Raw genomic sequence first — 72,089 nt, 5'->3', positions numbered from 1 at the left:
GCCTGTGAAGTGAGCATGCTTCGTGTGGCAGCAGCAGGGAGGCAACTGTGCCCGTTTCTCTTTCCCTAGATCCAAGAAAAAGCAAATTCCAGCAGCAGATCAGATCATCAGAGCTATACAGCTCTGAAAAATAAATTTCAGGTGTCATTAAGTCTATTTCCATCTTTCTGGTATAACCTGATTCAACCTGTAACAAACATGTATTTGTAGAAATACTGGAGACAAATAAACTTTCATTTAAAATAATCAGTTTTTTAAAAAATAATTATTATTTAAGAATTATTGTAATAACTCATAGGAAATTCTCCATAAAGCATTTTTTTCAAAAGACTTTTCATTAAATTCATTCATTCAACAAATACCATTATAACACTAAAATAATTTCATTCACATTTTGTGTTTCATCAACACATACCTCAAAGAACAATAATTTAAAATATAAATAATGTTAGATTCCATCTCTCAGTGATAAAACACATAGAAAGAGAATTGTTAATATTTTCTACTTAAAGCAGACTGATGTTTACTGAAGAAATTAAGCATATTTTAAAAAAAGATTATATAGTTATTTCTTACACAAGAAGTAACAATTCATGCTTTGACCAAGAAATAAACTAAAAATAAATATATCTAATTTGATATTTTTATCTGAGTGAAATTTATTTTCAAGCCAATTATAAATTCCACTTTGCTTCCTAAGCCCTAAAGGTAATGTAAAATTAAACATTTTCTAAGTATGAAAGAAGTTAAGTCTATGAATGTTTCAAATCGGGATTTCAAATATGAAATTCTTATCTTCAGAAAAGTCCATAATCATCATTTTCATTTTGATGAGCAGGTCTGAGGAAAAGAAAGGATGAGAAAAATCTTGAGCAATATTTCACTTATAAATTGGAACAGAATATGTCATGACCACGACCATCACTTTATTAGGAAACAACCTTTACAAAGCAGTGTTACTAATCACTGCATTTTGAGGTACCCTTCAAAAATATTGGCTCTCTGAATTCATAAATCAATTTCCACATGTTTTAACATTAAGAACAAATTTTTCACATTATTGGCATTATGAATTTTGAATGTATAAAAGCATTATTAAGTGATGCTAAAAGTGTTTTCTAATGTTTAAATAAAATATTATTCAAATCCAACTATAATATAGTCAAAGGATGATGACCATTTTAAAATAATTATTAAAATTACATTAATTAGTACATTAAAAGTGAAGTAACAGAGGTTAAAAATTAAAATACTTATTTCTCAATTTGCTTCCTTTTATGGTCCAATGTAAAAGTGTGTTTTAATCTGATTTGAAAGGACACTTGTATAACCTGTGTGTTTATATATAAAATCATTGTGTATAAGGTTTTGAGGACTTTTCAGTTTTGCTGCATTTGGGAGCACAATTCCTGGGGTCCAGACACTCTCTGCTTATCCTCCATGACCTAGGGCACAGCATTAACCTCTCTGCTTCTTTACTTGTAAAATAACAATAAATATAAAATATAATCTATATTGACAAGGAGTGGTTTAATGAAAAATCCCTTTGTTTTATACTGAGGTAGATAATTAGCAAAACCAAAAAAAAGAAAAAAAAAAGGGAGGGTCAAGGCATTCAAGTTTCTACTCAGCAAACATACTTTGAGCACTTACTGTATACTAACTACTGTGTTAATTTTTCAAGGGGTTCAAAAATGATTAAGATTTCCTTGCTCATGAACAAGATTCTCTTACTAGGGCATTTATTTATTTTAAGACAGTGTATTAAGAGCTTTGACAGATGATAGGATAAGGCACTGGAGAGAATGAAATAAAAGCCCCTATCCAGCCCCATCACATGGGAATGAAAAGAAGACTGTCATGACACTTTTTGGAAAGGATGGCACCCCAAAGGAGACATAAAGAATGATCAGAGCCAACTGGAAAGGAGGTGGGGGCATTTTAGTAAAAGCATTAAAGGAGCAAAAGCCCAGGGGTAATTGAAATGCTAGGGCTTTAAATGCCTAAAGAGTGAACAGTTCAAAATTAATCTGGAAGGGTGAATAGATCCAATTCCAGAGGACTTGGATTCTGTCTTGTGCATCAGAACTCTCCACCCCTTGTGCTGAGACACACCCAGGTGAGCTCTGAATTGGCTACTGCAGTGATCCTTTCAGCTTCCGGAGAAAAGTGAGACCAGAGTTAGCCAGGCCCCCAATTTGTGGCACCTCAGACCTGAAACTGCTGTGCCCATTTTCCTCACTGTAATCTAAAAAAATGATCATTCCTGTAACATCATGACATGAAAAAGTTAGGAATGTCTCCTGGGTAAAAGTAGGTTTTAAATAGTTCCTGCCAAGAGGCAAGTTTGTTTTAACCAGATGTGCCTGCTTAGAGAGGTGCTTGCCCACTAACAGAGGACTCAGTTCTAGATGCAACAGAACTCAAAGGCTGGCTGAGAACTCAGTCCTCAAGGTCGTGTCACAGGGCTGCAAGGCCACAAGGCCATCTCTGAGGTGAGGAGGGAAGCCGGCAGCCAGAATCCTATAGAACACACTGGAAAAAAGAAAACAGTCCATGATAATGCCTCAGATAAAAACTGGGTATTTAATGGGAACTTTGAACAAATGTATCTGCTAAGAGATAGGGACGAGGGGCCTGAAATAGCAGGGCATCTCTGCATACATCAGTACCGTGCACGCAGAGAAGGACAGATATAATTCAAAATGCTCAAGAAAAGGGAAGAACCAAAGAAACTAGAATAGAAACCCACCTCTTAGATCTCTCAAAGGGGGTTCTCCAGTTCTGTGGTGGTGAGAAATGCATATTTATATTATATTTAATGTTAGTTAACAAACACTTTTATAGCATTACAAGGTCTCAAGAGCAGATAAAAGTTTTTCACATATTTAGTTATGAGAAAGAATACTTCTCCAGGAAGGATTCCTCATGGTTAACTGGGCCTTAATTCATAACCAAAATCTAGCAGACAATACTGACAGAAGCCTCTCCCACACACTGTTTCAGGGAAAAGCCATAGACTGAGCTACCAAGCCTCCTGCACTGTTTTCCTTTTGCTGAGCTCTGCAGAAAGGAGCTCCTGGAATTATCTTTCAAATAACATGCTGAGACCTGCCGAGTTCGATTGGCACTAGGAAACTACATTCTCATTGATACTGACCAATAGCTCCATAATGAGCAACCAGAACACAAGATTTGGATTTATCAGAACCATGCTATTTAGACCAATCAGAACTGTGTATTTTTTATTTGCATAAAAACAGACCAATCAGAAACCAGGGTGGGAACTTTCTCTATAAAAGGCAGTCTCTCATTTGTTTTGTTTTGACCGAGAGTGTGTTTTCCTGGTTTGCAAACTGTTCACTTGAATAAATTTTCTCCTCATTCCGCAGCTCAGATTGGGTACATTTGTTAACACATTTCATAACAACCCACTACGGTAGAGTCAGTAGAGTCTATAATTATACTAATTTTACAAATGAAGGAACTGGGATTCAGAAAGGTTAATTAAAGTTCCAAGATCACATTGCTATAGAGCATTAGAACCAAGATTCACCCATTTGTTTGGCTCCATAATCTGTGACGTTAACAACTGTGCTATACTGTCTCAAAGAACTCCACTGGCAACATTCTGTGACTGTAACATATAACATAATAAATCTTATATAATTTGATACACATATTTTTAGATGTACAAAATCTGTATAGCTTTTGTTCCCTGGTATTACTTCTATTGTTTTGCTCCCAACAATTTATTTTCCCTGTATCAAAAGAACACTTCTTAAAATAATAACAATGATAATAATACAGATCACTCATTACCTTGCATGAAATCTCTCAGAACTTTCTCATTGCTCTTAAAATAACATCCATAGTTTCTACCATGATTTACAAGATAATCAACACTTTCCAACCCCTACCTCATACACATACATGAACAATGACAACTTCACTGTATTAGTCAGTGTGGGGAGTGGACCCTAGTGAGTGAGTATATATATGTACTGTGTGGCTGTCATATTCAAAGTGAGCGAATACAGCAATGAATCTCCATCAAATTTTGTGTAAAGCTTGAACATTCCTCCGTGGAAACTATTGAGATGATTCAAAAGTCTGTAGCTATGGGCAACCAGTGATTGGCAGCTTCATCGCGACAACGTGACTGCTCATGTATCTCGTCTCCTGCAGAGTTTTTTTTTTAGCAAAACATCAAATCACCTAGGTGACTCAGGCCCCTATAGCTCAAATATGGCACCCTGTGGCTTCTGGCTTTTCCCAAAACTAAAATCACCTTTGAAAAGGAAGAGATTTCAGATGGCCAGTGAGATTCAGGAAAATATGACAGTGCAACTGACGGCGATTAGGAGAAATATGTGGGGTTCCAAGGTGCCTACTTTGAAGGGGACTTAGGTGTCATTGTCCTATGTACAGTGTTCATTGCATTTGTAGCTTCAATAAATGTCTCCATTTTTCATGTACATAGCTGGATACTTTTCAGACAAACCTCATCCCTCATATATATATACACATATATATATATATGTGTGTGTGTGTGTGTGTGTGTGTGTATATATATATATATATATATATATACACACACACCCCAACTGGGGAACCCACAACCCAGGCATGTGCCCTGACCAGGAATAGAAATGACAACCTTTCAATTTGCAGGATGACACCCAACCAACTGAGTCATACAGGCCAGGTCTAGATTACATTTTTTTGGACAATGTTAGAATGGGAGAGAAAAATTAGTTTAATTGTTTTTATATTCACATAACAATAAACATGTAAAAATTAGCCAATAATTTATTTTGACAAAAATTATGAAATCTATCCTACTAAATATGTATATTTTTTTCCAGATCCCAGAAATACCTTATTGGTCAGTTGTCGAATTACACTAATCAAATTATAATAAGAGTAGAATTTTGACGGACAATTTTCAGCACTCTTTCTTTTAGATTGGGTTCAATTGCCACTCTTTCCTGCAGTAAATCATCTCCCCCTCAAAACAACATTTCTTAGTTAATTTCTCCCCAAACTAGAATCTTAGAGAGACTGTAAGTTAAGGAAAAAAGCCCAGGGTATTGAACAAGATATATGTATCTATGGACTAACAGTTTTTGCCAGATGTTTTTTATAATAAGTAAATGCTGACCCTGACCTGTGTGGCTCACTTGGTCAAGTGTGGTCCCACAAAGCAAAAGGTCACCAATTCGTTTCCGGGTCAGTGCAGTGGTCTGGGTTGCTTGCCAGGTTCCCAGTTGGGGGCCTTCGAGAGGCAATTGATCTTTGTTTCTCTTGCACATCTATGTTTCTCTTCCTCTCTTTCTTCCTCCCTTCCCCCATCTCTAAATATACATAAGTAAAATCTTTAAAAGATAATAATTAAATAAATTAAATAAACACTGGAAACCATTCTCTTTTTTTCAGTATAGGCCATTACAATAAGTGTGATTCTAATGAGATGTACTTCAGAAACTCAACAATACCAGGATACCAAAATATCCTGGTCATATAACAAAGACGCCTATTTCACTAGAATCACAAAAAGTGCAGTAGCTAGTTTGGCAGCTTTGTCTGTTAAAAATCATCTTATCTGTATTTCTATAATTATTTCCAAGCAGGGCATTTTTAGAGTAAGTTGAGATTTCAAAACTGAATGAGGACAGGGCTTAGAGTGGACTTTACACTTTTCTTAGGTTATTAGTCTCTTTTGGAAACCCATGTCACGAGAGTGAATAGGCTAGTTGTGTTTCTGCAGTGCAAAATCACCCGTCTGGAAGGCACAGGAGCGAATGAACACAAGGGGTCACCAGCTATTTTCAACATTTTATGCCTTAGGGACCTTTTCTTCAGCTTGTTCCTTGACGTTAGTATGCACGATCCTGCTCCTGCAGGAGGAACTGCTCCTAAGGGGCAGTCTTTCCCACAGGATTGGCTTTGTCCCCAGTTCAAATCCCTAAATCACATATAAAGTGTTCTAACAAACAAACAAAAACCCCACTTTTTAATTTTCCTCGAAAAGAATCAAAGAGGGTACAAAAGGTGACATAAATTAACCTGGAAAAATAGTTATGAAAACAGCTATGATGACTAGCGAGGATAAAGCCTCCTTTGCAGCTCCTTCCGGCCTTCCCACACTGGCGGTGGGTGCTGTGGGATTTAATAACTGTAAAAGCATCTAGAGTTTCTTTCATTGATCACATTGCCTTCTTTTTCTTTATAGTTTTTGTCTGCTTAAATGTGAATTTGAAGAAAGTTTGTTGAGGCAGCCCAGGAAGGAAAGGAAAAATATTTAAAAGGCCCAAGCAAACAAACTGTTAAACCATAAGCAGCGATATACAACACTGCTTTCTTTACATGAGGCTTGGGAGGCATTTCACTGAACTGTCTGAGAAAGAGCTATGTAAAGCTAGGGGATTGAGGGAGTTGAAGTGAGAAGGCACAAAATTGTAATGCTTCCCAGAGTGGTCGAGCTCGGCTCCATCCCCCAAGGCGCCTCCTCTCCCCCTCCCCCACCTTCCTCTAATGAGAACACTTTAAGCCTTTCTCAATGCCCTGATGTGCTCTTACACTGCAGAATCCTTGCATTGCAATGCACAATGCAGTCCGAGGATTTCTAACATTATAAAGACAGAGAAAAATGCTTTCTAGACAGCTCATCCAACCCCTCCCCAGCGCGCAGCAGGGATTTAAGTGTGTCTACTTCTGCTGAAAGTAAATGCGTGTTTTTGCCCCCAACTAAAAGGGACTTTTTCCCTGTTTCCTGCTCACAAAGGCATCTGTATATTCTCTCCGCATCTTACTCTTACACTGTGGGCATTGTCAGAATTTGGAATTGCAGACCACACACACAGTTTATGCTCTTGGTTTATAATACCTTCACATTTTATTTCCTCACACACGTTGCCCATTATTTTTAAGCTCTTCATGGAGATAAAGGAAATATTTAACCCAGCTAGAAAGACTGGAAGCACAAATTAATTTTAGGAATAATTCTATCACTTATTTTCTATTTTGTTTACATGCTCACTTAACCATGTAGGGATCGAGTATTACATTTTCAAAAAATTATCCCCAAAAACTTCTACCATCCAGCTTCTTTTGACTTAGGTATAGATTCCATGTAACTAATTAAAATTAGAGTGACTTTTACTCCAGGATTTCAAAGATTATGTGGTACATTAAGTGAATAAAAACTCTGAATTTTCTCCCCATGAGAAATACTGTCCAAACACCCACATTCTCCTGTTGCTAAGCCCAAGGACAGTGTGTGAGTCACCAAACAGAAACTATAAACAACAGACATCAGGGTGAAGACTCGGGTCTAGCCAGTGGTTAAATGATAAGACACCAAACCCCCTTCACACTAGTGCCATTGGCCCCTCCCCTACCAGAAGTGGTACCAACATCTATAATACAAATAAATACAATGTAATGATGGCTTCACAATAAGAGGAAGTTTTACTTATCTGGTGGAAGGAGGATGCATAAAGGTTTTTAGTTTTAGTTTTTAGGTAATGCTTTTTTTATTGTTGTTAACAGATAGCATCTCCCATACCCAATCCATCTACCAAAACAAGCTCAGAGCTGAAAGTAGAAGAAATGTAATGTTCAATTCTTAAACGTTCATCAGGACAGAGAGCCAGCAGGCTTGATGCCAGATGGGATTTTATGACAGAGAGATATGTAGTGTGGGCTCAGGGTGAAAAACGGAATGCAAATTGTTAACTGGTACCTGGGCAGTGGAACTCCAGCCAAATTTAGGAGATCGACCATCAAAACTTGCTCTTTCCTCACCATGTATTAACGTTAATTTGTTTCTGAGAGGGAAAATCTGTCTCTTTCTTTTTGGACAAAACCAACAGCTTCATCAGCCTCAGACTCTCCACCTGACACAGACACGGGGCCAGTTCAGAAAGAAGCAGTCAAGCAGAATGTTGGGCACCTTGAAGGCAAAGTACTGGATGAATGACTTGCTTTTCCCCCCATTTGCCAGTTATTTTTGGCCTCTGTTGCCCAGGTATAACTTCTATCTAACACAATTTATTTGAGTCAGCTAATATTTATTGACCAGAATCTATGCACAAAGATATTAAGAAACCTGCTGGCGGCTAGTGAAGGTGCACGATATTATATTCATGGTCTCCTTGCCATTTGTTTGCACAAGGTTTCTACCCAGAGCTGTGAGAAGGGTGTTTGCTCCCACACAGTTCTCTAGCTTTTCTGATAGATTTGCACCCAGGTTCAAGATTGCCCACTTCCCCTTTTCAAACCAGAAGACATCTCCCTTAGTCAAGGAGCATACATAGCCCCTCACAGTTATTATAAAACAGTACAGCACACAAAGTGTCCCCCACTAAAGGAGGGACCACCTCCACCAGGGCAGAGGGAGACTTGACGAAAGACAAGTTGCATCTCCAGTCAAACTCTACCATGGGTTTTTCTTTACTTGGTTATCACATACCCTACGGTCAGTGGCTGCAAACATGGCTAATTACACCAAATATTCTGATTTGTTATGTAGCAACTTAAAATTAAACAAATTCATGAGAGTAAACACATGCACACACGCTCACACTCTCCTTTTTTCCAAAGAAAGGGAACTTCTAACTTCTACAGAGTTCCATTCCTTTGGTTTTTCTTTCAACTAGCTAGCTGATCCAGTTCCCCCTGGATTTTCTGCACCTGCTTCCTTTAATCTGAATGTTTTAGGACAATCTCTTCAGACCAGAGTGATCTGTATGGGAAGCTCTTGGATTACTCAGCATCCAGGTACTTCTTAATCCTATACTTGCTGTAGTTGCTAAGAAGAATGCTGTCTGGTCTAACTCTGAGTTCACTTACAGTTCCACAAAGGAGCCAGTCTAGAGGGGAAAGCTGTGTATGCTTTACCTCTGGTTTCCAGGCAGCAATATAGCCAGACATTCCTGACTGGGGGACATATTTGCTCAAAGCAGATCTTGAGTTCCCCAAGTTTTTAAATTGTGTTTGGGGTTTTATCTTTTATCTTCCTTTTCCAAATGTAACAGCTTCCTTTCATTGGCTCTTACTTAGCTTGAACGTGTTAGAAAATAAATTAAAAATTAACATATATAATTGGAAACAGGCCTGAAAAACTAACCTGAATGTTTGACATACTTTAAGTTAGACATTCTGATGGCAAAATTCTAGGTTTTAATTGGGTATTTTAATTAATCCTCACTGGCAAAACAAAACTTTGCTAATAAAAACAAGACTCAAATTCACCTTTTCTTTGTTGAAATCACTGTTATATTTTCAAGGATAAGTCTTGATTGCTTATTGCTACACTATTTCTTTTCAGTCCTTTATGCTAACTGGGGATGACAGAAAATAGATTCAAAAGGCACTTCACAGATGTACTTATTTTTTCTGATTATTAATAATCATGGGAACTTTTTATAGAACACCTAAAATTTAAATGCAGCCTAGAGGAAGACAATAAGCCTTTGTGTCTGTTGAGTGAAACCTCCTATTTCCCTTTGTTGTCTGAATGTATTTCACCCTTCTGTCAAAGTGTGTCCACTCTAACCTTTCCTTTCACACTGCTGGCATCTCTCCAGTCTCCAAAATGCCTGTTTGACTCTCCTCTGACACCTTTATCTGATACAGTCACAACACTTTGCATAATGAGCAGGCATTCCTTACCCCTCAGAAAGGTAATTTTTAAAATGTTTAGATTTTTGTTTTCACAGATGTAACAGTATAAATGCAACTTCTGCTCAATTAAATCCCAGTGTCACGGATGGAGGAGGGGAGGAAGGGTTCTTTTAATAAAAGCAAGGTTTATACTTATACCTTAAACCGAGATACGCATTTGTGATTTTCCCTCCCCCACAGAGAGAAATCTTTAAATAAAGATGTCTTCATCTGAATTGACCACTGGTTATAAAAGCAAATCTGGTTGAGACTCTGCTGCTTATGCTAAAGGAACATTCCTTCCCATTACAACGGCATTTGCACATTTATAAGAGGAATAAAGAAAAAGATGCATGATACATGTGAAGGAGCCTTCTCTCTGCCATCCAGAGAAAGAAGAACTAAAAGGATTATAAAAGTTCAGATTAAAATGATATAAAATCTAGCATTTGGCTCCAACACTAGTGCCTTGGTCCTCTGAAGCTAATCTGTATGCACTCTGTGACCTCCTCGCAGCGAACCCTGCTAAATATATTATTCCCACGGGGGCTTTCACTGCTGCTTGGTGTCAGAAATCAATATGTATGAGGCGCGTGGATGGGAATTTCTAATAGATCTGCCTGGCCCTGTGCTGCTTTTCAATATCTGCCTTGGACTATTAGTGCCGGCTCGGTGCCTGTGAAATAACCGAGATAATCTTTTAAGGTGCACTGTTAAGGTGGAACCTAAATGTTGCTGTTTCAATTAAAACAAAAATTATACTCATAAATCAGCCAGGACTGTGTAACCTTGTATGAAAACTCCAGAAGGCTGATTAGAAACAAGGTGGAATTTAAAGCTTTAAGGAGTGAAATGTTATCTTTGACTTCTGTTTAGACTTTGGAGGAAGATACTATATTTTAAGGCTAATGATATGCTATTTGAAAAAAAGTATCAAGATTAGAAAGATTTAGGAATGTCAGAGTGCTAAAACCAAATGGTGTTTATTTTCTTTGATGACTATAAGGGAAAGAAAAAAAGTCATAATATATGGAAAGCACAGTCATTTTTCCCATAACAGATGAGAACGCATTAGTATATGGTCCTTTTTCATACAATTTATTCATGCTAAATTATTGCATGGGTGATTATTTTTGGATAACTGCACAAATTAATTTTTATCACCATCAAGCAATTATGTCATGTCATTATTTGTACTTATATCTGTCAGTATAGTTATTCAGAGATAAAAGTGGGCACAAAAGTGGTTTATCAAAGTTCCGTGTTCTTCACCCTTGTTGGTGAACATGCTCCCTCTCTCTGCCTGTAGCCCTGCAGCCTGAGCACAGTGCAGGGTCAGCGGCTCAGGTCCGGGCTGTGTCCTGGGAACACAGGGCCAGTCTCTTGAATCTGGCTGTTTCCCGCTTTGTTTTCAGGTTAGTGCTCAGAGGAAGCTGTTCCAGCTCAGTGCCTAGAGGAGTAACTGTTCTTAAAAAAAAAACACTCACGGAAATAACTGGTTACGGTGCTTCACTATTATTAGCATGAATAGGGAAGAGGGAAGTGGCCTATAAACCACATAGACATTAATCTGGCTTTTCACACAGGAGGGCTGGGTTCGAATCCCCATGAAGTGTGACAAAAAGAGAGCCCTCACCCAGGGGAGTCACTTTTGGCTGGCGTCAGCTCTGTTGCCTTGCAGGGTTGTCACTTACCAAATGTTGAGGAACTGGCATATAACTCTGCTTTTTTTCTTTCTGTCTTTTCCTGCACACTTCACTTAGCACAGCACAATCCACCTGACAACCCTCCAAAACTGCCCTGATGGCTTGTCTGGCCTTCTCCGGATTGTGTGTGAAGCCATAACATGCAATCATGGATGCGGGGCTGGACAGGCAAACATTAAAAGGAAGCACCAGGCTGGTAACCCTCAGGTCATTAGGAAGCTGCTTCTACAAAACATTGGAGCCTGCTGCTTAAGCTTTATTTATGGTAATGTCAAAGCAATTGTTTGGGGGGAATAAAAAGTGCATACCCTTTTAAAGAAATACTCATTTTTTCTCATTACTTACTAAATATTTTAAAAGTACAGTAAAAATTAAGCTTATTAAACTGTGAATCTTACTCCTTGTCATACATTCCCTAGACAATATATGAGACATCTCCCTTCTGAGGCAGTTTCTCTTGCATGCTTACTTTGTTTTAGAGATGTTAACCCACAGATAAATTCTTATATGTTCTGTAACTTCACTTCAGAATTATTAGAAGAAAAAGAAAAGTTAAAAACACAAGAAACCAAACTAGTCTAACTTCTTTGTTGAAGAAATGGAATTCCATGTACTAACTCTATTTAAAATATCACCAGATGCCCTAAATAAAAGGTAATGTTTATAAAGTGTTATACCACCAGAGTAATTTTTTCCTTCATCCAGTATGGAGAAAACAAGCCAGCCAGCCTGATTTTCAAATGGGCACATCACACGAACAGTTACTATCTAGAATGCAGAATTCCCAGCAGCTTAATCTGTCTAAAAGTTCCTCCCCCTCCAACTTCCTCCCTCTCTCAGCCCTTCAATTAGAGATATGTGAAAACAAACAATCTATGTGTTTTCTGCATCTCCCAGGGAGGTGTAATGTTGTGAAGCAGTGGTTATAAGCTTTCAGCAGTAGTAAGGGGAATTAGGATGGAGTTTTATAAACGAGGACTTTCAACAGTTTTTTTAAAAGGTGGGGAGGAGGAGAGAAACAACCACCTAGGCAGTAGCGTTGAAATGTCTGCTTCTAAATTGTCTGAATAAGAGTAACTGTTCTTAAAAAAAATCAGTAAAGATAAAATCAGGGTTAAAAGGACTAATTTTTGAAGGTGACTTACCAATATATTGGCTTCTAATCCTAAACCAAGCAAAATATACAGTATGTATAATAAACAGCAGCAATAACAAAATGTGTGATAAATATGAGCATAGGCTTAATGTTAATGGCAAGAAGAAAAAATGACAACATTTTGTTTAATATTTTTGCCCCCATAGTTGGAAAAATACCTGATGAATCATAATTTTGGGTATTTTTGACAGTGTCACAGGTAGGCAAAAGTAGGTTTACAATTATTTGTATGGAAAATAATATAACAATTAATAAATAATAATACAAAACTTAACTCTGTTTCATGTACTCACAACTGTAAACTTACTTTTGCCCCACCCTGTATCTATCATAAGAGATACATTTAAGAATTACATTGTATAACATCCTTATCCTCATTAAAATCAATTAATTTTGTAATAGCAAAAGCTCAATGAGAAACAACTTGGAATTTCTCATGAATCTGTACATCTAGCCAAGGAAACAGAACTTTTTATTTTGGTTAACAGATTCTCCAACATAGTAGTTAAAATAATCAAATCTTTCTTTTACAGTCAACATTATTGATGTAAACTACACCATCCAGCCAAATGAAGATAATACACACTCAACCATTTCTGTTCCTACCTGGGATTAGAGATAACACAAAACAAAGCATCAAACCATTATATGGGAAGAGCCTGAGCTCATATCATAAAAAGGCAGCTTTATATCTTGACATTTTGTGCAAATGTAGAAGAAAAAGCTTTATTTCACAAGTTCTGTGCTTTCTTCCAATGAGAGGAATATCCTACATTAGAGGTTAAAATGCAATATTATTTATTTCTGCCTGAATTTGTTCTCTTTTTTTTTCTGTTCATTTCTTTTTCCTTTATCTCAATATTTTGCCCCACAATAATACATGTTTGACTAAATAGACACAAATATATATAAAAAAAGGATAAGAGTAAAAGAGCAATAAGCATAAGGTAAGTGGGTTGTCTCTCCTTATGAAATCACAAACTCCTTGAGAACATTGAGCACTCACTGTCTTCCTTATGCCTCCAGGAATCCAAGTAGGAAGCTTTTATTTGGTATATTTAAGTCTCAAGTCAGTGTGACAGGGAAATTAAAGGGCTAATAGGATGCAATGCCCCAATAGAGTTTATATTCTAATAGAGAAGAATGGCCTGAAAACAATATTTAAAGTAGCATATAGGAAATTCAGTGTATTCTGTTTCTCTAAAGTCTGGTTTTCAGTCTGACTTATCAGTAACCCCAGTGCAGTCTTACTCTGACACATAATTAGTCACCAGTCAATGTTCAATCAGAAAAAGAGAAGCCACTCAAGGTATTTCCAGGAGACAAGAATTTAATGTCAAGATCTCATTATGAGAGAGTTAAAAAAGCTGTAGGAGGTAAGGAGAAAGATGGGGCTGGTGAAACAATAGGAAGAAGATTACCCAGAGAGCAGGGAGCTGCTCCCAGGATGACTCACTACTGCTCTGACACAGTTGCAGATGCATCGCATCTGGAGTGACCCAGGAGCAGGTGCTAGTGCTAATCCCACTGGAGGGACTGCCACTGCCACTGTTTGAATGGACATTGCCTGAGCAGGAGCTTGTCTCCCCTGCTGCCATGCCACTCTGTGAGGTATCTCCTGCAGCTGGGAATGGGAAGGGGCAGCCCTCTCTTTTTCTTTTGTCTTCCAAACTCCTACTAATGCCTCTGATTGGCAGAAGCCAACTAGAAGCCAGGGAGCCTAGAAAAGTAGTTTGCAGGCTTTCAGCCTACTGAAATACAAAGGCAATCAATGAAGGGAGGAAATAAAGCAGAGAGACTAAAGGCAAATAACCAGCACAGTAACTTTTCAAGTAACATTAGTTGAACGAATCATAGAGGTATATAAAATGAACAAATGTAATGAAGGACTGGTAACTAAGCCTAGAATCACATTTAACTTCAGTGATTTCCAAATGTTTTTGGCAGCAAAACCACTAGTTTTTCTAATTAAATTTTAATAAAAAACAACTAATATATTAAGTGACCAAAGCAGGCAAGTCAATGATAAATTCATATGTATTATAATGCAAGTTACAAACTACTAAGAGGTTGTTAAGAATAAAAAAAAAGCTGTTTCGATAATGAAAACTTTTCATATTAGGGATTCTAAGTGATGCTTGCAGTCGGGATCCAGAAAATTCCAGTACAATCTTAGGAGACTTCCTGAAGCACCTGTGCAGAAGACTAGTCTCAAGGAGCATTTAGACATTTCTGTTCTATCAAAATGATATATTTGTAGATATTCCCAAATTAGAGCAGTTGTCAAAAAGTCCGTAACACTAACAGCATTTCCCTGCATCAAATCTTAATTTTAATAGAATTCATCATAATAGAGATGTATATATACCCAGGTGATATTTAGTTTATCAAAACTTATGAGTAATGCAGTAAAAGCTTGGAATACAATGTCCTATATAGTAGGCAGTCAATAAATTACATTTATCTACAACATTTAGCACACCCATGTCTATTTATAGGCCCTGATAGATGCACGTGTCTGACTCTGCCTACATCGCCCCTCTGCTCAAATAACTACAACGTTTCTCTGAAGCCCACGAGGTAAAACAACAAATAATGAGCTGGCCTAGAATTCGAAGACTTCTAATGTCTGAAATGTAATTAATATTTTAATCCTATCTTTTGAGATTTATTTACATTAATCCTCTGCTTCAGTTTATTGGTCCCTGAATATCACTCACATTCCTTTGCCTTTTCACCTTTAATCAAATGTTTCTACTCATTCTACCCCAGAACACCTCAAATATCCACATCTAAGTATGCTGCAGTGGCCTTCACTGGAATTCTCATCCAGTGTGGGGATGCATGTGCATGCATGTGTTTTGAAAAATGGTGAATTAATTTAAGACAGCCTTGTATCAAAATTCAAATTCAAGTCAACTTTAAATGCACAGAAAAGACAGCATGCCCATAAAGCCATGAAGGAGACTACGGTGCATATTTTACCCATATGCACCTATGACGTAGCTTAGTGCCAAGTATCTGAATGAATAATGTGAAAATTAATATTTCTCAAGTTTCAGACATTTTAAAACTTGTAACTCATAATTTCTATACGTAGATAAGCCTCTACCTCTCTTTCCTCACCATGGGTAGACATAAAAAATAAGTCAAGACCCTTTCTTTAACTGAACTCAGAATTACTTTCATACTCCTGCTCAACACGGGGCTCGAAGCAGCCATTATTCATTAGAATGAGATGGGAGATATTTATTTGCCATCTATTGATATTTGACAGGTCTTTTGAATATGGCAATAGTATTTTCATTTAACATTTAATGTTAGTTTAACATTTTGCTCACCAACTGGACTATAATTCCTGTGAAGACAGGAATAATATCCATCTCCCCAGCCTATGCAGGGATGTGCATATACTACGTAATAAATAAATATTTGCTTAAAATGATGAAATCCAAGCAGAAGCAGAAACCTGTAGTTCCAGGGTATTCGGATTCATTTTTACAATGTAACCACATCAATAAGTGTGCTCAGAAGATGCTAAAAATTACAGTAAAACTTGTTCCTGTTACTGAATGTTATGTTTCCATACAGCATGCTCAGTTGAAATTCCTGACACAAATCTCTTGAGGATCACAGTCGAACATAAGCCCATTTGTAATGGTTATGTACTCTCCTGCTGCCCCTCTCCCTTTACTTCTGTATTATTCTACAACTTGAGATTTCTTTCCATGTTCTTAAAATATAATAGAGAAAAACAGTTACAATGTTGTTGTGTGTGAAAGTCACACACATATTGTCCAATCTTGAAACTGACAGTGTGATCAGCTCCTCTTTAAATACCCTATGAAAATAAGTCTTCATCAGATGGAGCTATGACTAAATATTAATGTAATTAGCAAGACAAAGGAAAGTGATATGTACTTTTACTAACAAAAGTCAGATATAGGTTCAGGTGTGAATATTCCAAACATAATCACATTGTCACTAAGCAAACTGCTATCATTTGACTCTGTAGCTAGGAGCCACAGGACGACAGCAGCCGCACTGTGACTAAAGAACTCTCTTTTTGTGTTTGAAAGTCGCACAGCTCTCTTAGAAAAAAAAAATCCTTCTTTTAAATCATTTTTCAGTGTGCCTCTAAAAATATCTGGAGGGAAGAGTTTGTCTTACAAAGTTTGGAACAGACTGTTTCTCCTATATTTTTTCTTTCATAAAAATAATGAGTTTGAGAGCAGTTAAAGTTTCAAGATGAGCCCAGCCAGGATCCTTTCAGCAAACTCTCATTCATCAAGCTCGGCTCCTCTATCCTATCTCCTCATAGCTACATAATCACTTTCCCCATTTGGCCCAAAGAACTTTATACATACTATCTCATTAAATTCACAGAGGGCTGTGTGAGCGGGCGGGAAGGTGAGTAAACCACTACAAACCTGGGAACAGGTAGCCAAGTGTCAAGCAATGCACATGTGCCACTTAAGCAACTGAGTTTGTAAACCAAAGTTTTCAATGGTTTCTTTTTCTCTTTCCTCTGTTAATGGGGCCTCTGTTCATAGGGCCTCATATACCTGTATTATAGACAGTCAAACAGAAAGTTAAAAACAGAAATTAAACAGAAAGTTTATTAATTCTCTAGGAGTGATCTTTAGTGTGTGTGTGTGTGTGTATATATATATATATATATATATATATATATGTATGTAATGACATACTATCTTCCATGATAATTCCAGCAAAAACAATTTTAATTAACTAGCTACTCTGGACTAGCTTTGTATTAAATAAAGTGAGATTAGTAGCAATATATAAACATTATCCCAACTCACCAGATACATGAGTCTACTAGATAACTGCTCTGTCCTCAGGATGACTTCTGTTGATGAACCTAAACTTTTTTGATGTCTTTTTATTTGTAACTAATCTTTATACCTGATAAAATATTCTTCATTAGTTAAACTGAATACCAGAAAAAAGTTTATGACAAATTTAGAAATATTCAGAAATATAATTTTGGGAAATAACTATATATATGTAAATATACATACATATGTATGGAAATGTTTCCAATGTTTCATATACATAAATTAGGAAACAATGAAAACACATTGTAAGAAACAATCCCAAACAGGTCTACAGAAATATATAATAGATATTGCTGAACATACTTTCTGAGGTTATGAACCATGCTATTAGGATAGTGGATGTAATGCAACTATAAAGTGGAGGTAGTAGGCTTTACCCAAATCTTTGCAGCATGTGACCAATTTTTTTCTTCCTGTTGACTTTCCTGAGACCAATATTTCCTAGATACTCTCTAGTATATTTTTACCTCCCATTTCACTGAACTTTTAATTTCACACAGCCAATCAGGTTTGAGTAAGTGAATTACTCCATTTGGATTAATAATAAATATGCATCAATTGACCTCTGTAATAAGTACAACTTAGGAACTAGAAATTGAGAAATGCAATGTACTATAGTCATCAAAGAGTTTAATTTCTCCTTAAGTTCATCATCTATATCTCCACTTTTCAACTTACCTCTGTTTGCCTTGTCTCAACAAATACCATTATCACTATCTCTCCAGTTGGTTCAAGCTGTAACAGGTGACTCCTCTTTCTTCCTCCTGGTCCCCCACACAACTTGAAAAGTCCTATTTATAATGCCTCTTTATCAATTCTTGCATCAAACTCATTGTCACTACCTATGTCCAGGTCATCATTGTCTAGACTGGAATCTAAATTATTCACCAGCTTTAATCTTCTTCTATTTAATCCATTTTAACAAACAATTTTGTACAAACCTGTCTACTCAAAGTCTAAATATGATATGTCTACATTTAAATTCAAAAATTTTCTCTAGCCCTGCATTTTCTTCAGGGTAACATCTAAGCATGGAATAAAATGTTCTTCACAAAATGTTCTTCACTGCTCCTAGTTCTCTCCAACCTTATGTTGAATTTTACTACTCCCATGCATGGCAGAAGCTCGTATGTTCATTAAAACCCATTTATTTTTCAATTGTTCACAGAGCAGGACTATATTTCCCAGCATCCTTTGCCACTAATTGTACCAATATGACAAAAATCTAACCAATGGAATGTGAGCAGGAACAATGTCTCCTCTGAGACAGAGTGGTTAAGACATGGGTGTATCTTTCCTATTGATGGCTTTTTCCATCCGCCAGCTAAATACAAAGAACTTTGAGGGCTTCCAAAGGTAACTATATAAGACAAAGAAAGCATACATCCATGAATTATTGCATGGAAGACTGCCCCTCCAGGAATGTTGGCAGTGGGTTAGAAGGTGTGATTTATCACTGATAGCACTTAGCATCTCCTTAGTTTATGCACTATTTTACAGTCTGACCCCAGTTACCTACTTTTCCTGGAATGTTTCAGGTATTCATTCTGTTCCAGGTTTGGTACATGCTGTTGAGCATCTATAATTTTCTGCCCTCCATGTTCCTTTAATTTCCCTCACTTCTGACAGACTGTCAGATTTCAGACTAAACTTTAATTCTTCTAAAAGCTACCCTTCCCCATGGCCAAATCTGTACTCCTCTCATGAAATTTCATGACACCCTGTGCCTACCTTATTTAAGCACTTATCACATACACTCTATTATAATTGCTTATTTATCTGTCTATTCCACTAGGTCTAGCTAGCTACCTTCTCAAAAAGTGGGCCTGTGACTTGTTCATTGTTGTATATTTACTGGATATATTCTTGTATTTATTCAATTCACAAATATTTTTGATACTTTATATGCCAGGTACTATGCTAGACAAAGTAGACTTAATAGCAAAGAAAATAATTAAAGTCCTTGATGGGACTGAAGAGCATTATGCTAAGTGAAATAAGCTAGGAGTTGAAAGATAAATACCAAATGATCTCACCTATTACTGTAATCTAATCAACAAAACAAGCAAGCAAAATATAACCAGAGACATTGGAATAAAGAACAAACTGACAGTAACAGAGAGGAATGAGGAGGAGGATGACAGGGGAAAGAAGGGGAAGGGTCATCAAGGAACATGTATAAAGGACCCATGGAAAAGCCAAAGAAGGGTAGGACCAAGGGTGGAAGGTGGGAGTAGGTAAGAAGGAAGAAAGTGGTGGAGGGAAAATGGAGACAACTGTACTTGAACAACAATTATATATATATAATTTAATAATATATAAAATAATTTAAAAAATAAAGTCCTTGCCCTTATAGATATTGTATAGTAAGGAAAATAATATAAATTGTGATAAAGGCCAAAAAGGAAAACTGCATAGCAATTAAAAGAGTATCAGGGATGGGAGGACTAATTTGCATGACCTTAAATTCTGAAATACAGTTTTCTCTAATTCTGTGGGCAGCTTGCCTCAATCATAATTTGTAAATAAGAGAATGAGGTCAGTATGACATGTAAGCTGTACTAGTTCATGCACAATTTTTTTCTGCAGTGTGTGGTAGTATTATTTTTTCCTTCAGGTTCTCTCACACAGCTGAGCCCAGCAGCCGTGTACTGGGGTATCATCCTGGGAATGATGCTCATTCACCTCGAACTCTGGTTCTCAGCTCAGTGTGGGTGGGCACATGCTATGCCTTGGAAATGTATTGCACAGTCTCTGATAGTTGTACACTTTTCTGTTATCTCAGCTACCTCAGCCTTTTGTTAAAATCCTTCCATAAATCTACCTTTACTTATTTTTGAAGGGTAAACCTCCTGTATATTTACTCTAGTAGTTCATGTATAAAGAACTTAATACATCTTCTAAACTGTTAGTATTTTTATTAGGATTATTACTGGTTTTTATTAGTGCATTAATGACAAACTTTCAAATTTTGTCAGTTTACAAAACTATGAAAGTTTCAGGTGGTCTACCCCAAGCCTATCCTCTTATACACTCTGCTGTTCTTCTGTAATGCTATGGACACAAGTTTTTCAGGAACCTATACATTGTGTTATAGCAGAAACATCTTCTTCATTCCTCTTAAACTGCTCCCTTGTTGCTCCCTCTGGATATTGATAGGTGTCCTGCCCTTGCCATACACCAACCATTGGGCATGTCATTTGACTCCATCTGTGTACTGAAAACCTGTCCAAATCTACTTGTCTACTGTGAACTTGGCCTCTCCACCCAACTCGGAGAGAGTTTTCTGTACTAGGCATTCTGTCACTAGCAGAAATGAAATGTGGAGAAGACAATTCAGCTTATCATCTTGCAGTGACAGAGCTCTGTGCTTGGTTTCTTTGTGACACTGGCTAATGCTACTATATCAGCAGCCAGCTACTCAGGAAATTTTGGAGTAATTGTCAACTCATCATGGTCCTTTGTTCTGTAGATACATTTTCTTTAACTTTTGCTGTAATTGTACTTACACTTCCCAAATACGGTCCTTCTCGACTGTGCTTTCACTTTCCTTCTTACATGTTTCATATTAAAATCCTCTCGTTATCAGGCTTTGTGTGTCCAGTTACAGTGTAATATTGGAAAATGAATGAGTTATGGGGCCAGACAGACCTGCAACAAAACTTCACTCTGTGAGACCTAGAGCAGATTATTACACCTGTCTGAATCTCTATTTTCTCATATGCATAATGGGAATAATAATGCTTATTGCACAGAATTGTTACGATGTTTGAATAACTACATACAAACTAAAATGCATATGTGAAAACCCCTACATAAAAAGATAAAAAACAAAGAGTTGAACAAATATTTGTCAAGAAATTTAAAGAATTAATATTATATCTTAAAATGTTTTACAAGCTGTTAAGAAAGACTGAAAGCTGGGTAGAAAAATAGGCCAATGATATGAATTGATACCTAAAGAAACTAAATATAAAAGACTAAACTTAGGGAAAGATTGTAATCAACTAGTAACCAGACAAATGCCAATTAAAATATCTATGAGATATTATTTTATCATAAAATTAAAGAATAATAAAATAAGAAAACCCAATATTGACATGAAGATGTATTAAACAGAGATACTAATGGTTAGTTTAATTGATACACTTTATCTTGAAGTCATTTTCACAGGTTTTATTGGAGCATTTGCCTTTTTAAAATTTTGACTTAGTAAATACATTTCCAGAAAGTTCATACCATTGGAATTCTCAAAATTCTTCTTTAAGAGGAGGAAATATAAAATATAAGGCAACCTTGCCAAGAAATGATGGTATATGGGATTATGTAGCTAAAATAATGTCTTAGCTAGTGCTCTTTGAAAATGAAAGCATTTTAAACAGACATTTAGCATGCCTTGGTCCCACTTTATGTGATAGGTTTACTATGTAGAAATCAATTAAAATCTAACTGTGAGATGTTCATGCATTTATATGCATGAAACATGCTCACTTTGTTTAGCAGATAATCAAGAGAATACTGTTCAAATATGTATTTTAAGCTAGGTTACCAGATGTCTAGCAAAAACAGAAAATGTCCCTTATGCCTGTCTTCATACCCTTTTGTTGCTTAGTCTGAGAAAAACTTTCAGCATCTAGAGTGTTTGCTACTCTTTTACTTTTTTATTTTTACAGTTATTTATCTGGTAATTTTAAAATGTAAGGTAATTGGTTTTTGTATCCATCTCATTCCTAGGATAGCCCCACTCCAGTATTTCTCCACATTTACCACCAATTTATTCTAGTGACTATCTTAATTTTTACTATCCATGATCCCTCTTATTCTCTTTCCCCTTAACTTAGATTCCATGTTACATCATTGTAATCCCTACATTCCCCGAACATAACTCCCTTGCCCCTTCAATCTCTTCGCAGTTCTTTCCTGCCCAATCTTTCTATTTACATTAGATGGCACAGGAGATTCCTCTGGTGGTTACAGATGAAGGAAAACTCAAAGCCATGTTGGCAGGCTTCACTTTTAATCAATGACCACAAGCTTCAAATGATCAATCCTTTACATTTCCCCAGTCGATTTACCTTCCGGTTCTCCTATATTTCTCCTTTTCTGCATTTTCCTCTCCTTTCTGTTCCAATCACCAACACCCCACTCCATGACTCTCAGGTGATGATTTTGTTTCCTACTTCAATAAGCAAATCAAATCAATTGGAGAAGAGCTTCCTATCCTCTCACCACTAAATGTGTGTCTAATTTGATGATGGTGGCATCCTGTCAGATTCATTTCTTCTTATCTGCAGACTGAAGCAAGCCCACATGATGAGTCTACTTTTATTTGATCTCTTTCCTGAAAGGTAATTTTAAGGCTTCAGCAAAATACTTGGAAATTGGCATTAGAAATGTAGAAGAGCTTTTCTTATTAACTCTTTTCCTTGAGTAAATTATGACCACCTCCAATGGTTCCTGTGAAAGTCAGCCATAAATTATTATATCATGGTATCATCTATCTAGTAAGAATATTCCAGTTTATGGGTCATGTTGCATAATGTATAGCATTAACATTAATTTAAGAACTTGTATCTTTGCATTTTCCCTCACAAGGCATTTTCAATTCATTGCCTTAGATTACGACTCAGAAAACTAATATGGAATTGTGAAAAAGGAACTTGGTACAAATGCCCTTTTCTGTTTCCAAATTAGTTTCAAGATCTAAACCCTCATGTAAGAGTGAACTATAAGTGGACATTGTGACAGTTCTGAAAGACGAATAGGCCAGTCTTTGGAGCTCTGGTTCCTTGAACTTGGCTGTAACGGACCATCATGTGCAATTGTCAAATGAGAATGAGATGTTACTACAGTGGCAGTCAGAGTGAGTACAGAAAGGGCAAAGCTAGTTTAGTTTAAAAAAACCAAAGACTAAAAAAGTTAAACAAATGACATTGTAAGCAGTTTTCAAACAGGTAAAATAAATAAGATTGCATTCCTCAAATTAAATCTTTTAAACAATGGTACAATATAGAGTATAGATAAACATTTTGATCACTAGGACCATTTTAATGGACCCCAAAAGTGTCCTTTATCTATGCTTGTTCTTATTCTTTATTCTTTGCCCTATGTTCTAAGTATTATGAAAAAAAAGCAATAAGGTGGCAGTATGAGTACTAGAAAAAATTAAAAGATTTGAATTATAGTTTCATTTGTACTAGTTTATGGTGTTGTGACTCTCTAGGCCAGACTTTCTTTATTTGTGAAAGTTGGAAAATAAGATGTCTATAACTCAGCTATATGGTACTTATCTAAAATATATGAGAAATTAACTACCAAAATGCTTAGCATACTCTGAATATTAAATATTAATTAAAACTGTTTATTTTTTTGAATAATTACATACTTTTTGCTTGTGCTACCCTTGCCCTTCTCTTATTAAGTGAAGCACCCTTCCTAAGCCTCCTCAACCATTTCCATAGCAGCAGCTACATTTATTTGGCGGTGGTATTAAAATCTATATCATTGCTTCAGAGTTCTTCCGAACTCCAGCTTCCACATTTGAGTGTCCCTGAGAAAGCAGAACTGTCTTTTCTTATTATTTTATGCCCAAACATATCCTTCCCTCACACTGAAAGTCTCAAGAAATAGATCTCCCAACCACCACGCCAGACACCTGGCATCATCCTGGGCTCTCTTTGTCCTCCACCTCCATTTCTGAGACATGGACAATTTTGAGCAGGTCTGCCTTTTACCATCTCTGTATGCTATTATTTTTTTAATTGCTCTCTTTCTTCTTCCCTTATCTTTGTTCTTCATGCCTCCAGTCTTGTTCCCCTTCAAATGGAACCAAAGTGCTCTCTGTAAAGACAAACTTACTTTTCCACTATTTAGCATACCAGCTTCTCTCCCTTCACATAGAGAATGAGGTCCAAATTCCTTAGTATCACGTATTAAACCCTCTGAGATCTTCAGACTTTTCTGAACGTACGTGCCCCTTCCCATGGTAAGCTCTGGCTATTGTGAGTTTGCAGTTGTCAGCATCCGTGGTAATATCCCAGGCTCTCTTGCTTCACCAGTTTTGTTTCTCCTCTGAGAATGGCCTTTCTGCCCCAGCCTCAGCCCAGACCTTTCATCCATCAATTGATAACAACTTCACATTTCCAAGCATCACTCAAACATTATTCCAGAAAGCCCTCTCTGATACCCTCTTCCCACATAGAACCAATCACTGTTTTTTGTATGTGTGACCTCTGCATGTCTTTAATTTGCAGTCCATTTATGTGTTTACATGGTTGATTCCGTTTCCACAGTTCAAGTTCCTTATAAGCAACACCTATATCTAATTCATCCTCATGGTGTCCTCAAAGCCTCTATCATTTAGTTCAGAAAACAGATGCTACACTCAAAGTTTGTGATCTGAGGAGTGCTTAATAATGAAACTTATTTTTAAGAAATGTGGCTGGAATTTGGGAGATCAATAATGGATAAGTCAGAACTTAGAAGCTAGCATAGAGTATAGCCACACTGAAAAGGATAGGAGGAAGGAGTAATTGTGGAACCCAGAGAGAGTAGTTACATGAGCAAGGCCTTCTGTGGCACAAGAACTATGGCTTTTTCTATAGGGATGCCACCAGCCTGAAGCAAACCCCACATGGAGAGAATTAAGGTTATAAATACATTTGCTTCAGTATCCTCCCTTCCTGCTCGTCGGTCCCCTTATTCTGAACCCAACCCAGAGGTCGGGGAAATGCAGCTTATTGATGTAATCCATATAGATAGCGTTTGGGGTGGGGTGGGGTGAGAGTGGGAGGGAGGCAGAGCACCTTGGAACAGCAAAAGAAAATGTAACAGTGTCTCAAAGGGCTGACAGATACTAATTGCTTAAGAGTGTACGGTGAGTGGAAATTTTTTGAATGATTATTCATGTGCCTTTGCAACTTGTACAAAATGGACAGTAAGGAGTTAAACACAAATGCTCTGAAATAGCATTTCTGCCAGCTTTATAGAGGATTATGTTGTGCAGCCACTTAGCTGCTTCAGCAGAGAAATGCTTTAAAGGGAAAGAACAGGCAGCGCTGGAGAGAAAGGTTTTGTCATATTTCCTGGGGGAGAAATGTATTCCTGGTGGTTTTACCCAGAAGGTGGTCTTTTCTGACAAAATGGTGATGTTTACAGAGGATAGATGGAAAAAATTAGGAAGACCTGCATATGACCACAAATAAACAAGTAAACATAACAAGAAAGATATCTAAATGAGAATGCCAACAGCACATGGATAAAGAGAAGTAGGTTTTAGTGATAGGTGGGCAGAAGCAGCGGCGTGACTAGAAAGGAAAGAGAAGATGGAGAAATAAGGTGAGATAATAAGGATTTACTGCAAGGAAAGCAGGCAGTGGAATCAGCAGGAAAATGAGATATCTGCAGAAGGAATCTGTAAATCTCCCACAAAACTCATAACAACTGTGAGAGCCTTGGAATAGCATGTCTGCCAGCTCGGAAGATTGTCCAAAAAATGACAGCCTGCACAGCCAGCAGGATCTGCAAGGACAATGTGGGCTCTTAAGGAAGACAAGGAAATAAGACGGAAGCAGAAGATCTGGACCCAGGCTGTCCGCATATAAACGAATACATTCCTCATAATTGGTTACAGGCAGCTTTTATTAACTGTATGTGTGCAAATTGACTTTTTGTTGAACTGATTATCATTTTTATGCTCTGTAAATATGGGACTACTTCTAAATAAAAGAGATAGTTGATTAAGGTTCTAAGGCTCTAATCGTGATGTAATAATATCCCAACCAGGCATTGTCTATGAAATAAATGAACGACTTTATCAACGCTAGGAAGGAAAATTTATATGAGGCAGTGTGAGAGTGTTTGAGAATGTGGGCTTCACATCAGACATAGCTTTATGTCAATTCTTGCTCTACCAATGAGCAGTTAAGTGAACTTGTTTCTGTCTTAGCTTCCTCTTCTGTAAAATGAAGATATACAGTCCCTTCTTCAGAGATTTCCTATGATGATTAGAAGAGTTAAGACATTTTAAATTATATGTAGTTAATGAATGTTAACACAATGCCTGGCACATATTATGTGTTGAAATACTAAATTAGTATTAATTATAATGGAGCCTACATTTCACTTGTTTTGCATGCAGTTGAAAGTATAAAAATTGTTACAGTTTGAAGTTTGCATAACACAATTTAAAATATTATTACAAATAATTATTTATGGTATAGGGAAATTCATTCATAAAGTAGTTTGAACATAGCAATTTGTAACACATTACAATGTCACATTCATATTGGATTGGTGGATCATCATACAGCATCATGTTTAAAGTGATAGAATAATCCACAATATTATTTCTTAATTAACTATATGTCAGTACTAAACTACAATGTCCTCAAATGTCCCAGTTTTTTAAGCCTTATTTTTCTAGAGTTATATGATTTTAACAAATAAGAGTATAGAATACCATATTTGTATTATCTAAATCTCAGGGGTTTTAAAAAAATATTTTATTTATTTATTTTTACAGAGAGGGGAAGGGAAGGAGAAAGAGAGGAAGAGAAACATGAATATGTGGTTGCCTCTCCCGTGGCTCCTACTGGGAGCCCAGCCTGGCCTTCAACCCAGACATGTGCCCCACCTGGGAATTGAGCCAGCAACCCTTTGATTTGCAGGTTGGCACTCAATCCACTGAGCCACACCAGTCAGGGCTCCTAAATCTTAGTTCTAAGAGTTATTCCATTTTACAAATAAAGTAATTCCTTGTGTGCATACTGGGTGTTTATATTGAAATTTTCTGACTAATAGGTGAGACTTATTTAGATAAAAAATATGGTATAAGTCAGGAATCAAAAACATGGAAATAAAACATTTTTATTAAAAGATTTAAATTGTTTTTATTTTTTTATTTTTAGAGGGAAAGTAAAGAAGGGAAAAAGAGACGGAAAGAAACATCAACTTGTGGTTGCCTCTTGTGAACCTTCCACTGGGGCCCCAGCTGACAACCTAGGCATGTGCCCCAACTGGGAATCGAGCCAGCAACCCCTTGATTTGCAGGCCGGCACTCAGTCCACTGAGCCACCCCAGCCAGGATGGAAATAAAATCTTAATAATTGATCACTTTTAACTAAATTAAAGTTTTTGTAAATATAGCTGATTCACTTAGCTGTAAAATGAACAGGTATTAAATATCACATTATGAGTGTGAGCCATGAAAAATATTGTAACACATTCCACATTCCCATACCACATTTCCCAACCATTTCCTCCAACAAGTGAAATTTCCAGTCTTGTTGATGGGGGGCTGTCTTAGGCACAGAGAGGATAAAATACTTAACTGAGGTCATAGAGCAAGTTAAAAAGTGACAGAACCAAGATTTACACCTAGGTTATCTGGCTCTAGAATCCACACTCTAAACCATGATTCTATGGCATAGAAATTGTATTTTGGCTAAAATATAAACCTGATTTTTCTTTTTACATAAAGTCCATAAATGTGCTGCTTTATCACACCATGTTCCTTGCCTGTACTGTCAAACCTGTTGCTTTACTATGTTTTTCTCGCTTGGCTGCTATTCATCCCTGCAACTCAGCTTGGTCCCAGCCTCCGTCAGGACTTCCTGGGGATGAACTACAGGCATTAGCCATGGGCTCCCAAGTGCTGCACGCGCAACTCTGTCAGCGTTGCTTATCCACCCCTTCTACAACAAAGTTCTCACGGCTGTCATGTGTCAGGCTCTCGGCTAGGAGTATCATTTAAATTGCTTGTTATAAAAACTTTGATCGCAGTCCTTATTCAATTTTGCATCTCATATCTGGTAAAATAGCTGGTACACAGTGCACTTAATATTTTTTAACTGAAACAAAGAGTTGTATCTAAGTTACATCAATATTGATAATCCATAGCAACAGATAAGGCCGTTCAGAAGACCAAGAAACAACAGGTAGAGATTCAGACAGAACTGTTATCTTTTGCTATAACTGACTTCCTATAATTTATTTAATTAATATGATCAAATATGTTTAAGTACTTTTATGTGTCAAGCCCCATGTTAGGCACCAAGGGAATACAGGCATCAACAATGAGTAAGGTTTATTTCCAGCTCACAAGGAGCACGTAGTCTCGTGGGAACAGTAGTGTATGCACCAGGCCTCTTAAAATGAAAAGTGGTAATGACGACATTAATAAAGTTAGAAGACGAAAGCACTTTGAACTAGAGTAATTAAAGTTGGAAGAGAAGGCATCCAAACTTCACTTTGAATATATAGAAATCTAATGGGTAGCAAAAAGGAATCTCAAGAACAAAGAGGAGCCTAAACAGAGACATTGTACAGGAAAAATATTTTGAAATATTAACTAAGATTTGCCTCTGGTAATGTATTTCCTTTTACTCTTTGCCCTCTTCCTTATTCCTCCTTTCACATTGGGGGAGAGAGAGGATATTACAAAACACAAAGAAAAACCTTTAGATTTTCAAAAACTAAAGCTTTTAAATCTCAAAAGGCAAGGATTTTGCAGTGAAAGGAACTAAGCCCTGAACCATTCAAGGCACAAAGTTTATGCCATAAACAAGGAATAAAGAAGCAGACCTCCCCGCTCAGACTAAATAAAGATTCCACAAATTGAGGGAAATGGGAGATAACCCAGGAGGAAGCTGGGGCTTAGATGCTGTTAGGTTACCTAAAAGGGTCCTGTACTCGGCCCTACCTGAAATTGGGAAGGTATAATTAAACCCTTGGGATTAAGATGACAAAAACAGGATGGGTCCTATTCAAGCCCAAGGATCAGAATGAGAAGAGCCAGGCTTAATAGGACCAGGCATTATTCTTACCAAATTTTGAGTCATAACCGGATTATAAGGGATTTGCCATAATAGTACCATCATTTTATAGATAATAGAACTTGGTTACACAGAGGTTAAGTAATTTATCCGAGGTCATTCAATTAAAAATGGCAGAGCTGTATTTGAATCCTGAAAGTCCAATTCCAAATAGTGTTCATAATCATTGCTCCATCTAAGGAAAACACAAAATTACCTAAGATTTAGTTTCTAACACCAGCTAGGATTATGGATCAACATGAAATCAAGTTCAGTTACAGAAAAAGAAAGAAAGCTGCATTTTTGAATGACTGAACTGTGGACATAATGATAATAATAATGATAGGTTTCACATGAATGATCCCTTTTAATCCCTCCAATGGCTCTGTGAATGAGCCATTATTATAAATTGAAATATGGAAAAATGGAAGATCATGAATGTTAACTTGTCAAAAGTAACATAGTAGGTGGCCCAGCAGTATTTGAACTCAGACAGTTTAACTCCCAAATGCATTTTGTCAATGGATGACTAAGTGATCCACTTCTTCAGGAAATGACAACTATGGTTTCCATGAAAATGCACTGCTTATATTTCCTGTGATGGGGAACATGATTGACTGAGAGACCCAACTATTGTCCCTCTAGGTGTCTCTCTCATTTATTCTAACGCTACACCCCCTACTGGTCACTTCCCTCCAATGACTGGTCTTAACAAGACAACAAGGGGGGCTCCTCCAATGTGGATTTTGGCTCAAGGCTGCCTCTTGGTCTAATGAATCCTTATTGGAACTCTGCTGCAGTTGGAGGCTCTTCCTACCTAATTCCCCCTCCTCACTTGTCTCCTCCCACAGCTGTCAAATCTATACCATGGTTTGAAACTTTTCCTCACCTTATGCTGCCTCTTCACCCAATAAATCTCTTGCATCTCTAACCCTCCTTTGGCATTTACTTTTCTGGCAACCTCAACTCATGCAAGTGGTACTGACAGTGATTTGGGAGAACAAGTGGTAAGACAGGGATTGGGTTAGGGCTCAGTAACCACCCATTTTGAGTGGGAGGTGGGTCACAGAAAGTCCCTAGCACAAGGCCCAATTGCTGAAGACTTTCAAGGACATGATGATTTGTCATTCAGGTATGATGGTTCAGGCATTTGAAAGAAGGTAGAGTTCACTGCTTACTGCTAAATTGTATTGCTATCAAGACTTTAAAGAAGATGAGATATAAAGGGGAATTAACAAATAGTTAATAAGTATGACAGCCAGAAGGATACTTATTGCCTACAATAAGCCTTTGTCTCCAGAAATGGAAAAGCAGACAGCTAAGTAGCAGACCAAATATGTGATAGAGTCAGAGTTCCAGAGACCTTAGAGTGCTCAGCAAAGGAAGATCTGTTATGTTAAATTCAGGGATCTGGTCTGGAAAACCTGGGATCTTAAAAAGTGAGATAGGGATACATGGGTGCCCCTGAAGATGTTGGCTTTTCACTGACTCCCCAGAGCTTACAGAGATAGCTTATAGGTCCCCCTCATTGTTAGAATATGTTACAGAGACCTCTATTCTACAAGGTAATAGGTGTCCCACTAAAGACGTACCCCTCCTTCCTGGCTTCCAGGACCATGATTAAAGTTAAATGCCAGAATTACTTAGCTGGGTGTCAATAAGGGAGAGAAAAGATTATATTGGAATGCACTTGTAAGATTTAGCTAACATGTACCAGCAAGAGAAAGTAGCCCTGGAATTGCATTTAGAAAGTGCTTTAATTAGGAGCCCCAGGACATAAGATTGGATAAAAAATAATTCATTGACTTGGGGGGAAGGGACATTTCCCCCAGATTGTGCATCCTGACCAAAACTCTCAGGGATCGGGCAAATCCCTCTTGCTTGGATCAGCCTTAGCAGATCCTTTTTGGAACTGTGCTACAACTCACCATTTATCCTGCACTCTCTTTACATAAATGTCAGGCATCTACTCCTTTCCACAACAAATTTCTGGTACCTCTAATCCTGTCTTATTGTCTGTTTCTAGGTGGACCTATACTACCATAAAAACTAAACAGAGCAGAGGGTTTTGTAGGAGCAAAATAGGAAATGGGGCTGAATATTAAGGTCTGGATCTAATCATGCACCTTAAAAGCCAGGGTGTGAAACAATGTTTTCACTCCTCCTTGAGGTGGTGTTGTGAGAAAACAGATAAAGATTTATAGTAAATATGTAACATAAACATATAGTAAATATGTAACATAAACATAACATAGTAAATGTTACATATGTAAATATGTAACACACAAATTTTTTATAGTATGTGTATAAAAATTAGAGTCAGGGTAGGGGAAAAAAAGGACTGCGAATCAAACATATGAAAAGTAATTTTTTTAAACTTGAGGTAATAATGCATATATCATTTGTGTTGACAGGTGAGATGTTTGTATTCAAATGCTTAACTCAGCCAATGGCAAATAATAGGAGTTAAATCCCTTTTATTTTTGTCTTGGAGCAGTCCCAGAAACTCAAAGACCCATTAGGAGGCTCTGTCACTCACCTTTAGCAGTGTTCTGATAAAATAGACGATGAGAGAAGAGTCTATTTAAGAAATGTGATTACATTCACAAACAAATGCATTTCATTTTCAAATGCCTCAACACACATGTTGGTATCTGATTAAAAATAAGCAATGGTTAAGAAAGAAAGAGCGTTTACAAGCTGAGGCAGGGTAGAAGAGAGACTGCAACAGAGTTCTCTGCTTTCAATGTTGTCAAAGTTTGTTTAGTTTAAGTTTTTTATCCCAGTACTCTTGATTTCTCTAAACATTTTCTTGTTTATTTTCTTACAAAATAGGAAATAATTTGTAAGAATAGTAATCATTTCTTTAAAAAAGCTAAATGAACTAAAAGTAATGTTATGCTGATAGTGACAACAGCTAATACAGATGAGGCTTATTAAAATGTCTATTTGTTTGGATTCTACTTTAGTTCTACACTTTTTTCAATGGAAGCTTTTGAGGAAGATGATGTTTTACGTCATTATCTAAGTTTTTGAGCTATTTGTGACATTAACTCTAAGCAGTTATTTTTTTAGGAATGAATAGAGCTGTGGATCCTCTTAGTTGCCTTCCTCATCCTAAATGAGACATGTGAACAAGTGATTGAAGATTAATTTATGCTAAGTACTACAGAACAATAAAAGTAGTAGTAGCTATATTTGAACTTTCCAATATCAAAAAAAAATGAGAAACCTTTCTGTCAACTAACCAGTTAGGCTTTCAAATATGTGAAATTGTCAATGTCACCAATGTTGTAAACACAAATGTTTTGCTTTCAGGATGAATATCAACTCTTTTTAAAAAATTTGTTTGTATATGTATGTATTCTACTAATAATTCAGAAATGATAATTTGAAAATTCAAAATGGTGCCTATAGACTCATTATTAAGTCTAACCATTTTAAATAAGACGTTTCAATTAGATTGAAAGTATTCATTGTTTGTCATAAATAAATAAAGCATGATTACATTTCCTGCAAGCATATTTAAAGGTCACACTTCTTAGATTTCACAGCAGTGTCCCTGAATACAACTTTTCATGTTGCTATATCTGTAATAAAGTTCTACTTTAGTCCCCCAAATACAAGGTCTGTCTGGGAAAAGTCCAGCCATTGTTAATATAATGAGAATGGTTTGTGTAACATTGATGTAAACTGGCAGCCAAGGAGAATGGAGTGGAATGCACATGCATGAACAATGACAGCTTCACTGTACTAGTCAGTGGGGGTGGTAGATGCCACTGAGTGAGCATGTGTACTGTGTGGTCATTGCATTCAAACTGACTGAGCAACTAGAGCACCAAATCAGCATCAAATTTTACATTAAGCTTGAACATTCCTCTGTGGAAATTATTTAGATGACTCAGAGGGCTGCAGCTATGGGCAACTGGTGATTGGCAGCTTCATCATGACAATGTGCCCGCTCATGCATCATGTCTTATTCAGAATTTTTTGGCAAAATATCAGATCACCCAGGTGACTCAGCCCCCCTACAGGCCAGATTTGGCACCCTGTGACTTCTGGCTTTTCCCCAAACTAAAATCACCTTTGAAAGGGAAGAGATTTCAGACCATCAATGAGATTCAGGGAAATATGATGGGGCAGCTGATGGTGACTGGGGGAACTGGGACAAGTCACAATGTGCCTACTTTGAAGGGGATGGAGACATCATTGTACTATGTACAATGTTTCTTGTTATCTTATTCAGTAATGTCTCTGTTTTTCATAGTACATGGCTGGATACTCTCTGGACATACCTTGTACATCTTACTATTGAAATATTGAAAGACAGAAAGGAAAGAAAGGAAGGAAGGGAGGAAGGAAGGAAGGAATGAAGGAGAGGGAAAAGAAAGAAAGATAGAAAAAGAAAGGAAAGAAAGAAAGAAAGAAAGAAAGAAAGAAAGAAAGAAAGAGGGAGGGAAGCATTAATTCAGGATTCATAAATTATTTTTCTTAGCATTACCTTAACATTTTAGGTGTTTTTTTAATACATACATATTTTAATCCCTCCACATGTTTACATAAATATAAAAGGTCAAATTACTTAAATTTTTACAATTCTATCCTTTTATTACAAATTGGAAAGCAAGAAGAATAAATATTTATATATGTACAAGAACTAAATGTAAGCTTGATTCTCATAAAGCAAACATATATTTAATTGCTTGAAGAATGTTTTCCACTTTGAATGTTTCAGGTTTCCATGTTAATGAATAATATCAATTAATTGACCTGTGTAATTGAACATCCCAGAAATGTTCATTGCTGAATCTGGCTATTTAGGATATCTTGTTAGATGTCTTTCTTCTGTCTCCTATTTATGCTTGATGCTGTTTAGGTTCATTTTTAGTCACATTCCCACTGTTGTGAGTGAGCAACATAGCCACCACCAGTCCCACTCATATATTCCATTTTGGCAATCTTAGAAGAATGAATGTTGCTCCAGTGGTTTTCAAAAAATCAGAGAAAAAATCCTGGTTTAGTTTGGCATGGATCTTCTAACTAGCCCAGAATTACCTGTCCATACATATATTAATCAAGATGCGCTTATGTGCTCAAAGCTAAGGATGTGAAATCGGTTCACCTGAACCACAGGGACTGAGAAGAGTTATCTTGCTAATGTTGGCAAAAATTATGTGTGTGTATACATATTATATATAAAATAAGTATATATCTTATATAATATAAATTATATTATGTATTTTATTATATTTATATATTTTATATTATCTTTTATAATCTTACAGGATAATATATATATTATATATAAAATAAAAATTATATATGTAGAGAGAGAGAGACAGAAACAGAGAGAGACAGAGACAGAGACAAAGACAGACAGAGAATGGAGTGAAACACTTGGGAACACTGCCTTGTTTCTCTAACAATATCACAAGCCCCACTTACTTGTTCTTGTTCCTTTTCTAGCTGAGAGAAGGGACCCCAATGATTGACTTTTATTTTCCCATGTAGTGAAGAATTACTGCACTTACTTGCCCTGCTATATTCTACTGAATGGAGTTTTGACTTCACGTTTCCTCTGACGCTGATCCTCCTCACCTTTCAGTAAATTTGAGAGTGATAGACTTTCTAGGTCTTTCTATTTCAAAGTGGAAACCAGAACTCCTGTACGCAGGATTTAGACTTCCCTTTTCAACAAAGAACATATTAGTTTTTTCAATTGTGTCGTCTTTGTTTTCATAGCAATGTTGTTATAATCATTTAGATATTTTATTATAGTTTTATTATTTGATAGAATAATAGCATAAAATGGGAAATCTGACTGTTGTTCCTAGACATAACAAGTAAGAATTTTCTCATGAGCATAGAGTAATTGAGTCTGAGATGGAAAACATTGTGTGCTGAAACTAGTAAAACTTTGGCTTCAATCATATTCATTAGCCTGGATCCAGTGAAATGTGGGTTCAATGATTAGGCAGCAATTATGATTAATAAGTCTGTGTGAAATGCATGTTAAAATTGGTGGCTTAAAACTGGCTCGCATTTTGAGATTTTTGTTCTCTTAGGTTTCTGAAATAAATCTTCTCTTATATAAACCTGTAGCTAATCTTCCACACCATCAACATTTGTATACATTTCTGTTAGGCAGTGGGGTAATAATAAAAGAGAATTTTGCTGGACAGTCTGTCAAACTCATTGTAAATCATCTTCTTCATCCCAGAAGTCGTGCTGTGCTCATGTAGACCCAATCAGAGACACTGTGGTACTGTGTGCGCCTGCACGTTGTATGTGTGCATGTTTATGCATACATATGACTAATTAATACAAATGCATCTTTTGAGTTAAACAGAGTTATCACATAATTATACAGAAATTAATTATCTTATTATAATTCCAGTGAAGAACTCAGTTTCTCTGCTCCCTCTCTCCTGCTGCTTCCTTGCACATTAACCCTTCAATAAAATGTAATATATCTGATAAGGAGTTAATATTCAAAATTTATATAGAACTCAGAAAATTCAACACCAAAAAAACAACCCAATCTAAAAAATGGGCAAAGAACCTGAATAGACACTTCTCCAAAGAGGAGATACAGATGGCTAGTAGAAATATGAAAAGATGCTCAACACCACTAATCATCAGAGAAATGCAAATTAAAACCACAAGGAGATATCATCTCACATCTGTCAGAATGGCTATCATCAATAAATCAACAAACAACAAGTGCTGGTGAGGATGTGGAGAAAGAGGAACCCTTTTACATTGTTGGTGGGAATGCAGACTGGTGCTGCCACTGTGGAAAGCAGTATGGAGATACCTCAAAAAATAAAAAGTGCATCTGCCTTACCAGCCAGCAATCCCACTTCTGGGAATATATCTGAAGGGACCCAACAAACTAATTCAAAAGAACATAAGCATTCCTATATTCATTGCAATGTTATTTACAATTACCATGCTATGGAAGCAGCCCAAGTGTCCATCAATAGATGAGTGGATAAAACAACTATGGAATATTTACACAATGGAATACTGCTTGACCATAAAAAAGAAAATTTTACTCTTTGTGACAGCATACATATACCTGGAGAACATTATGCTAAGTGAAATAAGCCAGAGAAAGACCAATGCCTTATGATTTTGCTTATATGGGGAATCTAATGAACAAGCTGAATTAAAAAGCAAAATAAAGACAGACTCATAGATAGAGAGCAGGCTGATAGCTAAGGGCAGGGGTAGGTTAAGGGGTAGAAGGAAAAGGAGAAAGGACTCATGGACATGGACAACCATGTGGGGATTTTGGAAGGAGGAGTATATAAGGGGACTAAATGGTAATGGTAAAAATACAATAAAAAATTAAAAATAAAATACAAAAAATGGTTATTTATCCTCTTGATATTTATCATATCCCCTTCCTTCCTCCCTTCCTTGCTTCCTTCCTTCCTTTTCCCTCCCTTTTTCCCTATGTCTTTACTCTTCTTTCTTCTCTTTCCCTTTCTTCAGTCCTTCCTTGCTTCTTAGCTTTCCCATTATATTTTTCTCTTCAAAATCAATATCCCTTTTTGTTTCTGATAGTCATACACTGATTTTCCCTGGAGAACTGCTTTTCTTCTCAGTAAATGTGGTTGGGAGAGGCTTACCTTCACCCAGATTTTAAGATTGAACAAAACTTTCCTCTTTGTAGTGACTGGGGTGAGTGCTGGGCATATAATCTAATTAATGCCAACTGAATCCACCAAGAATCAACTACTGAATTTTTGCTGGACTCATCAGGAAAGAAAAATTTCCCCTATATAATTCCAAGCAGTGGAAAATAAATCTTTAGAAATGCTATAGGCCACAACATAAATAAATAAGGCCTCAGAATAAAGCCAACTGAGAGTAATATATAGAGAGAGAGAATAAAATGAGAAAGTGTGATTCTTGCTTTATTTTACCTCAGTACTATTCCTTTTTTTTCCCCCTAGGTAGGGCTTTTCAATTTTTTGAGATAAACTTCTTTTATCATTTAAGCCACTGTGAGTAGTAACATTTTCTACCTTTTTTAAAGGAGTACATGACTAACTATGAAATAAAAGATTCTGAAGTGTGCCATACTCATAGAAATCCTTCACTTAATCTTTTAGAAACCAAGAAGGCTAATTACATTAAACTTAATCATCTGATTTGTGGTTAAAACTGAGGAATTCAAGAAAAGTTTGAAAATTTGGGAATAAGGTTGTGAACACATTAGAACAAAAATGTGGATACATTTGCTTGTTAATATTATCTATTATTTATATTTTCAACCTTCCCATATACAACTCTACTATAAATTGTAATTTGTGAGCTTAAAGTAAGGAGTGACACACTTCCTTTTAAATCTTTTAGGGCTCATAGCATAATGACTTTTTCAAATTATAACTCATTCTTTAAAAACCTATTTACTCACCAGTCTCTGAATGAACCAGTTAGTAGTCTACTAAATTAAGCTCACCCAGAAGTAATTTGTTTACTTCTCTTTTTAAAAATAAGCAGATGAGACAGTTACCTACAAATATCAAAATGATGAAAAAAGAGCTAGCCAGGGACACTCTGATGGCATTGAATAGCTTCACTGCCTTAAAGTTCACAAAGTGAGACATGACTTCATGTCAGGAATAAGATGCAAATTTGTCTTCCAATTACAATTGATACTGTAGAGTTTACAGTTGGTGTCAGCTGTAGGGAAAATTAAAGAATTCTAATTAAAGCTACTTGAAGCATATAAAACCTACACCAGATTTTTCCATCTAATACCGTTTCTATCTTTTAAAGATCAATAGTTATTTTTCATCTAAAGCAAGAACAGGTTTGTTTACCTATTACAGGTGAACTCCGCTAATACCATAAGGAATGCATATGTAGATTATGTAATGGAGGATTCAAATGTACAACATTGGCAAGGGGTGAGATAATTACTGACAAGAATTAATCAGCATTCCTTATACACAATGCAGTTAGAATAGAAACAGCAAATCTGTTCAAGTAATGCAAACAAGCCACATAAGAGGCTAAACAAGTTAAAGTATATCATCAGTCATGACTTAAATAACATCTTTAAATTGTGTACCAGCTTCCTTTAAATTAGCCATGTAGGACTCAGTCTCTGGCAGACTTTATAAATGGAAAGTACCACATCTTCTCAGAAGGTTCACAATTTTGTTATTATGGGAATACATCTAATAATGCAGCATGTAAACGAACTCTTACCACAGCACAGGTACCGTGCTGTGAATACTTATGCAATATTTTTTCTTAGGTAGTGATGGAATCTGTTGATAAACCTCAGAAATTCTACAGCCATCCATGGTGACAATATTGCCCAAGCTCCCAAAGAAAGTGTAGATTGCAGTTCTATTGCTAAATTCTTTTCAACACAATTTCTTTTATCCTTGACATTTCCTAAGATTCTCATCATTTTCTACCAAAATCTTAAATCAAGCAGTTCAGTTTTGTTGTAATCATTGCTTGTTTGGTCTTGTTCTGCATGTATTGAGGGTCCTTTGGGTTTTAACGGACTGGAGTTAATTAACATTCAGTTCCTTCAGATTTAGAGCTACTCTTTGTTTAGTCCTCAACACTCTGGTGGCAAGGATTCAATGGTGACCTTATGGTATGTTGAGATTTCTCTCAAATGGTAAGTTTGAAACTGAAACTTGGGTCCAAGGATATTCTGATGCAATTTTTTTCTCTTCCACACAAAATATAAAGAAACACTTCCATCCTAACTAACCACACTATCTGTAATCCATTTAGGCTATTAATGAAAATATGCGTGACTAATGCTGCCAAGAATCAAGGGTAAGCAAACAAAATCAGTGAGTACTAAGACCTTTGCACTCTAATATCGTAGTAGTCATGGGCCAGCATTTTCCCTTGTGAGGGAAAATGTGAGGAAATCTGAAATCTTATTCTTTGTGACTGAATGAACCAAATTTAATCCCAATTTGTAGTGTTAACATCTTTCTACTTACTACTCAAACATTTTAGTCTCTGGTGATATTAAATAAAAGATAATGGTTTCATCTTCTTTAATAGAATTGCCAACAAAACATATATGAAGGAAAGATAAATTATGCTGCACTAAATACCAAATTATGCTTAATTTTAATGCAATAATTTTAGTCAGCATTAAACTTCAAACTTGATGTATTTATATTTATGTTAGCAGAATAGATTGTCATATGTAATTACTGCATTAGAATATATTTGGGTAAACATACATAATAAATTAAGTTCTTGCCTGCAGTGGAAATGGGATAAATTGAGAGGGATAAATAGCGAGTCACCTTTGGATGAAGGATAACAACTGGGGTAACTGAAAAATAGGTAAAAAAATAGGTCACTGGGAATATAGGGAAATGGAAGTATTTACCTTAAGAATTTTTCCTAGGTTTCCATTTCTTCTCTACTGTGGTTAGCGTGGAAGATGGACACTAATCCAACAAGGATTGGAGTGAAGGTGAAAGTACAAGGGTGATAGGTGACTCCCAGATCTCAGTCTCGGCCCTTTCTCCCCCTATCTGTCCATACTCGCTCTTTTGATCATCTTATCTGGGCTCATTATTTTTTCAAATATCATCAATATCCCCAGCTTATAAATCTACCTTGAACTCCAAGCCCATATATTCAATTATATGCTTGACATCTTTACTCAAAGGTCTGAGAAGCAGCTTAAACTTAGTATGTTCAAAACCAAAATTCAGTCTTCCCCATCTCATTAAGTGGCAACTTCACTTTTCCAGTTATTCAAGTCAAAAACCCTGGAAACTTCTAACTACAAATCCTATTTCCTTTGTTTCAAACTATATGCTGAATTCAACCTCATTTTACAGCCTCTACTGCTACCACTCTGGTTCCACCATCTTCTTCCTTGTGGGTCACAACAATGACCTCCCCATACTGGTCTCTGTTCTTACATTCTTGACCTTCTGTAGCCTCCTTTCAACATTGTAGCCAGAGCAGTTTTGCGGGGTTTTTTTGGTACTATAAATTGGGTCATGACTCCCTCTAATCAATCCCCACAAAGACTTCCTTTCTCAATGAGAGTAAAAGTCAAAGTCTAAACATGACACTACATGATCTCATCTCTTACTTTTCTAAGTGTATTTTCTACTCTTTTACCCATTGCACTGCAGACATAATGGGCTTCATGCCAGTCCTTAAAAATTCCAAGCTCATTCTTGTCAAAAGGTCTTTGTAATTACTATTCCCTTTGGTAGGTAGGTTGTTCCCAAGATGTCCACATGGCTGGCTTAGTTCCTAACCTCTTTTGGGTCTTACCTCAAATATCACCTTCTCAGTTAGGCTTTCTCTAACTACCCGCTTAAAATTTCACCTCTCTTTATCATTCTCTCACCTCACTGGCATTCTTAATCTCCTTTCCCTTCCTTAATTATACTCATAGTATATATTACCATGTGACATTTGTATTTATTTACTTCTTCATTAGTTCATGACCCCCTTCCACTAGAACACAAACTCTATGTGAGCAGGGATTTTTGTCTTACTTGTATATGAATACATTATAGTTGCTCAGATTAGTGAAGAGCATATTTAAAAAGTATAATATAGAGAATGAATTAATAATTGATATGAAAAATTACAAGTTACTTTGTGAGCTTGCAATAGGTGAATGTGACATAGTCACAAAAGTTCGGGAGAATTTTCTTTTAAAGTGAAGCTTTAGCTAGGTTCTGAAGAATGAGGCACCATTATCCAGGAGAAGGGAGAAAGAAAGAACATTCTAGGTATTTAAAAACAACAAAAACAAAATTTCCCAAGGTGGGAAGGAAAGCTCATCTTTCAAGTGTAAGGACTAGAATAAAGTCTAAGTGGCTGGAGCACACAGGGAGAAAGGAATCACATTTCTTGCTACTTCTTCACTGTTTTTATTTATCTGTGCACTTATTTCAGCCGTTTAATTGAGTGCTGTCATGACGATGTGTCACAAACCATGTTTTATTCATCTTGACATCCCCAGTAGCTGATATATTGAAGATACACAATACTAGTTGAATAAATGAGAAATTAAATCATTTTCTGGTTTGCCAACACAAAAAATAGTCACAATGTTTCTCTCGCTGCTGCTCTGTAGACATCACGCTACTAGGGGCTGGGAGGGGATAAAGGCCTTTACTGGGACAGTCAAGGTATGGAAGCTGTGAATTGTCATGTTAGTGGAAAGACATGTAGTTGACATTCAAATATACATGCACATAAATAGGTCAGTAGTATACAAATCTACCTAAAATGTTCAAAGTATAATGATAATTAATGCATTTGGGAAGCAAATTGTACACATAATTTTCAACACAGTCACATAAATGACTGAAAATAGGACACAGTGAACTGAAGAGTTAACTCATTAATAAGCTCCTAAAAAAACCCAAACGATTGCATGCAGCTTTTCTAAATTTTCTGATTCCCAGAGAGTGTTAAGTATTATAAGATGCTTAGTCATCAAATTCCACTGCAACTGTACAATGGTGACAGAATCTTTTCTACAAACGATATTTAATAACTTACAGAGCTCTTTCCCTATTGTGGGGGGGATTTCAACTGCTGACTTTAAAAAGCATACACATGTACACATACATGAATTGATGTATTTCCACCCCCACACACATTAATAAATAAATGTATAAATATTTATAAATAGAAGTTATAAATAAAAGTGTAAAGCAATTTATAGAGAGATGAGAAAATTTCTTGAGTAATACAAGAAATAAGACTTTTCAGCTACATGTTTTATAATGGATCAAAGGTTAAATGGTGCATTTTAAATGTTTTTTTCAACATCCCTTCCAACTCACAGTTTTCCTGAAGCCATCCATATAATTTTAAATAGATCACTTTTCAGAAAATATCATAAGTCAAACTAAGCAACCAGTCACGTAGCATGTAACTATTAAAAAAGTTATGTAATTCAGTCTTATATTGAAAATGCTTCTCATGTAGTTTATACATAATAAAAGTAGCTTTTAAAAGTACTATTCTGGAAAATAGATCTGTACACTGCTTCCAATTTGTGAAATTATTCCACCTGTTAACCAGAATGACTTTTGTCATCATTAACATGCTATGAATAAAAAGCACAGACTTAGACTAAAAAATAATTTGGTTGACATTTCATTTTATATAAATACATTGAAGAAAAGAAATATTGATTTAAAAATTGGCCAAAAATTCTGAGTTGCAAAGGACACAGAGGTAGATCTTAAGCTCAGATATTAAAATAAAAGATTAGAAATAAAATTTCCAAGTAAGGAAAACTTTCACATATAAGTATGCTTATTTAGTGTACGCAATTAAAATCTTAAATTTGCATGCACTGTGTTTACCTCAAATCATGTTTTCTCTCCATTAAGACAAAGAGTGACATGGAAATGGAGAGTAGCTTTGACATGAAACAGGTAAACAAAAACAACTTTTACCAATAAAAACCTTTGAAAAAAGATATGATTTTACAGAAACAATATGAAATTATTAGCTGGCTCCATGTCTAAATAAGTTATAGAACCCGTGCCCCTCCTTTTTTGGTTAACTTAAACTGTCCTGAAAAAATGTACTCTTATCATTACATATGAGCCTCCAAATATTTGTATCCTGGAAAATTCCTAGTAAGAAAGTATTCTGTAGGAAAAATCAGTTATATATTTTTTGCCATATTATAGTTTTATACCAAAATATAATAAAGAAGCATAGCGACTCACCTGAAAAATCACTGAGTATCCAGGGACTTTCACAATTCAAGTTACTTAATTCTTCTTCATCGCCCTGTGTAATCCAGCTCTGTTGCCATGGCCAGGATATTTTATATTTGTGATATTATACTAACAGATCACATCTTGAAATTCATAAAATGACAAAAATCTTCTAATGTGATATTATTTTCTGTGGACATGAACTCTCTCAACTGTTTGAAGTTCCATGTTTGTAACAATATTAAAGGTTTCCAAGACATAAATCTGAGTCCTACATTTCTTGTAAAGAGACAACAAAATGATTAAATCTTTGTTTGAGAAGCAGTGAAATAGGGTTAAGCACATCCACCACCAAATAATAAACAGCATGGGTGGACCAAAATATTCCATAATTTTTAAAAATGTAGCACAATAAAATAATCTCAGAGAATTGCTGGGAGTGGCTGAAGACAGAATTCCATTGTTGCACATTGCTGCTTCCAAGTACTATTACCAGGACTTTCGTTCACAAGAAATTCATGGGTTGCTTTCTCCTGGCACACTTATGATGGAGAGGAAGGAGAAGAGTTTGGATAGATTTGTTTCTTCCTCTACGTGACCTTTTAAAGCTTTCAACAAAACCATAACCTTTGGAAATGTGAAAAAAATCATGTTCTTTTTTTTCCTTCCTTAAATATATGAGAAAGACAAAATATATGAGGAGAAACAAAATGAACAAATTGGCATATTTTATGAAAGATTTACATACAGTATTCATTTTGCTAACATCAGGGCAAGTGTAGAATTATAAACTTTTTTTATCATAAACAAAATTAGATTTTCAGGATTGTATGCTCATTACTTAAAATACCACAAATAAAAATTTGTTCATGGAAAAATAGAGATATTTTGAGTACTAAAGTCCTTTATTCAACAACACATAAATTTCACAAAAACAACTTTACTGGGCAAATCAAATGTGTTTTTTAAAGTTTTTTTTACAGTTTTGTACATGCCCCATAAGTAATTTTCTTTAATAAATACACTGTTTTCCAAAACTGCTTTTTTATAATTGCACAAGCATACATACACCTTACACAAATATCTATTAGAAAATTTAATAGATAACTGCACAGTTCAGAATAGGAGAACACTGTGAAAGGAGTACATTTTGTGGCCCATGTTCCTGAAACATCTCTGACTTCCTTGCAGTTGTGAAAATGGAATCCCTCATAACATAGTAGCTGTCTTCTATTCACTAGGAATACAGATCTCAGTGTGAAACTGCCAAATGTAATAAAAACAAAATCGGAAACATTTAGCTGTTACATGAGAACCAACTGTTTGATATCACCATGATCAAAGACCCACTACAGCTTTGTGCTGAACATATCTGACCCTGAATGGTGTGTTCATTTAACCACTTTCCTTTTTTCATTATTTGATTACAGATACTATCAGCTTAAAGACTTTATATGCATTAGGATTAATTGTACAATTTACATGCCAGGGGTTCTGAATAAAGAATGGGAATATTACTTTCTTTTAGTGAGTGCTTAATATTAATTCACAGGAAACCCACCATCTCTTGCTCCCTATCAATGTGTTTAGAAGAAGAAAGTTGGGTATTTGGAATTAAGCAGCCAGGGGACGTTTTTATATACTCTTCCAGTGGAGGAAGACTCACTGTTTTTTTCTCCCAAGCATAGATACGTGTCTACCTGGTAAATAGGCCTCCACTTGCATGCAGACAAGGTAGCATCTATCAGAAAGCCAGTTTAGTCTAAAGGCCTGAAAAGAGACTTACATTATGCTGTTCTCGTGATGTGAGGGTGCTGAGTGACAGCTGACAAGGAAATTGGTGCACAGTACACCAACGCCCCAGGGTCTTTCCATGCCCTCCCCAAATGCCGACAGGATACAGCATCTCCTGGTCTACACTCAGGCAAATCAGGACTCCTGTGTATGTAGACCTCTCTCACAAAGCTTTTTATTTGGCTTATTTGATAAGTCATTTTTAAGTTGTATCGATAGTCCACCAGATCTATAATTGTATAATCTGAATTTCTTGGTTCTGACTAAAAAAACATGCAGTGAGAAATTTTAAAAGTTACACTTCATTGGTATTTTAAAATCATGAAAATGTAAACCTTTAAATCACTTCCTTAGGGTTATAATGATATGCTTTACAAGTTCTCAGTACATAGACTCAGAAAAAAGGGAAGGGGAGTGAGACTAGAAGAGTGACATCATCAATGAGAACTTTTATATGCACCCTATATTATATAAATAGAGTTTTAGCAAAAACATAAAAAATGGGTGGTGTAAAAAAAAGTCAAGAAGAACATATATGAAAACTAAAGAAAAGCTACACGTTTCCATTTTAATAATCAACAGATTTTCTTTCATTAAAAATTGAATTGACATGTAAAACACCACATTTTACAATATACAGATTCATTAGTTCTTTAAGTAAACCAACAAACAAAAACACATCCAGACATGCAACACTAGCATGTGTTTTAGAGCTCTCGTACACTGCGATGAGATCTTTACTCGTCACCGTGCGCCTACCGCAGCCGCAGAGAACGGAGGCCGTTTCACTTCCGGGACAATGATCATCGTTTTCCAAAGAGCAAGGCAAGATGACCATTCAAATGTGAAAGTAAGTTTTCATTTTCTTGTAATTAATTAGGAAATCAGTTAAAAATAGGTAAAATAAAAAAGGAAACTAGAAAGAATTCACATAGCTCACGTTCCCACAGCTGAAATGGAAATTCTAACTAGAAACCCTCAAACGAATATACAGCAAGTAGAAAGCTATCTCAAAACCAATACACAGCATGTCTTAGTTTGCGGTTATTTAGTTCTCTTCTCTAAACATGGATAGGTGTAACAGACAGGTGTTTAGGAATTGTCCTAAAAAGGTGACTGGACCGTAACTGTAGACCTTGCACTCATGTTCTAGGCAAGTCAAAGTGCACTTGTTTTCCACATTGGCACTTGTTAGCACCTTATCCACACCTCCCCCGGAATCCTTATGAAGAAGGCTCCTTCCACATGTTAAAAAATCTGTCATATTACTACCCATTCAAAACTACAACTAGCCTTTTCAAGTTACTTATCTGCTAGTCTTTCTAAAGTTTTGCAGTCCTTCCCATCACCCTTTCTCTTCTCAAGTTCTTTTCCTTCGTATGATCCATTTTGCTAAAATTTTTTAAAAGGCTAATGGATGCCATAGGCTAAAATAACTGGCTAGTGGATGAAGAACAAAAAAACTGGCAGTTAACATGGCAACTTTGATACTCTATGTGTTTTTGCTAAACTCTGTTTCATTGCTAAGGCTGAAACGTCTCTATCATTTGACCAAATGAAAAGAAATAAACTTCTGAGGCATCATGCCATCACAAATACTATTTGTCCTACTGGGACAGCCATAGGAGCCCAGACTCCCATAAAAAAACCCAATCCTACATGAAAAGGTAGCCCAGGCTCTACAAAGCATTACCCGTTTGTGTTTGGATGCTGTTTGCATTTACGGAATTCCACAGACTAGGGTCCAGACTTCTCAGACATGCCAGCATCACTCAGTGACAAGAATGGGAAAGGGAGCAACAGGAACATTCCCCCGAAAGCCTAGGGGAAGGCCACTAGTCCAAGTGGGAGGCTATGAGAAAAGGAAATAACGAAAGACTTGAAAAGCCTCACTTTTCAGAATGTATGTAATTTTTTTTACTTAAAAATATACCTAGCCATGCCTCAATGCAGAAGCCTTGCTGTGTTCAAATTTTAAAACAAAACTACCCATTTAATATCATACATGGAATTAAAACATTTGGATACATTTTATTGTTTTCTTTTCCTACAAAAAAAAGAGGCAAAAATAAACAAACAAAAAATACATACGGCCCTTGCTAGGCTGGTTAAAAAAAAACTCAGTCATGGATTTCTGCCCCTAAGAAATATTTTTTATTCTGTATCCTAGAAAACAGTTTAAAAAATTATACAACTGATTCTGCATGTTCCACCTACTCAGAGTACTCCGCCTTACAGTGCAACCCAAGACAAGTCAACTACACTAAGTATTTGGGAGGTATACCCTTCTGTACAACTCGTTTGTAAGCAATGCAAGTGCATAACCACTACTCTAATATAGTGCTCAAAAGATTAATTGAAACTCTCATCACATCTTCCCCTCCTATAACAATACAACTGTAGGTAATTGCTGGATGCATCATAATCTTTTCTTTTTGTAAAACTTGGTGTCAAGTCTCTACGGAAAGATGCGTGGCAAAACGTGCCACTGCTGTTGCTGCTTCTAGAAACAACTGGCAAAAAATATTTAAAGCTAAAATTTATTGCTCCAGATTTAACTCGCAGAACCATACTGTTGTGTACAAACTGTTAATCTCCATAGATGCTCAGACGTGATTGTCTCCTTGTGTCTAAACACACAAAATACAAGCTGCTATCTGTACAGTTTACAGTACTGAAACACATATATTTGAAAATGAAGTATAGATATGTACTTTGCAAAGATACAGGATTTTACAGCAGGGGTTTACCCAAACTTATTTTTTACAGCCACTTTCAAAATAGACAACAACTTCACTAGTATAGCTAAATTACATCAAAGAATCAGTGTATTGAAAGTAAATAGACTGGCCAATTCCCCAAGCTCCCAGATTACTTTTATATGTCTTTTTTCTTTTCTTTTCCTTTTTTTTTTTTTGTGAAGAAACCCCTATACATAAAATGAAAATAGTATCTGGATATTTTCTTCAGTGGTGGACTAAGCAGTTTCTTAAAACAAGACATTAGTTTGCCCTTCACTTCCAAATGCCTTGAAAATAAGATATACTACTGCTTTAAAAGAACCATCGGAATGCTTCAGCGCTGGGAACAGGTGTTCTCTATAAAAAAAGAGCAAGAAAACAAGTTAAGCTTTCTTTCTATGCCAATATAAAATTAGAATTTCCTCCTTTATACTTCAGCAATATTTTTAGTCAGCAAGATTCAACATAATGACTTATATATTTCAACATTTAATACAAAACAAATGTTCAAACTTAGCACATTACAAAAATCAGAATATTGACTTTAATGCTAATTTACTAAATATAATTAAAACACATTGGTCTAAGAAAGAGGAAACAGTCTGAACATGGATAGCAACCAGAATAAATGGCATGGTTCATGCTGTTAATCCACAGCAGGACGCCCAGCCAGTGAGTGGTGCTTAAAATCTGTGTCTGCTACATACACAGGCATCCTCTGTAAGGCTGATGTTTAGAATTCAGTGAAGTGATTTTTTTCATTCTGGAGAATTTCTTTTATGACAGGACTACAATAAATATTATATAAATATTACTTCTATTACTTAACTACTAATGCTAAACATTCTTACATATAATCTAATCAGAACAATACCGACAAAACACATCACTCTTTTAAAGTATGTCTGCATTTTTAATAAATTAAAGTCATATATAAAACAAACTTATCTAACCAATGACACTCAATGAAGCATAACTATCCTCTTATATCATAAAAATACTATTATATTCCAAAGAAATAATAAGCTAGCACTAAAAGTTTGAGCAATTCTTTAAATAAAAAGCTTATAGTTACTATGGGTTTTTTTCTGGTTCCATAGTAGATAAGCTATTGAATTTTCCCCTATATATTAACATTACATCAATTCATCATGCCAAACTCTCTTTTATAAAACAATCACATGAGTACATATTGAAGGTACATAAGAAACAAGCTAAGAGTAAATTTTATTATACGGGTAAATGAAAGGGAGCTAAATCCATTCCTTGTCAGACTAGTCCAACAAGCCTGTGCAGACTGTAAGATGGCTGCTGAGGATAAACAAGTATATTAATAAGAATGTTGACTGTTACCAAAACATTGAGTAGGTAGAGAAGAATATGTGCACACACGCCCCTTGTGGAGTGTTAACAGCACTCAAATTTCCTATTTCAGAAAATATATTAAAAATTCTACTACAAATACTTTTTGATAATTGGGGTTAGCTTTTATTTATTCCTCACACATGACTTATTTTATTGATATAGTCCTATTGTAGCAATATCATCTAAAAACAAAAGTGTATTAAGTGAGGTAAATAGAAATTTAAATATATAAAATAACCATTTTGGACAGTAAAAATGTGTTCACTATCGGTACTTAAAACATAGTCAACACAATAAATTTCAAAACGAATGTGTTAAGAACAAACTAATAGTATCTAATCCAAATTTGCATGTAGGTATATATTTTCTAAAAATATTCAACTTGTGAAGTATTTTCTAAATGTATAAACAAAAACGTCCTTTGCTCCTATAAAAATGGTACACATCTTACTAATATTTTATTCTTCACTCTGCATGGTTTCATCTGTTTTATTTTCTCCAGCTCACTATGCATACCTGGATCTCCATTGTTTGCTTGACTATTGAGAAAAAACCCTTTACTTCTTTCTCAAATTAACGTTTAGTGATAACTGTAATAATTATATATGCTCTTACATTTATTTAATCATTATTAAAGGAAAAATATGAAGTAATAAGAAACACAGTATAGTCATTCTAATATCCATGCTTTACACACACACACAAGTAGTAACTGAAAACTTAGAAGTTTACAGCAGATGCTAACTTCCTGCCTGATGCCAGCTAAGAATGTATTTTATTTGAGTATGCATACTTACATAAATGTAGTCATTTTTAACAAGATCAGTTAGATCCAAGCATATCCATGCAATTAAAGATTCACATATGAAAAATAAACATGTTCATATATATTCATACAGATTCACATTTACATGTACAGTAGGTGACACAGAGATGCCAGCTTACTCTCAGATGCCAACTGGAAACAAGAATGTAAGTATGTATTTACATAATTTTGTATATTGATAAACATATATGTTTATGAAGATAAACAAAAATACATGGAGTACATTTTTTAAAAATTAGATGAACTCATGTCTTAGATACATTTTTAGATTTCTTTACCAGCTCTTTGCTCTGCATGTGACCCTTTCCAATTCTCAATGTTATTTGTAATATTTAGGAAAAAACAAGCTTTATAAAATGACCCTGAGATCAAAGGTAGAAAAAAAGATAAGCACTTCTCAATGCTTGTTAGCACAAAAACTAGATAATGCAATGAGAAAAACAGAGAGCTGGTTTTCTGTACAAACATGAGCTGTCACAAAATAGCTCTGTGATGTGTACATATTATTGTGCATACGTTGAGACCTGTATGTATCTCCACATACAAGTATATGGACAATCTACTGCTCCAGGGGAAGGGAGAAGTAGGGAAGCATCTCTTAAAAATGATTTCTCTCTTAAAGTAGTATTTTTGAGGTCATAAAGCATAAAAATGACTAATTGAGTAATCACCTAAAATATGAGAAGACAAACAAACAAAAAACACTGGCACATCGATTAGAACAAATTTTCAAGGCATTCAACCAGAAAGTGGAAGTGAGAGTTCTCTAACAGTTTTATTTCAGGGTTAAAAAGTAACAGAGCTCCTTGGTGTCCCATATGCCACACAAAATGCAGGATGCATATCCAATCTCGCGCCCACATTCCACTGGGCTCACTGGAAATTTACGTTAGGCCTGGGCTAAGTTCTTTTCAAGATGAGTGAAGCAACATTGAAACATATTTGGTTAAATTCACAGGCAACATATTGGGTTAAATTACAGGTTTCTGCTTGTATTAATTTGGGGATATATCTTCTCTAATTTTGTCAGTTAATGAGGCCATCTTTGTCAGAGGACATCCATTTCAAATGGTGCGGGAGCTCCCAGACCAACTTAGGGGATTATGCACCCTGACCAGCTACCTTTAGGTTATATAAATTCAAGAGTCCTGGCTGGGGAATCACACTCTTGATGAGATTACAGTGACTTTCTGGATTTCAGTGATGCTTGCAGGAAATCGTTATCCTGAGTGACAGGAAAGCCAGATTCCCCAGGAAGAGAAGGAGACGAAGGAGTCTGGGAGGTAAAGAATAGAATTGAGTTGATCGGCATTGTTTAAGGCAGCCTTCACTGCTCACGCAGGTGCGAACACTGAGGAACAGCAGTCTTGCTCCCAGGAGGCCTGGGAAGAAACCTGCAGCCCCCGTTTCTCCTTCCTGCTCTGCTGAAAAGCATGGTGTTCCAGAGAATTCATCCCTATATGAGCCAGATATGAAACGACCTTCAAGCTTAAAGGAATGCCTTCTGTTTCCCTCCTAAATAACTTTAAAAAGCCAGCGCATTTCTTTGACTAGAAGAATGGTATGATCCACGCCCAAGTACACTGTACATTTACATTTTAAAAATACGAATACATATCCATGTCTCTGGAAGAAATGTATTTCAGTGTGATTTTCATCAAATCTGCAACGAAATATAATTAAACAACAAAATAAATAAGATTCCCAAAAGCCGACACTTTAAGGATTAAGCCTAGGTTTCTCTTTTTTGGTGTCTGCTAAGCAGTCACGGGGACTATGGTATCTTCAGGCTGCTCAGGTCTCTACATCTCATTAAAAATAAACCATCTAATAAAAACTCACCGTCTAAAAAGTGAATTTGGTGTATCTATAACTGTACACATGGAGATATGTGGGACTGGCTATTCGTATCTACAAACAACATGTAAAATGTGGCATATTCAAGACACAATAAAATGAATCATTTTTAACAGAGTTAGACATGAGTTTTCAAAGAGTGACTCAACACTAAAATATATTTCAGAGTACATAAGTTATAAATCGAGATAATGATGATATTACCACATTCTGTATCTTAAATATATCTTTCCAATATTTACTCATATACTTTCTAATAAAAAATCTCAGTGATTTGTCTAGGCTTCAGAATTCCACTGTGAAACAAGATGGATCCAATGCAGTGATTTTCAAACTGAAATAATTATTTTGGGGTGCCGTTATTCTTATACTAAGCAAAAACTAATTTCCTCCAATACCATTTATTACTAAAGAAACCTAAGTCATCTAATCATTTTCTGATTCCCACATATAATGATAATTTTTCTACCCAAAAGCAAAGCAATTTGAAATTAGTTAGCCAACACACCCTCTTGTAAACTATTCTGAATATTGCTCTCTCTGTGAGGAGCCCACGGTTAAGTTTTTAAACTCCTGGTTGTCCAAGGCCTTGACATTGGCAACACCCATTGTATTTGATTTGCCTCCTCACACTAAAACTTGGAAACCTTAATGAACCACTGAATTTTGCAATAAAAAGTAACTGAAAATGATAAAAGATAATAGTAAATACCATTGTTTGCTTATATATATTTGATTATATGTTTCAATCTTGGGGGTGCTTTAGATGAACAAAAGGAAGAGAACCCCTGAGAGTGGAATAAACTACTTTTTTATTATTTAATTCACAAAGAATGCTAAAATATGAAGTTATATAGGTTAACTATTTTACTGAAAAAATTGAAAAACCTACTTGGAAATAGAAACTGTGTTATATATAATGTTATGAATGTCAGTACACACACATGTGCACATTAACACAAATTATTGAATAATTAATTGGTTTAAAATGATACCTAGCCAATGTTAGAGACTCTCCAAAATGGTTTTAGCAGAAATATTTTCCATATCCTCTTTATAAATAGCATATTTTAAAAAATCATAGTCCAACAACTATAATAGAATTATCAGCTAGCATAGGTATAGCATCAGCTGGTAAATTTAAGAGATAATTAATCTACTATAGATGATAATCTCATACTCCAGTAATTTACTATTATAAACTAGTTTATATTTTAGTGATACCTTAATTTAAAAATATGTAGATTGATATATGTATACAGTTTCCTCTTTTTAAATTATACCTAACTTACTTTCTCTTCTTTTCTGCTGCAATATATATGTATCAGATAATATATATTATATATCAGTTTAAGTTTTCTCATAATTCAGATTCACTTATCATATAAACTATATAAGACTTTGGTATATTCACATCTTATTTTGCCCATTGTCCAGATGTAAACTAAAAAACATCTGGCAAAATTATCACTAATTGGAATGTTACATCATTCTTTAGAAGGGGGAAGGCACCAAATAAGTAATTGAATAATTTTATGACCCAATTTTGGGAGGCCTCAAATATGATTATAAGGAGCACTTTACTTTTTTGTTTTCCAAATTGACATTTGTGGCCAGGATTTCTCTGATTAATGGTGAAAACTAGAGATGGCCTTTTCATTAGTATCGATTCTCCGTGGCCTGTTGCTCTTGAGACTCCTTCTGCCTTGGGGACAGAAGGACTCTTCCTCTTTCCACCCCTCCTACACGAACACTACCACCTCCACCACAGTGATGGCATGACTTTAGAAGGTAAGCCCGGTTAACTCTGGTAAATGGAAAGATGAGTTTATGCATTATGTTTTAATGGTACTAACTCAAGACAACATGATGGCAGAGGTCCTTAGGAAAATAGTCAAAATGGGAATTGTGTGTGGGGTGGGAGTGATGTGGCGGGAGGGAAAGTAAGAGCTTAAAAATCATGCTTCACACTGGTTAAGAAGGGAGCAGAAAAGGCAGCCACTTTTGGTGCTAGCATCAAATGTAACCACTTCATTTAGGCAAGTCCCTTGATTAATGCAATATAGCATTATATTTCAATTAATTTTGGTAAAAGCACTTCAAACCGCATCATTCCGATGAATAAGTAAATTTACTGTATTATAAATAGGTAGTTTAGTGATTAAAATGTTTGTGGACTTAGAAACATAAAAATAAATTCTAATAGTATGGTACCAGCAAAAAGAGGAAAATTTTTCAGTGATCCACAAATTAAAAAGGTATTTTTAAAAAATTACTTTATAAACTATTTTTAACCTTTTGAGTGAGAAACGAAATTAAAAGTAAAACTAAGATTCAAAGAGCAAAATTTAGGTTAATAATCCATTGTCAAGAATGACAGAAATACCTAAAGTTCATTTTATTTATATTTGTCTATATGTCACTTATGGATATTTACACAAATATAGATGGCTATATTATAAATAAATCTAAACACACACACAGTAGAGATAAAAATTAAGTAATTTTACCTATCCTTCGAGTGGTTCTATCAATTTCTGTTGAATCCAACAATACCTTTAGGTGAGATCATTGCTAATCAGGTATTAAAAAACAAAAGCATTCTTTTCCTGAGCACATGGTTGGACAATTTTGAAAATTTTGGTTAATTTTCAAAATTAGCAGACTAATTTTGACAAGACAGTAAACTGTCTTGTTCTTCACTTAAGAGAAGAAAAAACATTAATGTAAAAGTTGTGAGGAAATGGGAGGGGACTGAAAAGTATTTTAAGAGGTGACTTTTTTAAGCTATGAAAGCTATGATTTGAACAGCCTCTAACTTACATTCAAGTAAAATACAATAGTTAGACACCTCGGCTTTATAAAAGCAATTCAAATTACAGTGCTTCCCTTTTATTACTATAGATATATGAATTTTTTGAATATTCACTTTTTCTATATTATATAACAAGTGAACAAAAGTTTAATAGAAATGTTTTCTTAAGCTAAGTTCCATAACATTTGGATGTAGCTATTGAACTTCACTTGGTTCAGAATCTCCTATGACAAAAAGCCAACCACTGAGATAGTCCCAACCTGGAAACCAAAGCATGTTTTATGTCTCATTTAGAGAAAATTTCAATCATTTGAATCAATGAGATGTTATCATCAAGGTAATGTACATGGTTACAACCATACTTCTGAAAATAATATGTAACTTTTGGAGTATTTCCTTTAATTTTTTAAAATAAATGCAATCATCATCTAGATGAATGTTCAGATTCATAATCATTCTGACTTTTTAGTCTCTCTCTTAATGCTCCTTTGAGATAATAAAAGTAAAAAGTACAAAATCAACAATTATTAGAATTTAATTTTATCAAGTTGTTATAGATTACTTAGCTCTTTAAAAATATTTTTTCATTAATCTGTCTCATTAGGAGGATGTGAACTCTTAAGCATTCTCTGCTACCCTGACATCAGCAAGACCTCAAGTATTTACATTCAAGTTTCGTCTCAGAGGATGCATGAACTGCTTCTTCTTCTGTAAATATCATGTCCTCCATCTTGTGCACAGGAACTTTCACAGATTTGACCAGCAAAGTAAATTAATAAGCCTAATTTTTTTCAGGCATAGGATTTATAAGATACAATGATTAATATTCTTTGTCATTTTTTTCTGGAGTCTTTTCTGTATTTTCCAGGAAGTTCTCCTTACAATCATTTAAAAATTACACTACTTTGTGGAAACTAATCAACAAAACAAAGAAGCAAGCAAAATATAGCCAGAGACTTTGAAATAAAGAACAAAATGACAGTCACCAGAGGGGAGTGGGGAAAGGGATAATGGGGGAAAGAAGGGGAAGGTTTGTGAAGGAATATTTATAAAGGACACATGGACAAAGACAAAGGGGGTAGGATCGAGGCTAGGAGGCAGGGATGGGTGGGGCGGGGGAGAGTGTGGTGGAGGGAAAATGGAGACAACTGCACTTGAACAACAATACGAATAAATAAATAAAGGAAAAAAGGGAAATGGTTAAGTAAACACACAAAAATAAATAAAAATCAAAGTTACTAACAAAAATATAAAAAAATAAAAATTACATTACTTTTGAACAATTAGTTGCTTATGGACATTGCATAGCCTATGTCTTTCTAAGAGCCATCGTTAATTTTGAGCACTAATTTTCCCCTCTTTGGCCTTTCTACGTTTCTAATTGCAGACCTAAAAGAATTACTATTAAAAAGAAATTAGAAGAAGGAAAAAAACCTGGTTCCCCTGAAAATTGTTTTTTCACTATGGTAAATAAAAAGAAACAATGAGAGGAACAGTCTAGTGAAGCTTCACCCAGACTCATGGCATCTTCCCCAAAATTTTGAGACATTAACCTTTTCCAGTAATTTCTTATTTAAACAAGACTCAAGAACATAACCTTGAAACTAATAATCCTTTCTGCCAAGAGTCTCCTTTATGATTTCCCTTTAATCTATTAACTCTACGGTCTGCCTGCCCACCCTTCTTCCCTCCCTTCCTCCCTCTGTCCCTCCCTTCCTCTTTTTATTCTTTTCTTTACTTCTTTCTTTCTGTATGGCTCTTTCTCCTATTCAGGTCATACAAGGGTTTCCAGTACTTTGTAAAATATGTTTGAAATAATAAGTCATACTGTAGATTCTCAGTATGTTCAAACGTTCAAGTCAAGTGCTCTATTTTTCTTATTCCTTAAAAAATTTTGGAATGCTAAGAGAAAACTTCATACTACACTGTGTAAGTACATGATGTACCCAAGTAGAGATCACAGGTAGCAGTTTGTATTTCTTATCTAGATCTGGGGAAGAACTAAGCCAGGGATGAATCAAGGAATCCTAAGATTTCTGAATAGGTGTGAGATGCTCCGAAGATTTCTAAAATTTCAATTATATCATTTTAAGTGTGTACATTTCTTGGACTGAGAAATAAATTGGAAACAAGTATCTTGGATGCAATAAAATATATAGTTAGGAAATTACATGGATATTGAAAAGAACCAGTTAGGAATAAAGAAAAAAATGGAATTCCTTAAAATAGGATGCATGTGCGCACTTGTGTGCACATGTCTGTGTGTGTTAGTATCCACAACACTCACTGAATGTCTTAGAGATTAACAGTCCCTCCCTAAAGATTTGTTAAATTCAACTGACCAATGATTTGCCACATGCTTAGTAATATACCATGTATTCATGAGTATACAGAAAAGGTACAGATCTGCCTAGAACAGTAAAGAAACTATTTATAGAAACACCCTTAAATTTTACTCTTTATCTTGTTAATATTTTCTGTTTACATATATAAATTCTTTCCTCACTACAGGTATGTTTGATAGTGTTGTTGCTATCAAACTTGTATTTTTCAAATGTTTTTTATTGCAATCAACAGTTAGGAACACATTTGACACAGCAGCCTAGTACATGCATACACATACATTTATGGGTACATATGTAACTGAAAAAGGAGTTTAACAATATGTACTCACGTATGTACTATATGTGATACACTCATATTTTCTGTTCCGCTCTATTCTAGGCTACTCTGTAAAAATTCTGGTGGTAAGCCAACACACTGGTTTCATGGACCCCTGATGTGCTGTCTCTTGAAGTCTGGAAAACACAGCTCAATGCCATGTGAATAACAGGAGGAAGGTCCAAAACCACTGCACTTCAGAATGAGTTTAACTCTCTGTATAGCAGCCTTACATAGGGTATCCAATATACTGTATATTTCCTTTGGGGCAGAAAAAGCCAGTGGTCTCTATTGTGTTTTTCATGAATGAAAAATTAGAGCATACAAAGTATTCAAGGTTTATTGGAAGATTCCACATCTTCTCACTTCTCATCCATCTACACACAACTGAGAATTTTATCTATTTTCCTTATTCTTGAGTCCATTAAAACATCCACTGACCTCATTCAACCTATAAACAGGAACATTTTCCATAGATAAGTTTTTCCACAAAAGTTATCTTTCTGCCACTAATTCACCCTCACTCAGAATCATCATATCCACACAATTAAATTTATGTAATCCATTATTTTTTTAAAATTTTCATCTCTTTTCACTATGTAAAGTTTTGGAGAAAAATATATCTTCTCCAGAATTTGCCAGATTTGCTGAAATACACAGAAGTGCTCATGGCTCTTCTTGAAGGAAATATATATCCCTTGCTCTTCTCATCCTACTTGATTTTGTTGCTTTGATTTATCAGTCATCCAGGTATTATTTTTAAAGTCCTGGAGCAAGAAACAGCATTTTCAGCACAGTTTCCCCCATATTCCAATACTTTCTTCACTTTGGAAATGTGAATTTAGTTATTAAGATGAAGATGAGATTCAAACTGGACCCCACTTCACACCCATATTGGATGTATGGTTACACTTTGGAATCATTCTACTAGATGTTCCAAATGCACAGGTAAAAATAATATCCACTATAACACAGTCTGTGTTGCCTTGTCTCTAATTCGGCTGCCACGCCACTGAACTCGAGTCTTCGCTCTGATTCCCAAATCAAATGTACTCAGTCAAGTCACTAAAATCTCCATTCTTTTTATAGTTTGCATTCTCTGCAAAACTTCTGTATCTTATGTTTACAATATTCCTTCTAAACACAGTATGTATTACATTGCTTCCTGGTTTGAATATTCCTTTTTCCTTTTTAATGCTGTCTTGGTCAGCATTCCAAATCTTTTAGGGCTTATTTATCATAATTTTCTCCAAAAAAACCCACCAGCCTTTTCTATTATTGCTCATTAACTTTCTTCATTTCACAAATATTTTCTTATTGAAAGGAAAAAAGAAAGCTCTTCATAGTGGCTTCATTCACTTTTTATCTCAATATGTATGTCTGTTTTACTCCCCCTCAACACACACACACACACCTATCTTCCAAAACAAAAGTAGCTCTATACTATTCCAGTATTTGTTGAATGTGTTCTCCAACTAGAATTCACGATGAGCATTTAATCATTTATTCCTTACAATGATTTTTTAAACCCACTGATTCACATGCAGAATAATTCCCTGGATGTGTGCAAATAAAGAAAATAGTTGCAAAATGAAGGCATCCAGTTAGTAAAGTGAAACACACACACATACACACACACACACACACACTCACACAACCTGTTAAAAGGTAAATTCATGGCAGTGGTGTCCACTGGTGGGAAAGATGAAGAGCTCTACTTCGTCTCCGTTGGCTCACCACACTGACTGACTACCCTAGGTAATTTGTACAGTTTCCCTGGGCATTTGAGAGCTATAAATGCAGAAAAACTTGTTTATCGAGTTTATCTCTTTCCAAGTGAAATCAAGCCAGATCTTTGGTGAACTGGATGATTAAAATAAATGTTCAGAAAATGCAAGTCAAAATAGCCTACCTGGGCTTTAATTTCTAACTACTCTAAGTAACATGTTGTTGCACTGAATTGTAATTATTTTCCACTCCGCTTGTTATTGATGACTAAAATAGAAACAGGAAGCTTCATAGCTTTTTTGAGTATGGAAAGAACATCACCTACACAAAATATTAAAATTCTGCAGGGCAGGTTGATATTAGTATCCCCATTTTAGATGAGTAAGTAAAGTCAGAGAAGTTACACTGATATATATAATATTGATCAAGTGGTAAGTTACTTGATATTGGTGGCTCTTCCCACAACCTATCATCTAAATGTGGCCACATGGCCCAAATATAATTTTTAATTATAGATAAAGATCCAAGAAACTAGTGGTATATTTTCTCATTATAATTTATATTTGGTATATGTTAGTCAAAGGAATGTATCTTCAGTATTAGTTTTTGGAAAACTGATTTTTTTGCTTTGCCATTTTTTAAATGAACATGTAATGTGAAATAGGAGGGTTAAATATTAAAACATAGAAAAACCAAAAAAACTTAACAGGTTCCCTCTTATACCTGACTATGGATCTTATGATCTTAAAATAAATTAAGAGAAAGCCCCAAAGCTTCACAGAGGAAAAAATATTCCTCGTAATGTTTTAGAGTAGAAGTTAACAAGCCTGTTGGGATCCTTTTAGCCCCTGCAGAGCTGAGTCTTCAACATTATTAAATGGCTGTCGCATCTGAAGTATGGTGCAACATAACTCAATAAACAATGGAAAACACATGATGCTGAACGCAGGGAGGCTTTTCAATTACCCTGCAGAATAATTCCATTTCAGCACAGGTGTTTGCACGTGATGGAACAAGACATGACTGAAGGACAGAACCACCCATGTGCCCCTCCCCTGAGACTCTGAACTGTCTAAAGATCAGAGCGCAATGCTGGATGAAAAAGCACATCAGGAATGGGCAGAACCACCGCTGCACAAGTGAAAGAACAAAACTGCACATGCACAACATCTTCAAAATTCCCACTTATTAAAAAAAAAACTTCTGAAAACAAGTTTTTGGGAAAAAAATGCTATTTTCTGGAGTGCTCAGCTTCCCCAGCCAGGTCATCTCCCTTCCTAACGAGTGACTGAAAGTCACACTTATAAAAATGAAAGATTTTGCCATTACTTTGGGTTCATTTTGCCTTTTGAAACCAATCTAAAAGTAAGAGGAAAGCTAAAAGAGAAGTCATTATTTCTCTAACTTGTACATTTACATGAGACTTTCAATAAATCATGAATTTAATCTATAATTAGATATTTTATGATAAATACATGAGTTTTTAATATTTTGTATCATGTGAGTAAAAATAAATGTCAGAAATGGAAGTAGATCTGCTCTTGTGAAATTTATTGGTGAGTAGGACATTTTATTATGCTTAAAAAGTGGATTGTTTGCTGGTAAAAGTAAACTACATATTCAGACAATTTGACCTATTGAGTTGACCTGTAAGTTCTAAGAGCACCAACTAGTACTTCAGAACAGTTTATGAAACCTGTGACTGATTTCTGGGGAATACTCAAATAGTTTCATGTTTTATTCTTGTATCCATGAAGGACAGTCTAGCAGTGAGTCCAGGGGCACCCCAACATAGAGGTTTGGTCTCCACGCTGGTCAAGCAGGGGGAATGTGGATGAAATGCCTATTTTTTGCATACATTTCCATTTTTAGTCTTATAGACTTTTTAAAATTGTCCTGTATTTATCAGTCTGTAAGTCTGACTGTACAAAACCCTTACCTAGAATACCCAGGTGAAGAGTTGGCTAAGATTAAGCAAAATATGGAGCAATACAGTAATCAATTCATTACACAGTTTAAAAATCAAGTAACTTTTATTTCCCTCATCATGAGATACCATTTTTATTTAAAATATCCAAATATTTTTAAAGTCTACAGTTTGTTAGTGTTATTTATTCTGATTGACTTTCTGATTGTATTTTGTTTGATCATGGCTGAATGTCAAACCACCAATCATATAGGATAATTTATTTTACTATTCCTAACTACCAGTCAAAAGACTGTTGATAATTGACATGACATTTGGACAGCATAAGGTATTATTTTCAAATAAGAATTATAAAAAAATGTGAGCCCTGGCTGGGGCTACAATCCACTGTAGCTCAGTGGATTGAGTGCAGGCTCCCAACCAAAGTGTCGCAGGTTTGATTCCCAGTCAGGGTACATGCCTGGGTTGCAGACCATGACCCCCAGCAACCGCATATTGATGTTTCTCTCTCTCTCTCTCTCTCTCTATCTCCCTCCCTTCCCTCTCTAAAAATAAATAAATAAAATCTTAAAAAAAGAATTATAAAAAATGTATTCTTTTAAAAACAACAATGTTATATTAAATCTGGTAATGGGAAGAGAATTTTATTGAACTTGTATTATAGCCTGATATCTTGGCTACAAATAAATCTATTTTGTGACTTTAGTTGAAAATGAAATTTTCTGTGCTTTTTTCTTATTTATGAAATTCAGTATCTTTTTCCTACATCATTTCTTTATTACATTCTCATGTTAATATACTATTGTTTGAATATATTTAAAGCTTTCCGCTTTCCCTTTGTTATACATTTGTGTTTTTAGATTAAAGCACACATTTTAATTTGTATACTGGCATGTTTTTGATTCTTGAAACTGAAAACTGAATACTTATTTTTAAAATTATGATGTAAAAGGATAAATTAGTAGGTGTTTCAATTTATAATATAAGACATTAGTATTTTATCTATAAAATTTTGTAAGTCACCAAACTTCAAAAACTTATGACATGTTCAATTATTGACTGGTTTTATTATTTAACCACACAGATTCCGAGTGACACACCTATTTTACTATTATCTACAAATAAATGTCTTCAGGAAGCAGGTGCCATCTTCCCACACGACTGCACAGAATACTTTGCTCAGAATTTTTTGACTGCCATTTACGTGTTTGGAGCTCTTAGAACTTAGCAGCATCTATATCAAATGTGTCTCTCTTCCCCTAAAACACTCTTAGTTATCAAGTTTGGGTCAATATCTAGATGTTTTCCACCAAACCCCCTAGAAGTTCAACCCAACTTGTGAAAATTTACTGTTGGCCTGTACATTCAGCATATAAATTTTAAAGAGAGAAAATAAAGAGAATGGAATTGTCCTTTTCCCTGACCTTACAGTTTCTCAGTTTGTTCATTATAACATGGCCCTTTCAAGTCCCTGCACCAGCACATGGAAGGCCTGCATACAGGCAGCGTGTAACTCACAGCAGAGAGCCAACAGTGGGGGCAGGGAAATCTCCTGAGGCTCTGCTTACTAATGTAATTCCATAAATCAGCTAATGGGAGAGAAACCAGATCTGTGTGGTCTCTAATGCTGTCCCACAGAGATCAATCATGTCACCTGAACAATGTTCAAGACCTAAGAGGCTGGGGTTGCCCATGGGACAGTTTTATCCCTTGAGCCATACATAGCAGGTTGGGATATTTTAAAAAGTTAGATCTTATCAGAAATACAACTGCTGTGAATATGAAAAGTGAAGACTACCTTTGTATGAGACAAACTGCTATTATATAACTTATCATAATATACAATCCCATGTTTCTTAAGCTCTCTGGGAATATGGATCAGTTAGGATACAAGTTTTCAAAGTAAGTTTTGTCACATTAGTGGCATACAGCATTTGTAATAACTGCTTTGAATAATTAATAATGGGTGATTTTTAAATATGGTAACAAAATGAACAGTGTTATATGCAAACATACAGTGCACAATATCATACAAAAACCAAATTAGTTTTATGTGCATTGTTATCATATGGAATGTATTAAGAGGTGATTTTATAGACATATTTCTGAGGCATTAAGATGCTCTTAACAGGAGACTAAGTAGAAAATGTGTAAATAAGTCCAGCAGTTTTAAAAGGAATGCTGGATGGTAGGCTTTAAAAGACCTGAGCAAGAATCCCAACACAACCACATGACTGTATCTTAATTTCATTTTCTCACCCTGAAAATCTGATTCTACCTGCAATCTTTGGAATGAGAATAAGTCCAATACAAGAAGTACACAGGAGGTTTGAAGTGATAAATAAGAATATATGTAATGATTATAATCCAGATATTAATTGGTATCTATAATTCAAAGCCAACAAATACTAGCTACTGCCTGAAATCCACAGGTAATAGCCATGGTACATTCCCAAATCACTATCCTCAGCCTGGGCCTCTAGCCAGTCTCTAAAACATCTCCACAGATGACGAGAAATTGCAGGAACCAAATTAGAGATGGAAGCAGGTCAGCAGGAGGACTTTCCACCAACCCACAGCCACTGTTCCAGCTTTGGCCCAGTCAGGTCAACCTTGTCACTCTGACACGTGGCCACCTGGTTTCTTGCAACTCTAACTGTGTGGTTATACATGTACTTAGGGCAATCATGCCACCACTGCCTTTTATGAATGATCTAGACAGAATCTTCATCAATTAAACAAGCAAACCAAAACCTCACAACTCCTTTTGCTTTCTTTCTGGCAAAGAGCAATCCACTCATAATCTTAGCCTTGAACTGTGGCCCAAGATCTGGTGGGAAGAGTATGTACTTAGGAAACCATCTTCAGAGAGTTCTACAAAGAGGGAAGTTTGTTTGCCCTCTCATTTACACCCCACCTTTTGAAGAGCAACATAACTTTTGAGCAAATGGATTTTTAAAAATATGAAAAAGCAGTACTATGTAATCATATGTGATTAAAATGCCTAAGGAATACAAACATCACAAGTTTGTGGGAAAGCTATCAAAAGGAAGAAAAAGGAAATTTATTAAATTTGTTTAGACTAATAAATCAGCATAGAAACCTGTACTAAAAAGTTTATTGCCACTCACAGTAAGTTCCTCCAGTGGTAATTTACTAAGTAAATCAGAATTACTGAGTGGCCCTATTGACTACATACCCTAAATTGGGTCCAGTGCCATGGGTCTAACTAAAGGTGAGGATTACTAGCAACAACTATATGTAGTTCAAGAGGAAAAAATAAAAGCCATGCAATACTTATCAACTGGGTATTGATAGAAAATTTCAGGATGAACTGAATTTTCATTTCCCATGGGCCTTAGAGACCCAGAGAAGTTACAATAAATTAATCCAGAAAGACAGTATTCAAAACATAAATACTAATTTTTGCCACCTCAGAAAATACATGGACCTACATTTTCATAATTGCTATTATCTCTGCTTAAGCAGAATTGCCAAAGGAAATGTAATAAACCACTCTAAACTCAAATTTTCAACAAAGAGATGAGTTTTCTTATAAAGAGGAATAAATGCAACATTTTGATGAAAACACAAACAATAATGTTACCAATATACACTGATTTTGTTTTTTGGAATCTCAAAGTGCTTTTTGCTTTAATTTATATTAATAAAGCTTTTTAAAGAAAAATCTGTATTTTATTTGTTTTCAAACCTGCAAGAAAGATCTCCAACTCTTCTCTTTTATTCTTTTAAAGGCCAGTCCTTCATGGAGAAAACGACTTTAAGCGGTGCTCACAATTTTTCAAAAGAATGTGCAGATGCCCCTCTAATGACAATTTATGAGAGCCACTATCTGCCTACAGTCCAGCCCAAAGAATACTCCCACAGGCTAACGCCACCACCTATGTTCTCCTGTACACATGAGTGCCTGTCTAGCCATCTACTCTGTGAAATTTATCTAGAAGCTAATTATGATGATTTGCCCATATTTCTTTGCTAAAAATACCACCCAAACCATTTACCTGTGAGTTTTCCACTTTCTTCCTTGTTTTGATCAGATTACCATATGAAATTTCCAGCAAACACATTACTGTATTTAACAGAATTAAAAGCCTAATTGAACAATTACTTTAGTGATAATTGGTACACTGTCTCTTTTAAGGACTTATAGGCATAGGAAACTATTACTGACCATATAGGGTATCAACCCAACCTGTGTTTAGTGTATACAACAATTCGTGACCACAAAATGGTTACTTTGTCCAATGCAGAACCCAAAGCACTATTTTTTTTTGGTAACTGAGTTTTAGGAGTCATTCGTTTTTGAAACTATGTAAAACTATTCTTAAATAAAATCACCATCATTACGTGAACTAACTGCATCCCTTTATTGTAACTCTACATATCCTTAAAAATTGCAGGTAATGTTCAGCTTTCTATACTATTTCTGCTTTCTTAAAAAAAAAAATACCAGGCATGCAGAAAATAAAATGGGAAACAGAAACACTGTGTCATGATGAAGAGAAAAACTATTCTAGAAGAGGACAGAAAATCCCCTTCAGAATCCAGGCATTTCAGCCTCAGTGATTACTGTGTGTCTGTGTGTGTTTTTGAATGGGCACATAGACTTGTGTGCCACAAACTGTGTCCTCACTGTAACAGCTGGGCCACTAATAAGCCTCCCTTGGCCAGTAAAAGTATGTAAAAAGTGAGGTGTCCAATCTTTTGGGCAGAGATGTTTTTAAAAATCATAAGGGGAAGGGAGCATTTTAAACCACCAAGGGAAATTTTTGACCATATTGAATGTGAAACTTCTGATTTTTCAAACCAATTACATTAGTTTTCCCCCACAGATAAAAAGGAGGTGCGCCCTCCCCATCTGGAGGGCGGTTCCACACGAAGTGCAGCTGGGGAGGGTGGAGGAGAGGCCATGACCTCCGCACACCACCTACAACGGCATCTTACAACCTGAATGAAGCTTCAGGAAAGGGGTACTGCATCTTGAAGCCAGACAAGAAGCCCTGAAGGGGAGAGGGGAGGGGAGTAAGGAGGGAGGGGGGTAGACTGGGAAACAAGAAATCATCTCCTCTGACCTCTAGCGAAGTGCCAGGTTTTTTCTTTAGCTCTTCACATTTTCTAAATTTGCAGATCTGGTGTCCCGTTTTGCGGTTCCTGCAACTGCTGCAGACGCCACAGTTGATGAGCCTTTTGCAGGGCACACAGACCCCACACCTTTTCCTCTTCTTCTTGGCCGGGTTGGCTCCGCCAGCTCCCCCTGAGGAGGACGAGGAGGAGGAGGAATGATTCTGCGGGCAGTCTGCCAGATTGGCAATTTGAAACGCACTGTCTGTGACGGCTGCTGAGGCTGCTGCGGGGGAGTGAAGGGCTGTCATGACGATGACCCCTGGAGGTAATGAGATGCCCCCTAAAGCCGGGATAGCGGAAAAAGTCCCCACGCGCTCGGGGAGATTCATTATCTCTGCTTCAGCAGCGCCGCATTTGAGCTTGTTCATGCATTCCCCTGCCAAAGGTCTGCAGTGTTCAGGGGATAAGGTGGAGAGGAAATTAGTATTTGCCATTTGCAACGACGGCTCTGGCGGGCAGCCAGCTTTCCCCAGCCTCTGGGAGTCGTTTCGGTGGTGCATGCTGGTCCTGCTGCCGCCGCCGCCGCCGCCACCGCCGCCGCCGCCGCCTCCGCCGCCTCCACCGCCGCCGCCGCCACCGCCACCACCGGCGGGGAGGATAGCCGAGGAGGAGGTGGAGGAGGAGGCGGCGGCAGAGGAGGATTTCCTGCTGCCCCCGCCTCCCCCGCCGCCGCCCCCGCCGCCACCTCCGCCGCCGCCCCCGCCTCCACCGCTGCCCCAGAGCATGGCGGTGGCGGCGGCGGTGGCCGCGTTGTCGCAGTTCCAGGGGGACATGCCGATGCGCGCGGCGGCCGCAGCGGCGGCGGCGCTGCTGGGGAAGATGGGGGTGGTGATGCGCGCGATCTTGGCTGCCTGCGGGAAGGCGCCCCCGTTGGTCTTGTAGAAGGAGGTGGCAAACGAGCGGTAGCGCTCCATCTCCGAGTTGTAATCCACAAGGCTGTTCAGGGCCCCCTCGGGCAGGTGGCTTTCCTTGGGCAAGCCCGGGGCCTCCGGGCTCGGCCCGGGCTCCACGCAGACATTGGTGTTCATGGTGCAGGGGGGAAAGAAGGGGTGCAGGGTGGAAGTGGGGACCGCCTGGTCCGACACCTGGGTGGGAAAGGGGGAAAGATGGGGGGGAGGGAAGGGGGTGATGGTGGTGTTGGGGTGGGGGCCGAGGCGGGAGGGGAAAGTGGGTCCGGGTGGGGAGAGCAAGGTGAGGAGGACTGCTTTATTCCTCTCTGGGGCGCATTTCCACAGACGGTGAATTCCCAGGCAGCGTCTTCCTTTGCATTATCCTCCAACTGTTACAACTAAAATAAAGAAAGTCATTCCAACGAGCTGCACGAGGGAAAAGATTAAAAATAAATAAACAGCCTCTCTCACGACCACGCCAGACACTGAAAGCTCCCACATTCTCCGTCAGGTCGTTTGCATAACAATCAAGACGTGACCCCCCCTCCCACCTTCCCAACCCCGCTCCCTCCCTTCTCCAGCACACCACAGCTCCTCCCCCCTATTCTTATAACCCTCCTGAGAAAATGTATTAATAGCCAGGATACCCAAGGAAAGACGGGGGTGACAAATGCCGAGGGAAAAGGGCAATTGGAGTGCTAAAGACATGCAAATCAGGGGTGGGAGGGCGATACTACCTATAAGCAGAGGGCATTTAAACATTATGAAATGTGTGAACAAGTGCTGCCTGGGCATGCAAATGCTGTAAAGTAGAAAACAGCAATGGCTCTATGAAGAAAATGAACAGGAAATTAGCAAATGAAGTACAGAGAAAGTCTACAATACAGCCGAGTATAAACTGTAAGCAAACACAATACAACTGAGAGCTAAGAGACTGCCCACATACAATCTGAACTAAAGAGGCAGAGAGAGAGAGAAAAAAAAAGAACTACCAGCTGCCACAGTGTCCTTCTGTGTCTGCGGTCATTAGTTTGAATCCCAGCACAGCTGGCTCTGTTAGGGTCTTAATTCAAAGGACCAAGGACAGGTCTCAATTGTACAAGCCATTTGGTGGTGGGGCTTGGTGGGGGTAAGAGGGTGGTGTTCTACTTGCTTAAAATAAGAATTAAAAAAAAAAGAGAAAAGAAAGATGGACTAGAGAAAAAATTAAATAACACAAATAATTTCACAGATTTTGAACCAAGTGCCTGCAACCTCTGTAAGAATATTCCCAATAATTCCTAATGGAGATTCCTGTCTCTTCTGAAGACAAGAAGAAAACATGGGACTTTTTTTTTTTTTAAGGATCTCACAGTGACTGGTTTTTACATTAAGTAAATGGAATGGGGGAAGGGGTATCTCTTAAGGTGTTGTTTACCTGAAGAAGTAACCATTAAAATAATGATTTTCCTTTGCTCCTTTTAAAAGGAAAGTTTAGTGTTAACTGGATATTTGCATTCATCTCTTTGCTTACAGACCATTATTATGCTTTAGGAAGAGGTATTTTAGTTGTTTATTACAGAAGGAGAGGTAGACCACAGCCTTTTAAGAAGAAAAGCAAAGGCATAAAGTGTATATTAAACTAAAAAAAAAAACACCCCACAGTTTCTTTGTTTACAGATTTTTTTTTAGACCAGAATATCTTTTTGTGACATCTTCTGGAGCCCACATATTGGTCTAGAATGTGGAGTTCAGGGAATTCTAAATGGGGCCCAGTAGTCTCAGTCTCAAATATTCAGTTCAAAATGGATATCAATTATAGTAATTATGCTTATAATTAGATTAATGAACCATTTATGCTCAAACTCCAAGTGCAAAAACTTCAAGACCTGCTGATGAGGTGCCCTAAAAAGAGGGGTTTATGTAAACAAATCCCTATTAGGCAAAGTAAATCAAGATAAGGAACCTCACCCCAGGCTGGATTAGAAGCTAGCAGGCGTCTTTCAATCACAGCAAGTCCCTAATCACTCAGGAACCACCTCTGTGGTTTCACATTAGGAAAAACTGCTCCCTTCAGAGCTCTGATGGCAATACAAAGGGTGCCCCCAAAATGCTCCTGGCTAAATATTCTTGATGCTTGGAAGGAGGTGGGGGGAAGACACAGCAAGAATATGCATACAGCGTCAGTTTCTGCGAATCACATTATAACTGCAAGACCATAATAACTGCTACTTAGTAAAAACTAGTTAAGCCAGCCATGCATTAGATATCATCACATTGAGTGGAGGGAAAAATTCCAACATTTTATCTTTTGACCTTGTTCCAAATAAAGAAATAATTTAATATCCTTTTTTTTTTTTTCAGAGTATTAGGATGGTGTTTCCAAACAGAAGCTTTCCTTGATTATTTTTTCTTTCTTTCTTTCTTTTTTTAATTGCTATCACCTCCCCCTTCCTCCCTCAAGGTTTAATGCCACCAGAAACTGTAGAAAATGACTGTGCCCAGGATCCAGGTCATTATTGTTTAATCAATGCATCTCTGGAGCATGAAAAAGGTACCTAAGCCACAGCTATTGTTTGGATTTTCTTTAAAAAGCAAAATAAAACACACAAATAACTATAGTCATATCCAAAGAGAAATTAGACATTCACACTTCATGATCCTGTTTTGCCTTTAAACAATGTGACTGTACATGTCTAATACTGTATGTCTGGTCTACCAGAGACATAGAGATCAAAGGTCATATTTAACATTCAGGAGGAGGGGCGGGTGCAGATTAATTAATAAATTAATACAGCGACGCCTTTTATTGCTGGAGTCCAGCATTAATAATCTACTTTTACAATCCCAACGGACAGCAAACATTTAAGAGCAAAAAGCCAGAGAAAGAGAAAGAACAATCACTTACCAGTCTCTTTTTATTTGGGGAGCCTTAGAATTTGCAGACGCTGCCAGTCTGCCTTTAATTAGTTGCACATCACCCCTAACACAAAGAAACACAAACCCAGATGTGTCTTGGCAGCTCCCAATTACAACTTTAATACTTGTAAACAAACTGTTGGGGAGGGGAGATAAATAAATATGCGGATCAAAAAAAAATACCTGTAAATGGCTTTTTTTTTCTTGTTGCAGAGAGGAGGAGGAGATGGTGTTAGTGGTGGGGGTGGAAGGAGGAGGAGGTGGGGGGAGAGGAAAGAGCCGAGTGTGAGTGTATGTGTGAGAGCGCGGGGCTGTTCTCGGTGGTCTCTCCTCTCCCAGCGCGTTGCTCTCCGTCCGTCTCCAGTCGCTGTGTGCGAGGGAGGGAGGGAGCCAGGGAGTCTCTCCTTTCTCTCTCTCTCTCTCCTCTCTCTCTCACCCTGCCCCCCCTTCTCTCTCTGTTTGTATGTGTGTGCGTGTGCGTGTGGTTGCTGGGGGAGGGGAGCGCGAGGGAGGAGGCGGGGGCAGGGGCGGGGGCGATCGGCGCGGAGGTGAGGAGGACGCAGAGACGCGGACACCTACTGATGATTGGCTGCAAATTACACGGGGAACAAGAGGCGCACGCGGCCCGCGCTCCCTTCACAAATCCTCTCCGCGGCCGCGGAGCCACGTTTCCCGGCTCGCCCGCTGCTCGCCCTCCCTCCTCGCGCCGGCTCCCGGGCTCAGCCGCCAGCACACAGGGCTGTTGATTATTTTCTTTTGCTGTCAGAGATAATTGTTTGGAAGGGATGGAAAGAGGGCGTTTCCGCCACTCTCGCCGCCTGTGGAGCGTGTGTGTGCGTGCGTGTGCGGGTGTGTGTGTAAATAAACTTGTCTGGGTTTTCTGGCTGGGTTGAGGAGTGCTGTACAAGAAACTGAAAAGGTCGTGTTTGTTTGAAGATTGCTCTTAGTTCTCACCCTACTCCCTGGCTTTTAAATACTTTTCCTGGTGTACCCAAGACTTCAAAAGAATAGTATAATTTAGGTCTTTAAAATAAAGGAAAACAGATCGACGTACTGGTTGTCCAGATCTTTTGAATATTATTGTGCCAGAATGCAAGCAAAAAAAAAAAATGGTGATGGCCTCTCTCTCTCAATATCTTCCCCCCTCCCCCCACCCACCCAAACCATCTTTTTTTACTATTCCATCTGGTAGTTCCAATTATTAAATCTGATTTTTAACATACTGCTCTATTTTTAATTCCAAACTTTACTTAAACAAAAACTACTTTTTTGCTACATTAATGTATTTTCGTACTATAAGATTTCTTGACACTTGAGAAAAATAAGTAATTGAAAGAGATTTTTTTTTTTACCACAGGTCAAATATAAATAAAACTCATAAGTGCATCTATGAATTAACTTCTGCACTGCTGATTTCAAAAAAATGAGATATTCCTGGATACATGCTATTCTGCTATTGAAATGAAGTGTGCTATAGTGGAAATCCTTATGAAATAAGATATAAAATATGAACTTGCTAATTTTGAGAAAAATTTTAGTGGCTAGTGATAAGCTACAAAAATAGGAAAGAAAAAAATTCAGGTTATTTAAATTGGCATATAAAAGCAGAGCAAAAGTTGTGTATTAAAATTAAAACTATGTTCCAGGGTAATGCAATAGTATAGTTTCAGAGGAGAAAGTATTATAGTAAGTTATTTCTCTTATAATTCAAAATGCTGAAAAGACATTTTATACGATTTTACATTTGAATTATCAAAAGATTATCCTTGACCATATCAAGATTCTGTTAACTATGGAGGAGTGATTTTTGATAAGATATTCAGGACTGTGGGGTGCATCAGTGAAGGAGCTATTTCAAGACTGTGCAACTATGATAACGGGAAAAATTGTTTTGTGGCTCACTGATTAATATGCATGTGTTCTCATTTTTTAAACATAGAATAAGTTTGGTTATAAAATCAAACTGATTATTTGGCATTTATAGACAAAATAATCAGTGCATAGTAATTACTTAAGTCCATTAATATATTTTATGCTTTTGTTAATGTCTTGTAAAAGCAAGGGAAGAAATTTTCCATTTGATTTTTTTTTGAGCTGAGCATCATAGAAAATTTATCAACAAAATGTAGGTAATTTTTAAGGAGTGAAAACATACTGGAAAGATGATATAGTCTTAAAACAATTAAAATGTTCAAAATATCAATCTAATGATAGAAGTTTGGAAATTTGTAAATAAAACAATTTTTAAATGACGTCATCGTGCTTTCTCATGCCAAATTTGCTTGATTTTCAGAATACTTCAAGCTTACCTTCAAAATGAAATAAGCAAATGAGAAAATAAGGTGTTAATTCTAAAGAATTGTATTTTCTAGCTCATAAAGGAAATGCTGCAGAACATTGTCTTAATAATTAGAGCTACTATTAGCGACCCATCTGTTTTAGACACTGTACTGAGTAATCTGATATTTTATCTTTGCAATAACCCTAAGAGATAGTTATTATTATTTTCATTGGA

At 36.5% G+C, this 72,089-nt stretch overlaps 1 protein-coding gene across 4 annotated transcripts; it reads right to left on the bottom strand.

The window, feature by feature from the left end:
- Positions 1 to 43,813: 43,813 nt before the first annotated feature.
- Positions 43,814 to 70,015, bottom strand: CXXC4 (CXXC finger protein 4). 4 transcript variants are annotated; one of them, XM_036025782.1, is made up of 4 exons: positions 69,758 to 70,013; positions 69,564 to 69,638; positions 65,735 to 67,074; positions 43,814 to 47,819 (listed from the first exon to the last, which is right to left on the bottom strand). In XM_036025782.1, exons 3-4 carry the CDS (start codon positions 66,812 to 66,814, stop codon positions 47,775 to 47,777), a joined length of 1,125 nt encoding a protein of 374 aa, XP_035881675.1. In that variant the 5' UTR covers positions 66,815 to 67,074; positions 69,564 to 69,638; positions 69,758 to 70,013; the 3' UTR covers positions 43,814 to 47,774. The 4 variants fall into 4 exon arrangements, with proteins under 4 accessions (XP_035881675.1, XP_035881683.1, XP_028363590.1 ...); XM_036025792.1 differs by lacking the exon at positions 43,814 to 47,819 and adding an exon at positions 50,436 to 51,316 and having other exon boundaries at positions 69,758 to 70,015; XM_036025790.1 differs by lacking the exon at positions 69,564 to 69,638.
- Between the last annotated feature and the right edge of the window lie 2,074 nt (positions 70,016 to 72,089).

This window comes from Phyllostomus discolor, chromosome 1, assembly GCF_004126475.2.
Source record: "Phyllostomus discolor isolate MPI-MPIP mPhyDis1 chromosome 1, mPhyDis1.pri.v3, whole genome shotgun sequence".
In the NCBI taxonomy this organism is placed as follows: domain Eukaryota; kingdom Metazoa; phylum Chordata; class Mammalia; order Chiroptera; family Phyllostomidae; genus Phyllostomus; species Phyllostomus discolor.
The sequence above is the reverse complement of the archived record's forward strand: the minus strand, read 5'-3'. Positions and strand labels throughout refer to the sequence as shown.

What these genes read in the sequence shown, in the direction of transcription:
- CXXC4 (XM_036025782.1), bottom strand. Translation starts at nt 66,814, where the DNA reads ATGAACACCAATGTCTGCGTGGAGCCCGGGCCGAGCCCGGAGGCCCCG. An exon ending in AACCTGGCACTTCGCTAGAG is followed by an intron (nt 47,820 to 65,734) that starts GTCAGAGGAGAT and finishes CTTTTTTTATAG; the next exon opens with AGAACACCTGTTCCCAGCGC.